This window comes from Gordionus sp. m RMFG-2023, chromosome 1, assembly GCF_954871325.1.
Source record: "Gordionus sp. m RMFG-2023 chromosome 1, tfGorSpeb1-WG-v2, whole genome shotgun sequence".
Lineage (NCBI taxonomy): Eukaryota > Metazoa > Nematomorpha > Gordioida > Chordodea > Parachordodidae > Gordionus > Gordionus sp. m RMFG-2023.
The window spans coordinates 62889175-62961263 of record NC_088775.1 but is presented as its reverse complement, the minus strand read 5'-3'; the positions used below and the strand labels follow the sequence as shown (position 1 = coordinate 62961263).

Sequence of the window (72089 nt, the reverse complement as noted above, 5' to 3'; positions counted from 1 at the left end):
GAAATGACATGCTATTTGGAAAACTATCTTTTCGCAAAAGATATTCTATATTTAAAAAAATGTTTAAGGTTAAATGAGGCATAAATTTTAAGCCTAATAAATATGTCCAAAGGTTTATATTGGACATATATTTATGGAGATTTATCGCGTAAATTGAAAGAAATCGATCCGTTTATGCTAGATAGGGGTGAATCAGCTGCTGCAGAAAATCGTTTTGTATTTGAATGTTCCTGGGAAGCCGCGAACAAGGTTGGAGGCATTTATACTGTTATCAGATCGAAAGTTGCTATAACATCTGATGAATTAGGTGAACAATATTGTCTATCTGATGAATTAGGTGAACAATATTGTCTATCTGATGAATTAGGTGAACAATATTGTCTATTTGGGCCTTATAATGAACAACAAGTTAATCAAGAAGTAGAAAGAATGGAGTCTTCTCACCCAGTTTTTAGAGACACTTTAAAATCAATGAGGGATCAAAGTGTTAAGGTTGTTTTTGGAAGATGGTTGATTGAGGGATATCCCAATATCAATCTATTTGACATAGGTTGAAAATGCACATCTGACGATAAAAAAATAGTTAATTTGAACTCATGGAAAATATAATTGAAGTTGACACTCCATTTATAATCGATATCAAAATGGACGGGCACAAATCTTCAAAAAGAATACCTCAAACATGATAACCAGTAATGTTGTTTTGAAACAGGCCAAAATTGTTTGAAACCTTTCCCCCATCTGATTTCAATACCTATTTCAATTAGCGGTTGATTTTTTTTAGTCTTCTCAAAACAGGTATATTTTGATTTTATTTTTCCATTAGCTGTTTCATCAAAATCCTGTATTAACCTCTATCTGAGAAGTACTAATACTATATATTACAAATTAAGAAATATGTAGTCAGTAATTTGTCTACCTTGTTATATTCTAGTAACTTAAAATGGTTTTGCCTTTATGTATTTTATTGTTACCATAACTTAAAATATAATTAACATATTACAAATATACTTTTATCTGTAATTTGTCTAAACTGCGATAGTCTATTTATTTTAAAATGGTTTAATCTCAATATACTTTATTGTTTTGTCCTTAGATCTTAAATTGGTTTTAGTAGATTTTTCTGTTTATATTAGATTTAACCAACATATGACAAATATATTTAGCTACTTAATACTTTTAATGGTTTTAAAGTGGGCTTAAATTTCATATATAGTAAATAATTTGTTAAAAGTATGTTTTAAACTTCATTAAATAAGTACATTGGATTAGTATATATTATAACATTTATATGTTTTAGCTTTAAATTTGTTAAATTTAGTAGATTTTAGAGATTTTATTAGTTCTTAAATTAAATAATTGATGTTTGACTTCTCAATATATATATAAATTACATTTTATAAATATTAGTCTAAATTAGTCTAAGTTTTTGACTTCTCAACATTAATATATTACATTATATACATATTAGAAAAATTAGACATTTTATTTTATGTTAAAGGTTTTAGTTTCACATGGGTTAAATACTAGTTACTTTAGATATCTTATTTAGCTAAAATTAAATAGTTAAGTAGTTTTTTTAAAAAAAAAATTCTTTTAATACGTTAGCTTCACAAAAAAAAAGTATTTAGTTGACTGAATATTTCTCTTTAGGCCTAAATGTCTTTCATTTCCTATCCTCATAATACTTTTGTTATTAAAAGTGGCGCCACTTTTATTATTTTAAATATACATTATTACATTAATTATGTTGTAGCTCTTTGCTTTCATAATCTTATTTAGTTCTTATTTTCACAAAAGTAGTTCATCTTGTTGACATTTATGATAACATTATTTATGATTCGACTTTTCTAAATTAAAGATCTTTTTCATTCTATGAGTATACTAATTAAAATTGGATTAGTTTAAATTTGATATTTTATAAGTTTTTGTAAGTTTTGAAAGTTTTTTTTTCTCTAGTTTTGTAAGTTTTTAGCTCACTTAGTTAAAATTAACTCAATTTTTGGATTCTATAGTTTTAAATATTTCTTACTTCATATAACATATTAATTTAATTCATTTTTAGAATTTTATTGCTTAAAACTTTTTGAGCTTGACATAACAAACATATTAATGTTAGCACATTGTAACATTATTTCACATTTTATTTAGATTTATTAGATTAACGAAATATATATTACATTATACTTTATTATTTATATATATATTCATAGTACATATTATGTATATATTCCTTAGTATGCATATTTTAGGTTGGTTTCTAAATTAGTTTTATATATATAGATCTCAAACACAACGCTAACATTATATTATGTATATATTATTTTATATTACATATATTAGACTATATATATATATATATTTGTTTGGACTTTGAATATCGTATATATTTTATATTATATATATTAGTTTAACGCTTAATTTTTATTTCCCTTTTCTCTCACTCGCTAATATTTTTATGACTCCCTCCCAAATATGTTTCTATTTTACTTATTCTGTCTATTTATTAATTTTATTTATGTTTTTCTTTTAATTCAAACGACTTTTTCAAGAAAATATCATTTTTTCTTATATATTTTTGTCTTGGCTAAAAATATAACTAATAAATAAAATTTTATTTTTAATATTTCATATTTTTAACTTTCTAGGCGCCACAGTTATATTAATTCTTTTGTTTCTCTTAAAATAAAAGTTTTTTCTAATATTGGACGCCATCGATCTCTCTTTTCTTAATATTTAAATTTTTCTCGTTCTTGCTTTTTGGGAATGTCTTATACAACTTGTTATTAATATTTGTATTTATTTATTTAGAGCTTAGTATAATTTATAATTTTGGTTATTGTAAAGTGTTTCGGTTATCCCACCCTGAATTTTTCCCCCTTATTATTGTTTTACTTATTTATTTTTATTAATCATTTCCTTTTTCATAGTCTTCTATTAAACAAAAATTTTGTAAAGTTTTACTTTTATTTTTTATTCGCTAAGCTGTATTTTATTTCCCTTCAAATTTTAAATTTTTTTCTATTATAATGTCTATGTCAACTTCCAAATGTGCACAGAGATATGGAGGTAAATTTTCTCTATACAGTTTTAAATTTTATTTTATTTTTCTGTATTAAATTATCTTTATCCTTTTTCGTTTTTATCTTTTTAAGTTTCTTAGGTGGCCTCATCTTTTCTTCCAATATATTGGTTTCTTTTATATTAAATTAGTCCTAGGAAACTCTTTCATAATTTTATTTATTCACTTTTTATTTTTTCGATTGGCTCTCCCTTAGGTAACATATGTTTTCCTTTTATCGGAATTCCCAAGAAATTTCCTTTACACTATTCCTTTCCTTTTTAGGTAATTAAGAGAATATCCTTGCTTTATAACTGATAAACCCACAATCACTTGCTTCCCCCTTGTCTTGGCATTGCTTTTGAATTACCTCACTTTGTTTCTACTCTTTCTCTTCCAAGATGGGTTAAAGCCTATAGACATTCTTGTCAATTTTTTCTTCCTTTCTCTTTTTAAACAGAACAGTAAGTAATAATATCTATATTATGACCACTTGCAATAAATCATGTTATATAATATTTATACATATATATGTATACATATCTTTTATCTGATAGCGCAGTGGTTTGAAAGGAAATTTTATCATGTCCTCGCTTAATATTAATGGTTTAATGAGTAAATTAACGATTTTTCTAAGACTCATGGTGGACGAAAAAATGGATGTGATCGCGATACAGGAGACCCACTCAAAAGATAATAATATGGCTACCTTTAATAACTTTGAAATGTATAGTTCTGGCACCACTTCCAATAATTGGTCGGGAGTTGCTTTCTTTATCAGCAAAAGATTATGCAAATACGTGGATAAATTTGTGCCCATCTCGGAGAGATGCTGTTTACTATACCTGAATACCTACTTCAGACAAACAATCTTAATTAATGTCTATGTCCCGCCTAGAAAAAACGAAAGGCTCGCATTCCTTGATGACCTCGAAAACATTGTTAACTCTCTTCCTAGGAGTGTAATTTGACAATCCTTGGGGACTTAAATACTAGGATCGGAAAAAATGACTACTTTATTAGAGATGGGGTAATTGGGAATGCAGTTCTCTCTCAATTAAACAGTGATGACAGTAGGAAGTTATTGGAGATGTGCAGAAGTATAAACCTCAAGGTTGAAAATACTTTCTTTTCCCACAGCGAATCTAACACCCTAACCTTCAGAAGAAATAATACCAAATCTCAGATCGATTTTATCATCTCGAACATTCATAGCTGGTTCATCCATGTAAAAGCAATGCCTAATATTAATATTTCTGATCATAACTTAATCAGAGCCAGTATTACTGTGAAAAATTTATGGGGAAACTCTCGGCGTCCTTCTCTTCAACCCCAGCCTAGATACCTTTCCTGGAAAAGGAATGCAACACACCTGCAACGTCCTGCACAAGCTACAGTTCGATCTAATCTTAAATGATAGGGAGGAAACTTTCTTATCCTCATCGGAGTTTCAGTCTGTTGAAGAATGTTGGGCGTCTTTCAAAAACAACTTGTTTGATGCCTGCAATCATCTCCCTAACATCAACAATTCTCCACAAAGACAGGAATGGCTATCCGATGACACCATTCGCATGATAGCTCAACTCAAGCTACAAGGAGAGCGCGATAGTCATTTATGGACCTCAATTCATAGACTCCTAAGGAGAGATAGAAGGATTTTTATTGCTAAAAAACTTTTGAGATAGACAGGGATATGAGGGAGAATAGAACTTTCGACGCCTACAAGAAACTAAATTACTTTTGATAGGTAAAAGTGTTCAAGACACTTCCAACTATAAGGCTGGATAAAAATAAGTTAATTACTGACCCCGACGAACAGATGGCGTTATGGCTCGATCACTATATGTGAGTCTTTGATTCTAGGAGGCCTACCTTAATCCCAACCACTAGTCAAAGTGTTGGACAATTGGACGCAAACTTTTCATTGGCTGAAATTGTGGCTGCTATTAAGAAGCTTAGGAATAATAAATATCCGGGTACGGATAACATTACAGGAGAACATCTGAAAGCAGCTCCCTTAGCGATCTTTCGGTTCTTACTGTCTTTGTTTAACAAGATATGGTTTACTGGGATGATGCCGGCGGATTGGAATAGGACTATCTTTTGCAACTTCCCGAAAATTCCAAATCCATCTAAATTCAAGGATTATAGAGCCATCGCTCTCACGTCTATTGCATCAAAAGTTTTTATGGTTCTTTTAAAAAACCGCATTCTTTCCTCTACACCAAACCATTTGTCTAAATACATTTGTGCTTACCGTCCAAGTAGAAATATAAACGAACGAATATTAGCTTTAAAGATTATAATGCAGAAATGTGAGAAGTATAAATTACCTTTTTACTTTATTTTTATCGACTTTAAACGTGCTTTTGATAATGTTAACCATGATGCGCTTTGGAAGATTTTAACCGAATGTGGTATTGACTCTAATATTATAAGGATCCTTAAAACACATTATAGTAGTCTTTTTGCCTCCTTAAAAATCAATAATAAGGTTTCTCCATCTTTTAGGACAAAGAAAGGGGTAAAACAAGAGTGTGTTCTTTCCCCGCTATTGTTTAATATACTCATGAATAAAATCATAGTAGATACTCTGGCTACTGCGAATCTCTTAGAATTCAGGTCCAGTCAGTCGTTCTTCTTGGAAAATAGGGTGATATGTTATGCTGATGACAGAGTATTGATAACAAAAAGTTTGGAAGAAACCCAAAATTTGATCTCTATATTGAACTCCTTTAGTCTTAAGGTTGGCTTGGATATAAACTTTGATAAAACAGTGATAATGCCCTCGTCTCAGGCGCCTCTTCTGAATAGTTTGGTGGTTGGGGGAAAGTTGGTTAAGGTGGTGAAATCTTTTAAATATCTAGGTGTAACCATTAACAATAAAGGTAGTTGCAAAGAGGAACTAAAAATTCGTATACAAAATGCTAGGGCGGCTTTTTATAAATTTTTTAAACTGTGGAAAGCTAGAGAGATATCCGTTTTCACAAGACTCCGTATTTTCAACTCAACCATCATCCCGATTCTCTTTTTTTTTGCCCATATTTTAAGAAACCATAGTAGCAATAGCCTCGTTATTGATGCCATTAATTGGTTATACTCCTTTAATGGGAAAACATATTGCAAATATAAGACATTATTTCTACAGAGCCTTGAAGGACATAATGGATCTAAACTTAAATTTGAAACAGTTCCTAAGGCTAAATACAAACAAAAAATCTATAAAGAAATTACTAAAAATTAAATCAAACTACCTAAACCTCTCGTAATTTTTATTTTTTTTTTAATTTTTTTATTTCTGTATTTCAGGTTATTTAATCTCTTCATTTCTCAATTTACCTCTTGACTTTGTCTTTCACCTTTTCTGTAAATTACTTACTTCACTGACATTAGCTTTTATTTATCTTATTGACTTAATGTACTAATTTAAATCAGTCCGTCCCATATTTCTAATTACATACATTACATATACAATGTCTTAGGTGTTGTTGTACTTCTATACATTTCCCATTATATGAGTTAAGATATATTAATGGCATTTGAGAAATAGTTTGTGATTTGCGTTTCTTATGTGGGCTAGAATTAATCTTTGGCTCTTTTTAACTTAGTTTTTGGGTATGTTTTGTATTTTTCCATAGTTTTTGAGTTCGAAATGTTTCTGCGGTAGAAGGTATTCTCTTTTGTTTATGAGGCATTTATTTGTTTATAGTCATCTATTTTTTTATTTTATTTTTTTAATTTATTTTTTATTTATTTTTTTCTTCCCCAGTTTCTTTGGTCTCTCTAACATGTCCGCTCCCTCCATAGACTAATATAGGAATAGTGGATGTGCCCTCAGTCTAGAAAATACAGATTTCTCTCTTATCTTCCATACTTTTTATATACGTTTAAAAGTTTCCACTCGCCTTTGTATTCTTATTTTTCTTCTTCTTTGCAACTACTTTTATTATTAAGTATGTTTCCTAAGTACATTGTGACTACATTTACCCTGTTCTAACTATAAGTTTTTGAAGTGGTTACATGTTTTTCTTGGGAAAAATAAGGAGGAAAACTGTTTTTTTATTCATTTCATTATTTGTCTTTATTATTGCTAGTTAACTAGATTTAACGTCTTGAACTTTTTTCTTTTCCAAAACATTACATCTTAATTGGAGTCTACATATAATACATTGGTCGTTCCCAGTGTTTCTCTTTTGTTTTAATTTTTATGTTTTTATTTAGGAGTGGCAAGAGTTTAGCCTTGTTTTACTCCCTTTTACCTTGGATGTAGGGGATGTTCTTCGTCATTGATTTCGAAGCATCCAAACATGTATTAGTGGTTTTCTGAATCTGAAAGATGTTGGGGTCTTCCCTTTTCTGACAACGAAGCTGCATGGTTAACATTATCAATAGCTCTGCTGTAATTTACAAATGTAAAGTAGAATGGGGTTTGTACTTACTTTTTCTGCATGATTATTTTTCTGAATTAATTTTTGGCTCCAGTATATTCTTTTCTTGGCCTGTATATACTTATGTATTTTTTAAGGGGGGGGGGGAGGGGGGGATTCGGTGTAGGTGACATGCTTGTGGTTTTTTGAGTGAACCAGAAAAAAATTTTTTTCCATGCTACAGGATGTGATGGCTAAGCTCAGTAACCCTTTAATTTCTGTGGTCTTAGTTTTTTGGGTAGTTACTTAAATAGGATTTGTTCCATCCCACTGCAGTAGTTCCGCTCTCCCATATTTTATTGAAAGAGGGCTAAAAGGTAGCGAGATATTGTTATAGGTGCTATTTTTGGTTTTTCTGCTGTGATATTATCTAGCCCCGGAGCTTTGTTTTTCCCATTGTCTTTTACCACTTGTTATTTCATTTATTGAGAAACCAGTCGACAGGGGGGTGGCAAGGTTTGTAATTATGTTTGTTGGTAGAGTCTTTCCGTGAGTGATAGACTATCATATAACAATCAAGCCAGAATGCCTTTTGTTAATCCTGGCCAACAATTACTTTTCTATTTCCTATAACTTACGTAGCTGGTTCCTATTTTTGCGTCGTAGCTCCTTTCTCACATATCTTTATCAATATCAAAGACCTTTTTCTCTATATAATCTATCTATCACTCCATAGAGTATTTTGTTTCTCTGGAAAAAGAAAAAAAAACCTTTGTTGTGTGGTGTTCGTTGCTGGATAGTCATAAACCTCTTACTGACTAGTTTTGCCTATTCACTGGAATTTTCACCTATTTAAACAATTTGCGGTAAACCCATTAGCTTTTTCTTATTTTTATGAATAAATTCTAATTTCAATTGTTATGAACACATTCTCAATTATTGATAGTAATTATCAAGGCTTACATTAGATGTTAAACTTAAAATTAGCCACCACCCACCCTTAAAGTAATTAAATTATTTTTGCAGTTCTTGGGTATAGGCTTTTGTTTTTCCCATTTCTTTTTGTTTATTAGCCTATAGACGTTTAAGCAACAATTCTCGGATTGTTGCGCGTACAAATACGTGCGGTTTCCCCACAAACGTGTGAAGGGCTCCTCATTTTTCTCCCCTTAATTAACTATCCAGTTTGATGGATTTTCGAGGAAAACCTAGCGTAGCTCTGTTGTATCCACAACCAGAGGGCGAAAACGCTTTTATCACGTAATCAGCTTTTTATAAGATTATAAGTAATATAGTATCTAAACAACCATCACTTGATCATATTCATACCAAGCTGCAATAATAAAATTAGCTCTTGGATCATTCTCTCCCAAACCTGCAATAACCAAGCTTTTAGCCCTTTATTCACAATTAGCTGTTTATAAGATTATAATCTAGAATTATTAGGATCCTTCCTATAGCTATTTATGAAATTTAAACAATTATATCAACAACATGAATCATTCATTTATTATCATACCTACATAATTTTAAAATATAACCAATTATCAAGATGTTTATTCATCAATTTTTCCAATTTTAATTTCTTCTTTCAAGAAATTAGTATTTGATTTTTCTTATTTAAAAATGTATATTGTTTTCAATGTATCTTGATGTTCTCTTAAATTAACTGATATAATTTTTACTATCCCAAAATGTTCTCCTGAATTCTTATTATTATTAATGAATTTATTCAAAATAATCAAATATAACCTCATTATCCAAAATTGTTGCTGGGTTCCCATAGTTATTGTTTGAGTCAAATTAATTTTTTCTACAACATGAATTCTTAATTTACCATCCTCTGTATGTTTTCATCATAAATCTGTCCCTCTTGTCAAAAATCAGTACATATAAGTAATAATGAATGCTTACAAGTCCATGGTCCTCCTTCACTCAGCTGTTCACACTCTGGCTACGTTCTTTTTTCACTTACCAATACTTTGATTATCCCCCCAGAAAATTCCGTTCCACTTCACCACAATATAATTCCAGCTTCTCAGATATTTTTCTTGACCATCCCAAACCAAATATTATTTCAAGGATCCCTAAAGGTGCTAGATTGTATGTTGCTAAATCTTTTGCTGAATGCCTATCCTCTCTTTTGCAAAACTTTAGTAATGAACAAGAATGGTTAAAATTCCTATATTTTGGATATAATACTTTCAGAGTGCCTGACAAAAATTCACCTAAATCCCTCACTCAGCAAATCAAGGATGCTGCCTCAATGAAGACCCCCCCCCCATCTTCATGAAAACAAAATTTCACAGCCAGTCTTAAACAAAAAAAGACTCTCACCAATAGAGTTGAAGGCCAATTTGATCTGCAAGAAAATTGACAACTTCAATATTAAAGGAGCACTCAGATTTGTGTCCACACATGACTCTTTAGCTGAGCCATCCACGTCCACCTATTTAAAGTTATGTCAAAAACACCCCTCAGCTAACATCATCCCTATTTCCCCTCAACCTCATTCTACTTGCGCCTCTCTTTTTACTTCTGAAGAAGTGAGGAAAACCATTCTTTCCTTTTATCGCGATTCCGCTCATGGGCTCGATGGCATACGCCCCATTTTTCTCCAGGAAATCACTTCCCCCTCTACATGCTCACACATCCGTTCTCTCCAAATTAACAAACTTCTGCAACAAAATTTTAAACGGTGATGTTCCAAAGTTCGTTTCACCTATCCTCTTTGGTGCTAGGCTAATCGCACTTCAAAAGCCTAATAATGATATCAGACCCATTGCCATTGGTTCTACCTTTCGTCGTTTAGTAGCCAAGATGATATCATCTCGAATTAAGCATGATGCTTCACGTCTCCTAAGCCCCTTCCAACTTGGTGTTGGAATCCCCGGTGGCTGTGAAGCGGTTGTACATATGTCCAGATTATATCTTGAAAATTAACCTTCTAATGAATCCTTGATTAAATTCGACTCACTCTCCCGGAACTCCTTTCTGAGTTCCTCAAGTAATCTTTTTCCCAGTTACACTAAGTTTTTTTTATTCGTGTTATCAACAGCCCTCCACTCTTCAGTTTGATACCTTTAAAATTCCTTCCGTCGAGGGCATTCAGCAGGGAGACCCCCTAGGTTCCCTATTCTTTTGTTTAGGTATTAATGACATCATTAAATCCATTAATTCGGTCTGCTCATTATCCTTGCATTCCTGGTACATTGATGATGGTATCCTTGGAGGATCCAATGTTGAGGTCAATAAAGCCGTGAACAACATCAAGGAGACCGGTTCTGCTATTGGACTCTCCATTAATCCAGAGAAATCAGAATTTATCTCTATCAATACAATCGAACCTAATACAAACAAATTCAAACTAACGACTCTTGATGGTCTCTATCATCTGGGAGCCTCCGTTGGTGGTAACTCTGCTAATTCTTCCTTTCTTCAGTCCACTTTGGATACTTTATTTGAGTTGGCATATTTATTTTCCCTACTTCCCTCTCATAAAGCTTTTTTTCTTGTGAAAAATTTTTTCAATATTCCCCGTATTCTTTACTCACTTCGTTCAACAGCTATATTTAAATTCCCCATTCCACTTGGAGTTTATGAAAATGGGATCAAAATCCTTATCGAAAATATCCTAAATCTTAAATTTGATGAAATTGCATGGACACAAGCCTCTTTACCCACTAAGATGGGAGGTCTAGGTTTCAGATCTCTTTCCGATCTCGCCTTAACAGCCTTCATATCCAGTTACCTTTAACTAAAAACATAGTAAATCCTAATTCTTTAAAACTCAACTCGTCTTATAATGAAGCAATCATCGAATGGAAGACTCGAATTACTGCGGATCACCCTCTTCCCGAATCGAATAAGCAGAAGGACTGGGATAGGCCTATTATTGTACTCTGCGTTGAATCACTCCTTTCCAGAATGCAATTATCTGACCGTCCCTTATTCTCTTCTCTGCTTAATGGTTCAGGCCATGAGTTTCTCGAAGCTATTCCGTCTGTTAATCTGCAATAACAACTGAATAAAAACGAGCTTACTCACGCAATTGGTATTCGAATTGTCTTATTACCCACCCCACATATGTTCAGGTTGCGGTTCTGCCGTTTTGGGCAATGGTAGACATAGTCTTCATTGTCGCTATGTAAAGGTCGAATTGTAAGACATAATCTATGCAATTCTATCATCCTTAGAGCTCTTAGATCCGCTCATATCCCCTCCACTCTTGAACCTTCTGGTTTTTTCAGATCTGATGGGAAACGGCCTGACGGAATTTCACAAATTCCTTGGAAGTGCGGTCAATTCCTGGTCTGGGACTACTCTTGCATTGATCCACTCGCTCCATCAAATCAAACAGTTAATATACTTAAGAAAAAGGAGTCACTCAAAATAGCGAAATATTTTGAAATCTCTCAAGAATATATTTTCATCCCCATCATTTCCACTACCCTTACTACTTTTGGGAAATATGCTATCCTTTTTCAAGGAACTCGGCTCCCACATCCGTCAACTAACCGGTGAACCCCGCGAGGGCTTCTTCTTAAGGCAAAGGCTCGCCATCGCAATACACAAGGCTAATTATATTAGCTTCATAGGCAGTCTCATTCCACAAGATGATCCTTCCTAACCTCAATACTTTTCATAACACCGTCACAAACATATTCTCCAATATTTTATTATATATTTCCTTTTTTTTATTATACTACTAGATGTATAATCTTTTTAATGTTTTATTCTCTAGAATTAAAAAATTTAATATATTTTTAATATTAATTTAAATAGTATATATTTTTTTTTCTTCATATAATTTTTAATATATTCTTATTTGTTTTGTTTTAAAATATATTTCATTTTGATATCATTTATATTATATTGTATTTTTTAATTGAAACCGTTTTAAATACGAAATAAAAATAAATATTAATATTAATATATATTTTAAAAAAAATATCTAATAAAATTTACGATTAAATTAAAAAAAATGGCTTGCATAATCTTATTTCTTATTTTATAAGCAGTTAATAAAAATGGGATAAAAGTTTTAAATTTTAATTATTATTTTTTTTAACTTGCCATAAATAGCCACTTGTTTCTTAAAAAAAATTTAGAAATATATATAAAACCATTTTAAAGAATATTTAATTTTTTCTAAAAATAATGATTATAATATAAATGTTTTTATCGACTCTTGTAAGTATATTAAATATACTATATGAATTACAAGGTAAAATTTAGAAATCCAAAAAGGTAATATTACATTACCGCTCGTTTTAATGTTTTTTTTAAAAATCATATTTTAATTTTTTTTTCATTAGTTTTAATTTTTTTATGAGATTTCATATTATATATCTATCTAAATAGAATAAAAAGAACAAATAGTGTATTCTTTTAATATACGAATAGAATGATGTATTTTAAGGAGAATATTAAAAATCGTGATTTTATATACCTCTTGTTCGAGACTTAGAAATAATGTTCAATAAACCTAATATATATATAAAATTTATATTACCCCTGCTGTTTTGTCTTCTTAAAGAGACTAATTAAAAGGATGAGTCTTTGGCAATAAAATTAGGTTGTCTTTGTGTTTTATTGGAGAAGATAAAAAAACAAAATATTTTTAGATGCTAATAACTATATCCGTTATATTTAATGTATATATTTTTTTTACATTGACAATTCGACACATTTAATTTTATCCCATATCTCATTTCATACATATTTTTTAATTCAATATCATTAGATTTTTATATATTTTTAATTATAATTCGTAAATGAAAAATTTGTGAAAATTTGTTACTTAAATAAAACTTTTCGAATTGATAATTTCTAAATTAAAAAAAATATTTACAAACCCTCCCAAAAATAAATTTGCCCTAGCTAACACATCCCCAATAATAAAAAAATAATCGCAATTTCCCTATTCCTACCCATCTTACATATTTTTCTTAGTATTTTTATGCCACCAACGATTAGAAAACATTTTATACACTTAATCGTTTAAACTATAATTCTCTAGAACAATTTATGAAGATAAAACTACCAAACTATAACATAACGGCATTGAGGATGTCAACAACTTATTTAGATTGTCATCTGCATAACATATCGAAGGAAGAAACGGTATATTATCATTTGATAGATATTAAGCCCACTCAAAAACGAATAAGAATCAAATAGGGCCTTATTTGTAAACAAATCGAATAATTTAATATTCTTATTTTACGAATAATAAAATTTACTATTTGTATTCGATTTATTCGTTTTTTTAATATTATAAATTAACTAAAAATGCATATTAATTTAATTTATAATACCAAGCTAATTTTTAAGGCAGAGTTTTTCTTATTGTTTCTTCTTTTTAAGATATTCGAAGCCTTCCACAAATTGTTGATGTATCCTTGTTAATTACTTCTCCTGTCAGATTGATAGATCATCAATAGAAATGACTAATGATTAAATTTTATTATAAAACATATTATTTGTTCTGAATAATTTGATTCAAATTAAACGAATAATTTGGTTTAAATAAAACAAATTATTCCAATAATTAATATTTGAATTATTTGTTTTATTTGAATCGGATAATTCTTTATTCTTGTTCAGCAAAACTAACAATTTGCTATTCATATTCGTTACTATTCGATTCGAATCTATTTAATAAATTTAGACAATTTGGTCATACACTTGAGTCCTTTACCTTTATAATTTAGATAGAATACCTGCAATAATACCCAAATTGAATACACTTCAATACACATACTGTATCACTATTATTTACCATATTGTTAAAAATAAAATCCATTTTTAATAAAAGTGGAAAAAATGGGGTTTTAAAGATCAGTCCACTCGAGCTTTTCTTCAAAAAGTCAATATTATCTCACCTATCTACCGATATTATCGGTGCAGCCCTAGCTAAATTTTCAATTAGTTTTGATTTTAAATTTACAGTTACTTTAAGAAAAATATAGAATCATTATTTAATGTGCATTGAAGTCTTACATGCAATGCATGTTTTATATAGTAAGCCTGATTACCACTCCATTGAAATATTAAAACAAGTTATTTAAAATATTAATTAGGATTTCAAAATTATATAGCAGATAATAAAATTTTATAATTTAAGATATCATGGATGAGGTTGGGCGATAATCAAATCCTTTCAATAGGAGATTTCAAGTTTATTGAAGACCCCAGAATAACAATAATAAATCAACCAAAGTATCAAAATTCAAAATTAAAGATTCGTTATATAAATAAAGATGATGAAGGATTTTATGAGTGTCAATTTACTACTGAAATCGATAAGATTGGACTAATATTCAATTTGACTGTTGTCTCAGGTTAACTCATACATAAGATCAGCCAACTTAATACACAGAATCTATCAGGGCGATGGGGGGGGGGGGCTATGTACCTATATTGTAAATCAAGAAACCACTATTCGTTAATTGGTACTGTTCTCGATTTGAACCGATTTTAAAAAAAGGCTAACTCAATATTTTAGCCGGAAAAATATTTCCCAAGCTTCAGGATTTCGTTAATAGATGCCCAAACCTTTGGGCCGTTTATGAGCAAAATCTTTAAGCTTGCGTAATATTTTTCTGATTGAGTTAGCCGTTTTAGAAAATTGGCTCAAAGTGTTTAACAACATTATCTTTAATGCTATTTTTATATATAGATTCATTTATCACAATATTCGATGTATATTTATTATGATTGTTTATAATAGGTATTGTCAATAAAAACTATTCAAATTTTTTGATTAAATCCAAACATTTAGAAACCAAATTTACAAGTAAATGTATTTATTTTTAAATGTTTATTTTTAATTCATACGTGTATTTATAATAAATTGAACCAGATAACGTAAAAAGATCTTCTCTTACATCAAAATCAGAAAATTATCAAAAGCCCTTAAAACATGTCAAATTTTTTATATTAATACTATATATTTATGTGTACTAGGTGTAAATAATAATGTTAGCAAATAATTTTGTAAGTATATCAGCTAGTTGATTCACAAATATATATTTTATGTATATACTTTTTTTATTTATTTCTAAGAATCAGGGATGGGTATAATACAAAATATATATATATATATCTTATGAAATTATATTATCAATAAGATATATTATTGTAAATTAATTCAATATAATGTTCTTTTTTAAAAAAATTATACATGTCAGAAATCAAATATTTTAACACTAAATAAAAATAATACATGTCTATTTATATATTAAATCAAAATTGTCAACAAATTGGCTTATTATTAACATTAATTAATATTAGTAGTCAGAAATTAAATTATAATTATCTTAAATTTTGTATTAAAATCAATAGTGAAAAAATAGAGTTCATTTCTCAGGCCTTACTGAGTTTCAAGCATAGACGCACCTATATCATCTTTTTGCAAAACAGATACTGCAAGATATTAGGCCTATATCTGGAAGCGATACTCATATTAAAAATTAATAAAAAAACTAAGGCTGTTATAGTTATATTTTTACAAAAAATAACTGCATTTGGTTACATTACTTTATTTTTTGGATGCACTACTTTCCAAGTAAAAAAATATGTTAAATATTTATTTTATGTTAGCGTCAATGTGATTTTTCGGCAATGTTTTATTTTTACAACTTTAAATCATTTTTTGGGCGCGTTTTTTAAATTTAAAATCGGATTTTAGCGGAAATATATTCTAACACGTTTGAAATACACTTATGAACTGTAGAGAATTTTTCCGTTACCACTGAGTCATTTATAATTTATATTAAAAAATCTGGAAAATTTGATATAAATGGAAAAATTGTCTGAAATTTATAGGGTAGGTTTCCAAATATGACGGTATACATTTTCGGTAAAATCAGATTTTTAATTAAAAAAGTGCACTCAAAAAATGATTTAATGTTGAAAAAATAATACATTGCCGGAAAAAATATATATCTCCTTTATCATCTTTATATTAAAATTTCCCCAAATATGTCTCAATTACATCTAGCACATCTATACAACTCTTATTTAGTATAAGAAAGTATGGTGTTTAAGATATAAAAGGTTTTGTAAAAATAAAATATAATTTTATTTTAACAATGAAAAGATCAAAATATAATTTTAATTTAACAATAATATGTTTATATCTTCATCGAAAGTACGATAATAATCAATACCATAAATTGTATCCTTAAACGGTTTCATGTTAATCCAGCAAAACTTTTATAGGAAATGAATTTTATAGCAAAACCCTTATTGCGATGAAACATTTAAAGTGAATACATTACAGCAAAACTTTTATCGCGAAAGTTTTATAGCTAAGTCATGAAATCGCGAATACGATATAGCGAAAACTATTTCGAGGAATATATCACGAATATATTATAGCGAATTTAATATCACAAGGTCTGTAAAGTGCGCACAAATTGAACGTTGCAACGCAGCGTTTCAAAACGCATATATAAAAACGTAAATGCAGTTAAATTTAAAACAGATAAAATTCCTTGCCTTATATTTCCTTAAAAAAAATAAAGAAAGGAAAAGGAGCAAGACATCTCAAATATATGTTAAAAGAAATCTTTTTTCTGAATATATTAATAATAAAGGCGATTTAACACATTCTCAATTTTATAATTATACAAGATGAGGTAAAATAAATTTAATTCATTATTAATTATTTATATAATAGGTATTTATGGTGTATAATTTGCACAACTTGCTTATAGCTCAAGGATTTCAAAATCCTGTATAGCTAATATTGTGAAATCAGTGTGCACAGCATTTGGAATGCTACTGTACTTATTCACATGCCTAGGCCTAATAAAAATGATTGGGAAAGAGTAAATTTATTATAATAAATCAAGATTAATATTTACTTTTATCTTTAGTTTTTTAAGGAATTCCTGCTTCAATCAGGATTTCCAAATTGTTTTAAGGCTATAGATGGAAAACATATCTATATCGAGAGCCCTCTTAATAGTGGCTCAAATTTTTTAACTGCAAGCATAGATTTTCAATTAACTTGTTAGCCCTAAAAGACATTAACAGGAAATTTATTTATATAGATGTGGGAGCATATTGAAAGCAGAGTGATGGTAGAGTATTTAGAAATAGCTCTTTATATAGAGGTTACATTATATTAATTTTATTATATCTTAAAAATATATTAAAAGTTGGTGAACCATACACTTGATCTCCCTGCTTTATGTAATCATCCAAATTAGATACAACAATGATAAACCTCACTACTAGACCTTTCTTACCTAGCAGAGAAAATAATTCTACTTCAATGGAATCAAAAATTATTTGAGACAAATATAAAAATTTTATAAATTATTAAATTTTTATTGTATTAAATTTATTTATGAAAATATTTTATATTAAATTGTGTTACATAATTAATTTTTATAGACAATTATAATATTAAATGATATAAATAAAAAGATTGAAAATTAAGGAAAATTTATTTAATATATTAAATCTTAATATGGACACTATTCTAGGTGTAGCCTCTTGAGCTATTTAAAATCTTGAGGAATGAACCTCAAACTTAAAATAATATGATCTTATATCTTACAACATCATTTATTTAAAAATATACAAAATACATACAATACATTTTTATAAAAAATAAATAATTTATATAATGCTATTAAAAATATCTAATGGAGAATCATTGTCAGGTTGTGATGATATAGGTTCTGACGATATATCATTTGCCTTGAGATAATATAAATATTTCATAACCTCTGTTTTAAACAGAAATTGCTTCTCATAGATTAAGGATTCAGCCTCCTCTACAAGGCTATTCAAAAAATGCCTAAATAAAATATAAAAAAATTTAAAATATAAATTAGCTTTACAGCATCCCAGATGCTCTTTCTTCCAAAACATTTATTAACCTATTAAATTCATTAAGTACTTTAGGTATTTTTGTTGTTGAGAGTTCCACATGAAAATTAACATTTCTAATATTTTATACAAGGTAATTAACTTTTTGAGAATAAATAATTTTTTATGAATAGTAAATTATTTTATGGGATTTATTCAAATATAGATGGTAAGTAAAATCAATATAAATTTTGAATCAATATTGGATAGGCTTTGTAGTAACATCAGAACAGAATTTGAGGATTGGCACAGCCCTACTCTTTATTTTCCAAGTAGTTATTATCAACTTACCAATAAAATAAACAACATGAATATTTAATTAAGTAAGTTTTCCTATTTCCTCCTTATTCAGCTGATACTTTAAGTTTCTCATGAAAAAGGGTTCAGCATTTCTGCAAAGCTTTCGGTAATTTCATCGTTCCATGTCATAAAAATATTGTTATATCATTTATTAATAATTATTCTTACAATTTAGAAGAATTTTATCACTTTAAAATTTAAAAAGTTTCAAAAAACACAAGCAAGTTTGTCTTTTAAAAAATAATTTAAAATGAAAAACGGAAAACGGAAATGTGCTCAATTTGAACGAATGCATTTAAAATGCATTGCTTGCGTTTTAAAACGCTGCGTTGCAACGTTCAATTTGTGCGCACTAAAAACTTACTAAAACTCGGGGTAAAATATTTTTTTATATTTATTTTTTTAAATATTTTTAAAAAATAAATATGCGATCGTCTGGATATTGGTAGTAATTTTTTTATGTAATAATAATTCAAAGTTTCATTACTCAAAAATGTTTTAAAAATTGCATATACATTCAATTGGCGTAATTTTAGATTTTGATGCAATAAGAATTTCTTTTTAATATTTTTTTAATTCCTCAGAACTGGAAGAAATTCTTCCTCTCATTTATATATATGTGAATATTCTTATTTACGTAATATTAAAAATATGTCAAATTTAAGTAAATTAATTAAATTTTTAAATGATATAAATTTATATAACTATTTATGTTTTTCCTTAAAATTATATATATCTATATATTATCAGTTTATATATTATGTTTATTCAAATAAATTGCTTAATTATCTAGTATTTGATTTAATAGTCCTAACTAGTGTTGTTAAACGGCTCGTTTTGAGCCGATTTTTAAAAACGGCTAACTCATTATTCCATCCAGAAAAATATTATGCAAACCTGAAGATTTTGCTCATAGAAGCAACAAAGGTCTATACATATATGAACGAAATCTCGAGGCTTAGGCATAATTTTTCTGGCTAATATATTGAGTTAGCCGTTTTAAAAAATCGGCTCAAAACGTTTGTGTAATGAAACTTTGAATCATTATTGTGATAAGTTGGGGTATTAGAACCTAGAATAAAATAGAAAGAAAATTAAACCATAATATAAATTCTAATTCCTTTATTAAACTCTATTAATTATAAATTAATCAATTATAAATTAACATAAGAGGAAAAAGTAACAAAAAAAAAATTAAAAAATGTATAAGCGAAAAATAAAAAGTCAATAACTCCAAGTTAAACTCTTATATGAAATATCTCCAATTATTACGCGTTTTCATCTCATTTGCATAGTCTAAGACTTAAATAATAAAGTAATAATTTTAATAATTTGTTTGAATATTATCACAATTTGAATAATAAATTTTTTTGTAACTGAATATTACAATAATCATTACATCAAAAAATTTCCACCCTTATCCGCACGATCGCATTTTTATTTTTTAATTAAAAAAATTATTAAAAAAAAATAATATTAAAAATTCCCCGAGTTTCAGTGAGTTACCCACGAGGTCAATATCGCGATAATTGTTTGTTGTTAATTAGTCTAGTTCTTCCGACTACTAAAAACATTAGATACTAAAATCGACTAAAGTTGACCCATTTATCGGTTTAGTCAAACCATTTTGTCTGCTTAATTAATCCATAGTCGACTAAATTGTATTTTAGAACCGAAACTGAATCAATGTATAGTCGGGGTAATATTAAATAATATACATGGTAAATTGAGATTTCATTGAAGATGAACCATAGAAAAGTAACAATTGCCATATAATCCTTATATATTAAATTTTTTGACGCAAATGAGTACTAAAAATATATATATTATAAATATGTCAATATTATTTCAGCGTAAATGTACCATAGAAAAGTGACAATTGTCATAATCGTTATTTAAACTTTTTTTAATTATATGGGTAAAAAAATCAATTGTAAACATGTTAAAGTGAGATTTTAGGGAAAATGAACCATAGAAAAGTGACAATTGTCATAATCCTTATTTTTTAACTTCTTAGAATTTCTTTAAAAAGCAAATGGGTAAAAAATTGCAAACATGTTAAATTAAAATTTAAATAAGAATGTACCATAAAAAATGACAATTGTCATAATAGGTATTTTTAAACTTGTATTAATTTTTTTGAAACTATTTATATAAATATCCTAAATTATCATTGTAATTTATGTCAATTATAATATCATATTTTATTTATTACATTTTATTCTTAAAATATCAATCAGAATAACATGTCATTTCCAATTATTATTTTATAATTTACATAACAACCATATACCAAACTATTTTATGTTATTATATTTTAGTACATTGCATTGCATAGTTAGCGATATTATTATATACTTTACTTTCATCAATTTCTATCAAGTTAAATAAAATATATTTTACTATTATCTATTTAATTAAATAGCCTCATATTTTCATATAAAAAAATTATTTCAATGGATGCCAAATTTAAAAAAATTGGTGAAAAGTTTAAGAGCAATGAATATGAAGTAGGGGAGATTGGGGTTAGGTAAACCCCGGGGCTTGACAAACCACTTAATCTCATTTTAAAATTAGATACACCAGAAGGTTAAAATTTTATCCTAATATAGTTTTTATTAGTTTACATTTATAGACAAAAAATATTTTGAAATAATTAATTATTAAAAAATTTATTTAAGAAATAAAATTTTGATGAAATTTTCAAAAGATTTTTACGTGACAGATTTTTAATTTTTATTAAAATAATTTTATTGTCAAGTTTAAACACTCTTCTATAATTTGGGTAAGTTTTATGAGTATTTATTTATCATATCTAGATATTATTGCAATCATGATTTGTCAATTTAGAGCTATCAGGGTTTGCTTAACTATACATGTCAATTATGGCATTTAATAATGAAAAAAATTTCAAAATCTTGAAAAGGCAATTTCAAGGCTGTTTATGATTGGTATTTAGGATTTATGCTAAGAAATCTTAATCTCTCCTTAAAATTCATATTTTTTATGTCCAAAATGTTTATTAAATACACTAAAATGTTTATTAAATTAACCAAAATAAGTTTCAATTTATATATATATTTAGCTTCAATTTATAAGTATTATGATATTTTGAACAATAAAATTATTCTATACGTATCATTATTAATAAATAAAAATGCATTTCAATTTATTATGGCCTAAAAAAACCAATGGTTTATGAAGCCCTTAAAATGGTTTGCCTAACCCCGCTATTCGGGCTTGTTGAACAAAATTTCCACTTTTACAAAAAATAAAATTTAAAAAAAATGTTTATATTCTTTTTTTATAAGGCATCTTTGTAGAGTATAGTTTTAGGTATCTAACCATATATTATTTTTTATATTATCTATAAAAAACCAGGAGCTATACCCAATTTTGTAAAAATCGGTTCGACTAACCCCAGTCTCCCCTAAGGGAGAATGCCAATAGCAAATCTACGATCTGGAAAACATTTTTATTTATATATGATGAAAACAAAGAAATACTTAATTATGTAAGTTGCAATTTTGCAAATATATGCTTATAATTCTATAACAACATACATAAAATATATGATATTATGAAATTATTTTAGGCATAAATCAACTAAGGCATAAATGCGTATTTACGAGAGTAAAAAGTCTCAATTAATAATTGATAGCCTTTTTGGTACTGATCCCAAAAAGCTCAAAAGTTGTGCCAAATTAAAAAAGTGTACAAAGGTGCTCACCATGTTTTGTGGACGTGATTTGAGATCATTTGATGCAATTCATGGGGAAAGTTTTGTTGATTGTTGCCAATATTTTGCCAAAATTGGCTCAATACATGGAAATATTGATGTTAAAAGCATCAGTCCAAATCCCACGACAATTTCTAGAAATTTATTAGAAACTGCTGATGGTATACGCAATAAATTATTTCCGAAATTAAACGCAAAAAAGGGTCAATGTGCTGATAACAAATATATGAAAATATGGTTAAGTTAAATTACTTATAATTTTTATATTCAATTGCATTTTAACTTTAATATTTTTTACAAATTAAATAAAATGCAACTTAAATATCTTGATTAGATTATGGCCGTCAAATAAACTTTTATTTAAGGTGGCGATGAATATATACACATAATTTTTTTTTGGTTATTATAATATTCAAACTCAAATTGTAAAATTTTATTCGGGCTCAGGTCGGGTTAGACTAAAAAATGTGTGCTCGGGGTCTGATCGTGCTCGGACAAAAAAGTTTTTTAAATTCGTGCTCGGGTCGGGCTCTGGCTGCGAAACACCCATCGCGAAGTTCGAACGTAATTTGGCCTCCATGTAAAAATTGAATAAGATCCTGGTTACCTCTAGGATGTATAATAGAAAAGGGACAATTGTCATAATCGTTAATTTAAAACTTTTTGAAGCAAATGGGTAAAAATATAAATTGTAAATATGTTAAATTACATATTTAAATGAGGATGTACCATAGAAAAGTGACAATTGTCATAATCGTTAATTTTAAATTTTTGAAGTAAATGGGTAAAAATATAAACTGTAAACATGTTAAATTTAAATTAGGATGTACCATAGAAAAGTGACATCAATTATTTTGAAGCAGATAAAAATATAAATTGTAAGCATGTTAAATTAAAATTTCAGTGAAGATGAACTATAGAAAAGGACAATTTTTATTCACTATTTTTTGACTTTTTATACCATGCAGATGTTATATATATATTATTAAAAACTCCCACTCAGACTACAATTTATCATTGTTATAAGAAAAATTCGCAATTTTTAGCTATTTATGACCTATCTCATTTTGTTTTGGATATTGTGTTTATATAATTTAAAATACCATTGAAATTATCAAAGTCGATTATTTATCAATTGCAACAAAATAAAATCAGAATTATCCGTAGCAAATATGATCTTTACCTAATGATATTAATACACACAGTGACGTAGCCTCCTAATAACCTCCAAAAAAATTTTAAAATTTTTTTTTATTTAATTTAAAAAAAATTTTTTTATTTATAAAACGGATAAAATAATATGTACGATATCAAAATGAAATATATTTTCAAAAACAAATAAGAATACAAATAAGAATTTCAATTTTAAATCATCACATGGTTTGAATTAAAAATTAAATGAACTAAGATATTAAAGGGTGGGGGGAGGCTATAAAGATATATTGAAAATATTTTATGGTATAGTAGAGCCGAGGATGGTGAAAAATATAATCTGCATATCTCGAAAGATATTTTTTGAAAAACAATTATAAATTTAATAATATATTTTAAATTGTTAAACAATTTATAGTTTTAAAATTTTAATTAATTTTTTTAATGTTAATATATAAATTTTTCATATTTTAATAACCTTTGAAATTCATATTTTCTTAATTACTTTTAAGTTTATTTAATGATCTTTTTTTCTTTTTGTGAAATATATTTTGTGCGACCTTTAAAAAATGATATCGTATTTGTATATGTAAAACGTTAAAATAACTTTTTTTAAAGTAACCTTAAAACAAATTGTAAATTGTAACTTTTCTTAAATTAACCTTAAAACAAATTGTAAATTGTATATATGTATATAGTATTAAAATAATAATATATATAGAGTTGTAAAATTTTCAATATCTTCAGTAGTAGTAATAGTAATAAAAATAAAGATAAATTAAATAAAAGAAATAAAATAAAATAAAATAATTTTTTTCACTTTTTCTTTACCTGCCTTCCCTGAAAATAACATTTATAATTTTTAATTAAAAGAAAAACAGTTTAATTTGGTAAAGATAAAGGGCAAGCTTTTATTTTCTTTTGCCAGTTGAATCTGAATTGTTGATTACAATTGAAACGCAAAATCTGATTTATCAGGATCGTAAGATAAGTTACTTTGAGATGTCGAATTTTGTTATAAAAATCTTGACAGAATAGAGTACTCTTTGAAACCAAAAAATGCTTTGCAGGCCTTTTCCATGTATAATTGCATTTTAGATTCCCTGCATTCAAAAAATTATTTTTTTATTTAGTTATCTTACAGATTAGTATCTAAACTAATGAAAGGTCTTTTTCAACTTTGACAAGGTTAAAAACCTATTTAAGAAATAGCACCGGTAAAAAATGTTTAAATCGATTAGCCCTATTAAATATTTATAAGGAGATTATTCTAGATAAAAATTTGATTCTAGATAATTAGCACAAATACCAGAGAAAAGTAGGTCCCTTTATATAAATTCAAATCATAAAATTGCAATATGATTATAATATGATCTTAGTCACAAAATATTTATATGCAAAACGTAATTACAGTGATACGAGTGTTAATAATCAATTTACAATAAAAGGGGGCTAACATAATAACGATATTTATATATTTCAATACTACAAAAAAAAAATTCAAAGGGATTTAGCTAAGGTGAATATGGTGGTAGGTATTCAATCCTATCTTTATAAGCATCTATAAGATGGCTTCTATGGATAGATGCATTATCTATTACAATAATTGCATCTGGTGGTAAGACACTGATAAGCTCTGTCATAAAATCACGGAATAATAACCCATTATTAGCTCCTTCGATTATTTTATAATGGATCACCCCTCCAATTCCAATTGTTTAAAGTATGCTTACATTTTCCTTTAGAGGATGGGATTTTTATTATTTGAAGGTCATTGTATGGTGCCCAGGCGTAGATTGGTACAACATGCAAGTTTATTCCAGTTTCAGCTAAGAAATATAATTTTTCTTTGATCTTTACACAATAGATTTGAGGAATATTAATTGTCCCAGGAGTATTTCTTCTATCAGGCTCCTTGCCAGCTCTTTTTTTCGACCAACCTATGTTTTTAATATATTTACTAATTGTTGTTTTTGGAATACCCGGGGGAAATTTTCTATTATCTCCAGGATAGTAAGAGTATTATTTTCCATTTTTTTCTTACTTCCTCTTTTTTGAATAATGTATTCGTTTGAAGAATCTCCATTTATATCTGGGAATGTGTCCCGTCTAAATTTATGGGCCGTTGCTGTAAACATTTCGACGTATTTTACTATGTTTTTAATTTTCATCTGTTGTTTTTCAGGCATTGATAACATTTTAGTAGCAAATTCTGTCTATTTGGATATCTAAACATTTCATCCACACTGTAAATTTACCTAATCTTAGTTATTAATGCTAATATTTAAAATAGAATATAATCTGTTTAAAATAGAATATAATCTATTTAAAATAGATTACTTATCAATTAACATATTATGAAGATCTTTTATATTTTTTGAAAGATTTTTGCTATGGTGGGGGAAGGTGGATTTTCCCCCTTGCTGACTACAAGCATGTTATAAGTAAAGTATGATCTTTACCTAATAATATTTATAAAACGATATACCGGTTTTAAAAATGTAGAGAAAACAAACGCTATTTGACTTTTTAATTTAAAGTCCATATAATTTGTCTTGATTTTAAAATCAATAAATTATATTTTTATTAAAATTTATTTACTATTTATAACTTATTTAATACGCGACGAGTTTAAAATTATTTAACCAGCCCACTTGTCAGTTTTATTAATATATTATACTCTTCCGCCCCTTAGATGGTTATGCGTGGGCTAAAATCCCCCTCGTTTCAGCAAAATAATTCAAAAAAGCTTAAACATAACGATTCTAGCAATTGTCACTTTACTATGGTATATCTTTTCATTAAAGTTTTTATCTAACAAGTTTACATTTTATATTTTTACCCTGCTTCAAAAAATTTCAAATAAGTTTAAAAATAACAATTTTGGCAATTGCCACTTTTCTATCGTCCATTTTCACTGAAATATTATTAACATTTATAATATACATTTGCTTCAAAAAAGTTTAAAGATAACGATTATGACAATTGTCACTTTTCTATACTTCATCTTCATTAAAATCTTAATTTAACATGTTTACAATTAACTTTTATATTCATTTGCGTCAAAAAATTTTAAAAAATAATAATCAAATGACAATTGTCACTTTTCTATAGTTCATCTTCATTGAAATCCCAATTTAACATGTTTACAATTTATATTTTACCCCGACTATACAGTGATGCAAGTTAGGCACAAAAGTTAGATTTAATTGACTAAATAGAAGCCGACTAAATGAATTGATTAAGCCGACTAAATGGATTGATTAAGCCGACTAAATGAATCAACTTAGTAGACTACTCGATTAATTTTGTCGCTCGAGTTTTTAGTCGAGAATAATATTTTTAAAAATTAGGTACATGATTGATCAATGATAGAGTTTTCTATTAATTTATAAAATTTATTGGAATAAAATATTTATTGCTATCCTGCCTTATGCTTTTCTTTGAAGTCTTTTATTATAAAATGCGAAGGAATTCAGGCTTTATTAATATAATAATCATTGAGTTCATTAGCTAAACCTATTATTGGCTAAATTGATATCTGGGTTGCGACAATATTTATTGCTTGGGTCCTTATCAGTTTGGCCAATTACTAACCAAGAGTTATAAGCTATTAGACTGCCTTTATCGAATTTTGAATGTTGATTCAAAAATATATTACATCTAAGTGGATAAGGGATTTCTCTAATTCAGAATAGTTTGCCAAACTTTTCATACAAATTCTGTAGGTTAAGCCAATATGTAATGCTTAACTACAATACATGTAGGTTAGTGCTACAGCCAGAGACCTGCAGAGCCGGGCCTATTTTAAATTTTTAAAATATATCCGGGCCGGGCCTGAAATTTTTTTTTTTAAAATACCCAGGCCGGGCCGGGCTGTATTTTTAAAAAAAATATAAACAACATTGTCGTAAATGTGACATTTTCTAACATAATGTCAATCAATTTTTATGTATATATATATATATTTGTTTTATCAATTGTATAATTAATGAAATGTCAGTCATTTCTGACAAATATATTTGTTTTAAATTTTTTGAACAAAGAATCACTTTTTAATTTTTGACTTTGGAATTTTTCATGATTTTTTTCTAATGATAATAAAACTTTTAATTTTTCATGATTTGTTTTAATGATAATAAAACTTTGTAATTTTTTATGATTTAAATTTTAAATAAACGGTTTGAATTTTACTCCAGTTTCAGTTCCGTGTTTCTTTAGTTATTCTTTCTGAGTTAATTCTTACTTTAGAATTTCGTTAGTTTTAGTAATTTTTTTGATATAGTTAACATTTGAATCGTCTTTGTTTCATTTTTATCAGTTGTTGACCGAGACTACCAGGATAGTTTCGATTCCAGGGTTATTCGGTATTTCAAGGTAAAAGAAAATATTTTATTTTATATTTTGTATCTCGCCTCAGAACACAACGCAATCACCTTTTTGTGTAAATTTTTAGAAATTTAACACGGCCGTTTTAAAGTAATATAAATTTTTCATATAATGAGATGGGCTTTATATTTAATTTTGATATTGAGCCTAGCGTATTTGATAAAATTTTGGAGTATCCGAGTATTACTTATCAAAGTTTGTATCAAATGGTTGATAAATTTGATGTAAATAATGCCGTAGTGACAATTTTATTTTTGGTCCTACTGTATGTGTTACATATTATGATAAAATTTTTGTTTGAAAAATGTACGCTGGTTGCGACCAAAGTATATGGTAATTGGAAAATAGACACTCCGGTGTCGGCTGATTGTTGGAAAAAGATTTCGGTCTTGGAAAGTAGTTTAAATGGAATTTTAAATGAAATCAAGAACGGCAGACCTGAAAAGGTGGAAACGATGAAAGATAATAACGATGATCGTTTGGATAGTGTGGAGAGATCTATAGTTATCCTCCAGGAATTGAAAGAATTTAAAGAAGTGATTAAGATTATATATCAAGATATAAATACGTTGGTTATTGCGAATAGTAATATTAATAAAGGCCAAATACGTGGTCCGACATGGACAAATGGAAAAAATATTTCCATTGAAAAAAATTACTTTTCAGTTCATAAGAAAATTTTAGAAGATTTGAAATGTACCCGCTGTGGGTATGTGGGTCACAAGGTAGAGACCTGCGTAGTCAAAGAACAAAATTTTCGTGAAGGTTTTCCGTTAAAGAAACTGACATTTGAAAATTCTAATGTTAGAAAAATTTCTGGTACTAACACGAATAAATTTGATGTTTTACGATCGAATTATGGCAGATCCCGTTTGTGTTTTAAATGTAACAAACCGGGACATGTAGCCATAAACTGTATCAAAAATTGACTATATGATTGCAAATGTAATCATATAGTAGGTAGGAGATCGGGATGGAAAAATGATAATAAAGTAAATAACCATGCTGAAATGAGATATAATTCTCGTAAAAGCAGGGTTTATAACCGAAATTTTTTTATTCATGATGATAAAAATAATAAAGATTCTAATGATTTTAAATGGGAGAAATATCCTAGGGGTATTGTTAAATATTCCGATGAAAGGAATATTAATACTTTCAGATGGGAAAAATATCCCAGTTATATTGCAAAAAAAAATATGAATATGGTTAGGAACCACTAAATTCCGAGTGGAATTTATGTTCAGATGAGAATTCTCATGAAACTGATGTTTCAAATGAGATTAATATTGATCAGTCAATTAAAACATATGATATTTTAATGACTGAGAGATTAGTCGAACCTTGTCCTTGTCCAAGAGTTATCGTAAGAGTTGACTCGAGGGATGTTGACATGTTGTTCGACACAGGGGCTAGCATTTCTATAATGTCTCGAAGAAATTATTTTAAGTATTGGCCTAAGGGTAAGCTCGAGAAAGAATCTATGTGTGTCAGACAATTTGATGGGTCTGAGATAATAGTTTTGGGAAAAACTAAATTGGGCGTAATTCTTCATGATACCACATTTTTCCTAGATTTATGGGTAGTAAAGAAAGATGTGGAAACCATCATGGGGTGGGATTGGATTGTTCAGTTAGGTCCTTTCAGTAATTATTGGAATATTTTTGCCCTACATAATGGTTCGGCCATAATTAATCCGAAAGACCAAAATATTGCTTATAACGTTCGAAAAAATATCCGTGAAATAGAAGGGAAGGATTTAACCATAAAACAAAATGATTCAACCCGTAATTCTGATAGGTATGTAAAGTCCACGGAATTAATGGTTGAAAACAACATTAGCATTGATAAAACCCCAGTGGTTGCTATTGGTATTCCTGAATTACATAAAACGAGTGAAAATATATCTCGTTTAATGAAGAAGTATGAAATAATTTTCGAAGACAAATTAGGTTGTCTTAATGATTATCAAGTAGATATAAAATTAAGGGAAGAATTTGCACCTATTTTCCTAGCGTGTCGTCGAGTCCCTTTTGAATGGAAAAAGGAAATTGACAAAGAATTGGATCAATGGGTTAAAGATGGTATCATTGTTCCAGTGGAATATAGTGTATGGGCAACCCCGTTGGTACCGGTTAAGAAATCAAATGGTAAATTGAGACTCTGTGCTGATTTCAGAGTAACCGTTAATCGATGGGTAGTAGAGGTTAAATATCCTTTACCCCGAATTGAGGAAATTTTGGCCCAGTTGAAGGGAGCGAAATATTTTTCAAAGGTTGATTTTTCGTCAGCCTATTTACAATTACCTTTGAGGGAGGAGATTCGTAAATTATTGACGATCACGACTCCCAAAGGGTTGTTCGCTTTTTGTAGATTACCATTTGGGTTGAGTGTGTCAGCGCCTATTTTTCAGCGCACCATGGCGTCCGTTTTCCAAGGACTAGAGGGTGTATTTTATTACATGGATGATGTGCTAATTACAGGGATAACGCCTGAGCAGCATAACCATCGTTTGGAGGAAGTTTTTAAAAGAATTCATGGTAAAGGCTTGAGAGCCAGCAAAGAAAAAAGTTTTGGGTGTAATGGAGGTCGAATATTTAGGCCATCAAATAAATGGGATTGAGGTGAAGCCATTGCAAAAAAATTTGAAAAATATATTAAATTTGAAGCAGCCCAATAATAAGGCTGAAGTGCAGTCCTTTTTGGGTATGGTAAATTACTATCATCATTTTATAGAGGATTTTGCGAAGGTAGCTGCCCCGTTATATGAGTTATTAAAAAAGGGTGTTCATTTCGATTGGAAAGTAGAGCAACAAGAAGCATTTGAAATTTTAAAGGGAAAAATTGGGGAAGAGCCAATTTTAGTCTGTTTCAACAATGATTTAGAAATTATTTTAGCGGTTGATGCCTCCAACAAAGGTGTTGGAGGAGCCTTATTACATGTAATTGATGGTGTGGAAAGACCCATCCTTTTTTTCCCCCGAGTTTTTAGGGATGTCGAAACGAGATATTCGGTGATTGAACAGGAGGCCTTGGCCGTGATTTTCGGTTTGACGAAATGCCGTGAATATTTGATTGGCAAAAATTTTGAAATTTTTACTGACCACAAGCCATTAATCCACCTATTCCGAAAGGATAATAGGGAGTTAATGCTATCTCCCCGGTTACAACGTTGGTTGTTATTAGTGGGCAGTTTTAACGTGGAAGTTAGATATCATCAGGGCAAAGAGAATCATTTGCCAGATATTTTGTCCAGGTTGGGTTCTGGCTGTGCAGACTCGGAAGTAAATGATAGTAGAAGCATTGATAGAGAGAAGGCCTTAGTGCGTTCTCTGTCTTATATTTTAAAAGGGGGTCCTACCAATTGGGAGGATTTGAAAGCCAATACTGTGAATGACAAAGTGCTAGGTCAGATAAAATTAAGTCTAACAGGAGATAAACCTTGGAAAAACAAATATGATGCATATAAAAAAATACAAAAAGAATTGTCTATTGTTGATGATTGTATTATGAGGGGAAACAGGGCCGTAATTCCTTATAAATTACGGAGTAAAATTATGAAATTATTGCATGCTGCCATCAAGGTCGAGACAAGATGAAATCTTGCGCCCGAGAATATGTATGGTGGCCTGGTATGGGCAAGGATATTGAACGGATTACCAGGAAATGCGTTCCTTGTAATGCCTGTGCTCCTATGCCCCGTAAAGAGGTAGGGCAGTTTTGGCCTAAATCAAAGAAACCTTGGGAACGTATCCACATCGATTTCTTTGATCTGGATAAAAAAACATATTTTTTAGTGGTAGACTCGTATTCTAAATGGATAGAATATGCAGAAGTACATGGATATACCACAAAAATTGTTGTTAAAAAATTAAGAGAATTATATGCTCGGTTCGGTTTTCCGGACAAAATAGTGTCTGACGGGGGTCCCGCCTTTGTCAGTGAAGATTTTAAACAGTTTTGTGTTGAGTCACAGACAAAACACATTCTAGCTCCACCATATCATCCCAGCTCGAATGGACAAGCTGAGAGGATGGTAGCCATTGTTAAAAATTGGATCAAAAAGGCTGGAGCCCATAAAGAGTAGGCTTACATGTCTCAATTATATTACCTCAATTCTCGTAATCGAGAGGGAGTTACGCCTGTCGAGTTATTTTTAGGTAGGCGAACACGGGGTCCTTTGGATTTCTTAAAACCAAAGAAGAAAACTATTACCTCAATGGAAGTAAAATTAGGGGTACGGTTTGCCGCGGGACAAAAGGTTTGGGCCCGATTGTTTGACAATCGGGCAACCAAATGGGAAAAGGGTCGGGTCATATTGAACCGGGGTTCGAAATTAAGTGAAATTTTGTTAATAACAGGGGTGACCATGATTCGGCATCACGATCATATAAGATTGGGATAAATAAGAAGCGTCTTATTTTTTGGGAGGTTCATATGGGTTCGGTTTCCGAATATATTTAGTCATATTAAAAATAGGTCAATATAGACGGGTTTAATAAATTTGTCAACATGGTAAGGATATATATTTGGTCATATTAAAAATAGGTCAATATAGACGGGTTTAATAAATTTGTCAACATGGTAAGGATATATATTTGGTCATATTAAAAATAGGTCAATATAGACGGGTTGTTGGTCATTTTCGATTAAAATCATAGTTCAATGTAGACGGGTTTTATAAAAAGTTTGTCAACATGGTAATGATATGGAAAGTTTTCTTCGGTTTGGTTCGTTAAGGAATGTTCTTTGTCTGTTTTGTTAAATGAAGATTTGTGTTAATGTTATCTTGTATTAAATAAAGTTTTGTTTTCAATGTAATGAAAAGATGTTTGTATATTGTCTGTTATTAAATGAATAGAAAGTTTTTTTTTAATGTAATGAAAAGATGTTTTTATCTTTTATTAGATTAATAGAAAGTTTTTTTTTTAGTGTAATGAAAAGATGTTTTTATCTTTTATTAGATTAATAGAAAGTTTTGTTTTAAAGGGTATTCAAATAGTTAGTGATTTTAATGTTGATCAACTTCAACATTTGGTAAGATGATGGTTGATGTATTCAATATTTGTTTCTCCCAGTTCTATGGTTGAAAATTTTTTCCTTACTTATTTTTATTGGGGGATTCGCGTGAATGAGTTAGAAAGTATGTTATTTGTTTCATTTGACGCTCACACCAAGGGATATTGTAATAATATTATTGAGAGAAATAGTTTTTGTTTGTTATAATGTGCTTTGTGCTGTAAAAAGTATACATTCATATAAGTTTTTTTTTTAAATATATTATAAGTTTTTTTTAAAAAATATTATAATAGATTCCTCATATAGTTTTTTTTTTGTAAAAAGTATTATAATAATTTGTTTTCATACAAATACCCACTAGATCTCTATTCATAAAAATTTTTATTAAAATTTTTAAGTAAAGTTTTTTTTAAAAGTTGTTTCTCCTTCGTGTCCAGTTGATTATCAAGCCAATGCTCATGAATTATCGTTTACTCCACCACTCCACCTTTCGGAACAATTACAACCACCCAATTATGATAATAACGTCTTCGTTATCCCAAAATTCCACAAAGGAATACCACAGTACCACCAATGATGAATTTAGGCAATGAACATTCTTTATTACTAATGGATATCGCCGACAAAGAAAAATCGAAGCGGAAAACGAAGCAGATGATTTGACAAAGATTTTATTATCCCCGACAAAACAAAATAATGTTGATGTTTAAAATAATATTATTGACAATTCAGAAATTTGATGTAGGGAATATCTATTGTCCTTTTCGAGTTTGGTATTTCCCATAGTTATATTCACTATCACAATCATTCACATTGAAATTAGCTATTTTTTTTGAAATATTTAAGGTAATCATGATATTATTAAATTAAAAATAAAATCGAAGGACTTTATAAAATTTTACAAATTCGCTATAGCAATTTGATTGATCATGCAACACCGATATATATCGATCATTTTTTTGTCCCAGAATATATATACCGTGACAAATTTTTTAAAAATAACTATTTTTCTTGTTTATTTGTTTGTTTATAGGCGTGCCACAGCCCATAAAGGGGTGGCATGTCGTAAATGTGACATTTTCTAACATAATGTCAATCAATTTTTATGTATATATATATATTAGTTTTATCAATTGTATAATTAATGAAATGTCAGTCATTTCTGACAAATATATTTGTTTTATATTTTTTGAACAAAGAATCACTTTTTAATTTTTGACTTTGGAATTTTTCATGATTTTTTTCTAATGATAATAAAACTTTTAATTTTTCATGATTTGTTTTAATGATCTTTTTATTCTTTTTAATAGTTCCTACTATTGTTAGGGAATGTGAAGATAATAAATAATTAGCTAATTCATAGCTAGTAAACCAATTGTCCATTGTAATATTTCTATTACTTTTTGAAATTGGTTGAATTAGTCTTTCAACTACATCAAATGGCTTGTTTGACAATTTATATGGCCCTTCTGGCTGATTGCCAGTATATAATTCTGTTTTTAATGTATAAAAAGTTCTAGAATCAACTAAAGCATATATTTTCAGACCATATTTTGATGGTTTATTTGGCATATATTGCCTAAATGAACATTATCCTTTGAATGCAGGAAGCATTTCATCAATAGTGACATATTGTTTAATAGAATAAGTATTATTGCAATTATCATTAAAAATATCAAAATTTTCTCTAATATGTGTGGCTTTATCAAGTGCTTTCCTTGTATTTCTTGTATTCATATCATCAAATCTAAGCACTTTCAATAGAAATTGGAATCTATTTATATTCATAGTATATCTAAATATATCAACACCAAATCCATCTTTATTCCATAAATCTCTTATATTTTGATGACTGGATTTATAAACTCCAGCTATCATTAGCAAACCAACTAAGGCATTCAATTCATTTTCATCCATTTTGGCATGATAAATAGAGTCATCTTTTTCAATGGACTCAATCTATAGCTATCTTCACACACATCACTATCTATATTGTCATTCTCTGTCTCAGAATTATGATTGCTATTATACAAATAATCATCATCTGACTCAAAATCTACTTCACCTATATAAATTTTATAAATATCAAATATTAAATAGAAAATACTTCCAGAACTTGATGATATTAAATTTTCCATATGCTAATTTTATAGTATTTTGCTCCACAAGAAAAAAAATAGTAAAAAAATTTTGAGTTACAATATAACAATGAAAAATTTACAAATAAAATTTTTTTTTTCAATTTTATATATTAGTTTGTAATATACAATAATATTTATCAATAAAAAAAAATTGTGAAAAAAAAAATTACTTAAGTACAAAGGTGGGACTTATACTACCCCAAGCTCAACAAATTGCAAATATTTTAAAAAATATCAAATGATATATTCTTTATAAGAAAATATTAAACTACTATAAAAATTGGGTCAAGATATCTTCAGGTTTATTTATTACCAAGATTAAAAAGCCGTGGGGTATTATTTACCCCACCTTTGTAGTGAAGGGTTAAAGCAAATAGATAAAAATATGTTTTGTAAATATGTTAAATTAATATTTCAGTGAAAGTGTACTATAGAAAAGTGACAATTGTCATAATCGTTATTTTTGAACTTTTTTGAGTTTTTTTAAAGTAAATGGGTAAAAATATGTTTTGTAAACATGTTAAATTAATATTTTGTGAAAGTGCACTATGGAAAAGTGACAATTGTCATAATCGTTATTTTTGAACTTTTTTAAGTTTTTTTAAAGTAAATTGGTAATAATATGTTTTGTAAACATGTTAAATTAATATTTCAGTGAAAGTGTATTATAGAAAAGTGACAATTGTCTTAATCGTTATTTTTGAACTTTTTTGAGTTTTTTTAAAGTAAATGGGTAAAAATATGTTTTGTAAACATGTTAAATTAATATTTCAGTGAAAGTATACTATAGAAAAGTGACAATTGTCATAATCGTTATTTTTGTACTTTTTTAAGTTTTTTTAAAATAAATGAGTAATATGTTTTGTAAACATGTTAAATTAATATTTCAGTGAAAGTGTACTATGGAAAAGTGACATTTGTCATAATCGTTATTTTTGAACTTTTTTGAGTTTTTTTAAAGTAAATGGGTAAAAATATGTTTTGTAAACATGTTAAATTAATATTTCAGTGAAAGTATACTATAGAAAAGTGACAATTGTCATAATCGTTATTTTTGAACTTTTTTAAGTTTTTTTAAAGTAAATTGGTAATAATATGTTTTGTAAACATGTTAAATTAATATTTCAGTGAAAGTGTATTATAGAAAAGTGACAATTGTCTTAATCGTTATTTTTGAACTTTTTTGAGTTTTTTTAAAGTAAATGGGTAAAAATATGTTTTGTAAACATGTTAAATTAATATTTCAATGAAAGTGTACTATAGAAAAGTGACAATTGTCATAATCGTTATTTATGAACTTTTTTGAGTTTTTTTAAAGTAAATGGGTAAAAATATGTTTTGTAAACATGTTAAATTAATATTTCAGTGAAAGTATACTATAGAAAAGTGACAATTGTCATAATCGTTATTTTTGAACTTTTTTTAGATTTTTTAAAGTAAATGGGTAAAAATATGTTTTGTATATATTTTAAATTAATATTTCAGTGAAAGTGTACTATGGAAAAGTGACAATTGTCATAATCGTTATTTTTAAACTTTTTATAGATTTTTTAAAGTAAATGGGTAAAAATATGTTTTGTAAACATGTTAAATTAATATTTCCGTGAAAGTGTACTATGGAAAAGTGACAATTGTCATAATCGTTATTTATGAACTTTTTTGAGTTTTTTTAAAGTAAATGGGTAAAAAATGTTTTGTAAACATGTTAAATTAGTATTTCAGTGAAAGTGCATTATGGAAAAGTGACAATTATCATAATCGTTATTTTCAACTTTTTTAGATTTTTTAAAGTAAATGAATAAAAATATGTTTTGTAAACATATTAAATTAATATTTCAGTGAAAGTGTACTATGAAAAAGTGACAATTGTCATAATCGTTATTTTTAAGCTTTTTTAAGTTTTTTTAAAGTAAATGGGTAAAAATATGTTTTGTAAACATGTTAGATTTGGTAAATTTTATTTAAAATAATATAGAATTTCCCCCTATCAAATAACTAAAAGTGCGTATATGATGTAACAAATATATAAAAAAATCAATAAAAATAATAAAAAAAATTATCTAAAGGTCTTCATTTTTCGAAAAATTTTTAGATAAACTTAGAATGTTTAGTGTATAATCTTAGTAATTGTTTAAATTAAATATAAATATGAGGGCTAACTTTGAAAATGCAAAAATTAATTTCGTAATTATATTCATTTTGAAAAGCTATTTAATACTTTGATAGATTTAAATAATTTCGTTCACTAAAGTGAATAAATATTTAAAATGTATTTACTTACAGAATTGAAATAAATAAGTCCTAGATATTATAGTTAGTTGATATACAAATAACCGATGCAGGATTCTATATCTAAATATATTTCGTAAACATTTTAGGAAAAAATAAATTAATCTTACAATTATTTTAATCTTATATTGGCCTACTATTATAAATTATATTAAAAAAAACATTTCCGGATGTTATGAAGATTAAAGTTTAATCATAATAGTGGAATTTATTATCCATTTAAAGTGATAAATGTGTTATTAATAAAATCTTGAATTTAATCAAATCAAGGAATGACGATTTGCAGGAAAATATCTCATCATTAATTTTGAATATAAAAATAAAAGCGAATTTACGAATTTTATTGTTGATATTACTGTTAGTGACTTAAAAATATAAAACATATCTAAAAAAACATATTTTTACCCAGTTACTTTAAATAAACTTAAAAAAGTTCAAAAATAACGATTATGACAAATGTCACTTTTCCATAGTACACTTTCACTGAAATATTAATTTAACATGTTTACAAAACATATTTTTACCCATTTACTTTAAAATACTCAAAAAAGTTCAAAAATAACGATTATGACAATTGTCACTTTTCCATAGTACACTTTAACTGAAATATTAATTTAATATGTTTAAAAAACATATTTTTACCCATTTACTTTAAAAAATCTAAGAAAAGTTTAAAAATAACGATTATGACAATTGTCACTTTTCCATAGTACACTTTCACTGAAATATTAATTTAACATGTTTACAAAACATATTTTTATCCATTTACTTTAAAAAAACTCAAAAAAATTCAAAAATAACGATTATGACAATTGTCACTTTTCCATAGTACACTTTCACTGAAATATTAATTTAACATGTTTACAAAACATATTTTTACCCATTTACTTTAAAAAAAGTTCAAAAATAACGATTATGACATTTGTCACTATTACCTAAAAAATTATCTATCAAAAGATATATAATAGATAAAATTACGTAAAATATAAATATATAATAATCATTTTAAAAATATATATTACAAAATATCAATCAAAAAAATATATTTAAAAAAATTTATTAAAAAAATATATTAAAAAATATCAATCAAAAAAATTTATTAAAAAAATCATATAACACAAAAATTAAAAAATTAGCGATGAAAAGATATATCAAATATAAATTTAATATAAACACAAAAAATAAAAAATTTAAAAAAAATATCAATCAAAAAAATATATTTAAAAAAATTTATTAAAAAAATCATATAATACAAAAAAAAAATATAAAAAAAATATCAATCAAAAATATATATTTAAAAAAATTTATTAAAAAAGCATATAACACAAAAAATAAAAAAATTAGCGATCAAAAGATATATCAAGAATAAGAATATATATTTTAAAAAAAATATCAATCAAAAAAATATATTTAAAAAATTTTATTAAAAAAACAAGGTCTGTGAAGTTGGCCCCGCAATTTTTGATTTTCAATGGTTTATCAGTTGGTGTAATTAGTACCCGACTTGTACCGATTTGTACCGTTTTCAGTTCGATTTGCACCATCACCGTTTTTGAGATATTCAAAGAACAAAATGGGGGGCCAACTTCACGATAGCCCACCAACTTTTGAACTTAAAAATAAAAAGTGAATAGGTCAATAGAGAATGATTTGTACCGATTTTTACCGTTTTCAGTTCGATTTGTACCATCACCGTTTTCCAGCTAATGACCGTTGAAAATATGGCGCCAAAAATAAAAAACACTCAACATTTATTTTTTAAAAAAATTTTTTAAAGTACAACGGTAGATTTTTCTCTTCCTAATGATGCCTCAAATTAAGCTTTATCTTCATTATTTATTTCGGAAATCAAATTTTAAACCTTATATTATAGAGTGAAGGCCCCCCCCAATATTCAAAATTTGAGATTTTTCAAATTTTTAAAACGGGATTGATTTGTACCCGATTTGTACCGATTTATACCGTTTCAAACTCGATTTGTACCATTACCGTTTTCCAGCTATTGACCGTTAAAGATATGGCGCCAAAAATAAAAAACACTCAACATTTATTTTTTAAAAAATTTTTTAAAGTACAACGGTAGAGAATTTTTTTCTCTTCCTAATGATGCCTCAAATTAAGCTTTATCTTCATTATTTATTTCGGAAATCAAATTTTAAACCTTATATTATAGAGTGAAGTTAGCCCCCCCCCCAATATTCAAAATTTGAGATTTTTCAAATTTTTAAAACGAGATTGATTTGTACCCGATTTGTACCGATTTATACCGTTTCAAACTCGATTTGTACCATTACCGTTTTCCAGCTATTGACCGTTAAAGATATGGCGCCAAAAATAAAAAACACTCAACATTTATTTTTTTTTTAAATTTTTTAACGCACAACGGTAGAGAATTTTTTTATCTTCCTAATGATGCCTCAAATTATGCTTTATCTTTATTATTTATTTCGGAAATCAAATTTTAAACCTTGGCGCCATATCTTTAACGGTCAATAGCTGAAAAATGGTAATGGTACAAATCGAGTTTGAAACGGTACAAATCGGTACAAATCGGGTATAAATCAATCCCGTTTTAAAAATTTGAAAAATCTCAAATTTTGAATATTGGGGGGATGGGGGGGGGGGGCAAACTTCACGCTATAATATAATATAAGGTTTAAAATTTGATTTCCGAAATAAATAATGAAGATAAAGCTTAATTTGAGGCATCATTAGGAAGAGAAAAATATTCTCTACCGTTGTACGTTATTCTTTCTTTCTTTCTTTCTTTCTTTCTTTCTTTCTTTTTCTTTCTTTCTTTCTTTCTTTCTTTCTTTCTTTCTTTCTTTCTTTCTTTCTTAATTTTTTAAAAAATAAATGTTGAGTGTTTTTTTATTTTTGGCGCCATATTTTCAACGGTCAATAGCTGGAAAACGGTGATGGTACAAATCGAACTGAAAACGGTACAAATCATTCTCTATCGACCTATTCACTTTTTATTTTTAAGTTTAAAAGTTGGGGGGTTGTCGTGAAGTTGACCCCCCCCCCCCCATTTTGTTCTTTGAATATCTCAAAAACGGTGATGGTACAAATCGAACTGAAAACGGTACAAATCGGGTACTAATCACACCAACTGATAAACCATTGAAAATCAAAAATTGCGGGGCCAACTTCACGGACCTAAAAAAACATATAACACAAAAAATAAAAAAATTAGCGATCAAAAGATATATCAAGAAAAAAATATCAATCAAAAAAATATATTTAAAAAACTGGTATCGGTCCGTCTTTCTTTTGTCATCAAACCATTTGGAGTCAAATGGCAAATTATTTTTCCTAAAATTATAAAATTATATTTTTGTAGAAAATTCTAAAATTAATATCGGCGCTTGAAAATTATTTTTCCTAAAATTATATTTTTGTAGAAGAGATCACCTTTCATCTTTCCATACACAAAATGTGTAAAAATGATAAAATATTTATGACGAGATTTCGGTTTATGCCCGCTTAGAAAATTTTGGCGATAGATATCATACTTCTGTGAATAACATGGATTCCGAGCATCGCTTGCTTAATACAGACAAGGATCTATAGGGATACTTTTTGACTTAGAATGACAAATGATTGAGGATAAAAGAAGGAATAAATCAGACGAAGACAATAAGCTCTTTAGGACAAGGGGCTTCAGGAAGTGAGATTACAATTACAGAGAAGTTGAATACCTCAATAGGACATGTTATATAGACATTGCGTTATCTTCCAAGGATATACTTACCAAACATTAAGAATTTTTCCCATCTCTTAAATCTAACCAGGCGTCAGGTACATTATTATTAATAGATTTTGTATGTTTTAGGTAGCTTTAATTTCACATTAGTTAGATTTAGTTAAATGCTATTAGTTTCACTTTTAGATAGTTTTAGTTCAATTTTGTCAAATGTTATTACTTTTAATATTTCGAGCATACAATTGGAACATTATTGTTTCAAACTTTTTATCTTGCTTATAATTTTGGCATACATTTGTAACTTTAACTTTAAACATTTCTAACTTTATAAAACAAACACAAGGTTAATATATTGTACTTCTCAAAAGTTTAGATATAACATTTTATATGTATGAATACTAGCAGTATGCTTATAAAATAATTGTGGTTATTCCTACCTCTATAGTTTAGATGTAACATTTTATATGTATGAATACCAGCATTTTATTAGTTGGAACTATATAATATAAAACAATTTTGGTTAGTTCTACTTTACAAATAAACTTTATGTCTATCCGATTATATATTAAATACAATTTGGTCGGTACCTGATTTTTTGAATATATCAGCTATTCATTTAGGTAACTTTATACTGCCATTTATACATATTTATACATACTACACATTGATTAGATTATATTTACACATAGCTTAGATCACATATAAAAAAATCTATTTGGTTAACTTAATATCATATATATATATATATATATATATAAAATTGGTTAACTAAATATCATTATATTATAGTATACTTTATAAATAACTTCATGTCTATCTGATTATATATACAAATAGGGCTTAAACACCAAGGTACCTTTTTTTTGAATATATCTGTTATTCATTATATATTACTTTATACTGTCATTCACATATTACACATTGATTAGAGTATATTTACACATAGCTTAGATTAATATAAATATATAATTGGAATTTGGTTAACTTTAATATCATTGGGCAAACTCTAATATCATGTATATATTATATTATGACAATTTTATGAGAATTGTTTTTACCCTTATGGATTTGTAATTTAGTAAATCTTAATCTTCGATTCTATGAAAATTGTTTTACCCTTATGGACTTGTAATTTAGTAAATCTTAATTTTGTTATCTGTAATTAAGTAAATCTCAATGTTAATATTTACTTTGTTCTTCTATATATATAGAATTAAACTTTTTCTTAAAATTATTTAAAAAAAAAAATTTTTTTTTTAGTTCTTCTAAATTTTGCTTTCACCTATCTCTTCATATATTTCTCTTTATTATATTTTATTTTAGTTTATTTCGGAGCCTATGCTGGATGTTTATGTAGAGATAATTATAATTTAAATCTGGCTATAATATAGATTTCCGAATTTAGATATGACTTATCACTTTATATATTTTCTCTACTATTTATAATAATTCTCTTAAATTCTTTTGGCGCCTCTCAAATTTTTAATTTTTTCAAAATCTTTTTAAGCAGCCAGATTTTTGATTTATGTTGATGGGAAATAAAAAAGGGAAAAAATAAATATTTTTCTTAATCTTTTAATTTAATCCTTGTCTCATTGTTCCTTTCTTACTTATTAATACCTATTTCTTGTCTTTACGTTCATTTCTTAGAATATATAAAAATAAAATAATAATAGAATATGTCTTAATTTGTTTCCGTTTTTATTTTTCATATTACTTCGGAAAATCCTTTTTCTTATATAATTTTTTGTCAAAAAATAGCTGTTAGTGGAATTATACAAAATAATTTCCATCCTTTTATATTAATTTCATGTTTACTTAAATGATAAAATTCTAAAAATAAATCTGCACTAAAATCGTAGGAGTCCCAAACCAATCTAACGCAGTCATATTGTAAACCACCTTTCGGTTACTTTCTTAGTATATTCTCCAGGATCTCCGTATATTTTATATTATATATATTAGTTTAACGCTCAATTTTTATTTCCCTTTTCTCTCACTCGGACTCCCTCCCAAATATGTTTCTATTTTACTATTTCTGCCTATTCATTAATTTTTATGTTTTTTCCTTTCAATGCAAACGACTTTTTCAGGAAATTTTTTTTAGTTTTAATTTTTCATATTTTTCAACTTCTAGGAGCCACGGTTATATAAATTATTTTTGTTTCTCTTAAAATAAAAGTCTTTTCTAATATTGGGCGCCATCGATCTCTCTTTTCTTAACATTTTAACTTTTCTCTTTTCGTTTGTAGGATTGTCTTATGCAACTTGTTATTAATTTTTGTATTTATTTATTGGAACTTAGTAACATTTATATTTTTGGTTATTGCAAAGTGATTAGGTCACCCCACCCTGAAGTTTTCCCCCTACCAGTCTTCTATTAAACAAAAAATTTACTTTATTTTTTTTTATACGCAAACTGTATTTTATTTCCCTACATATTTTTTAAATCTTTTTTATTATAATGTCTATGTCAACTCGGTTTCCAAATGTGCACAGAGATATAGAGGTAAAATTTTCTCTGTACAGCTTTAAATTTTATTTATTAATCGGTTTCCAAATGTGCACAGAGATATAGAGGTAAAATTTTCTCTGTACAGCTTTAAATTTTATTTATTAAATTATCTTTTTTCTTAATTGTTTTTCTCTACCGGTGGCCTCATATTTCTTCCAACATGTTGGTTCCTTTTATATAAAATTAGTCCTAGGAAACTTTCACAATTTATTTATTTACCTTTATTTTATTTTTTCGATTGGCTCTCCCTTAGATAATATGTTTTCCTTTCAGAATTCCCAAGAAATTTCCTTTACGCTATTCCTTTTTCTCTTTCTTTTAAGGTAATTAAGACATTATCCTTGCTTTTGATTTGATTGATGTTCTCTTTTCATGTAAAATATTTTTTCGCTCTTGGCTCAGTATGTCTCCCTCCCTCGTTTTGTTATTTTTTTGCCTTATCATTCTCTCATAAATATAAATATATACTATTTTCCTTTGAATAGTTTTCTAAAAGTAAGTTAATAATAATAATATAATTTATTGGGATATTTTTTCTTTTTTATTAGTCTGTCCTTAACTTATTTTCTTAAATTTATCATGAATTTTCTATATTACAGACAACATCGTATGTAATGCTATACACCTATATTCTGTTTAGGCCATAAATGATAGAAACATTGTCAGAAGATGCTAGGAAAACGCCTTACGTTAACTTCTTATTTTCTGTATTCCCTTTTAAATCCTGCAGTTTCAGAAGTTGTATTCTAAATTAAACCCATCTTGATGGTTTCAACTCTTAAACCCGGGTCCTTTGCCCCACTAAATGGGTTTCTTGTAATTGGTGACCAACTCATAAATAATTCGAAAATTGTGCTCTCTAAGTTGTACTCTAATTTAACTACTCCTGATTTCTCACCATAACAGCCATTAGTGAAATTATACAAAATAATATCCATCCTTTTATACTAATTTCTTGTTTACTTAAATGATAAAATTCTAACAGTAAATCTGCACTAAAATAATAGAAGTCCCAAACCAATCTAACGCAGTCATATTGTAAACCACCTTTTGGTTACTTTCTTATTATATTCTCCGATCTCTTTTCTTTTATCTTACAATGATATAGGTTCAACACTATCACTTGTTATATACTGTCTCCTCTAACCCTTTATATTTTTGTAAATCCTAGTGATTTCTGATTACCCTAGCTATAAGGTTAATCTAGTAAGAAGGTTTCTAGTCTTCAAAGATCCAATCTAAATAATATGTTAAAGATGTAGTTACAAAAATGTTAAGAATTAGAAATCTATCGACTACAAGGAGTGGTTTAAATGTCTTATTATGACACCTTTATCAAAACTCCCCCGATAACAATTCGGCCAATATACAAAATCCATAAGTCCTGGAACCACGGACAACTACGGTCAGGTGAAACAAAGCTGCGTACTATCACCTACTCCTTACAATATAGCCATAAACATATAAAAGAAACCATGAACACTATGAACCTAGTTGATCGATCATCAAACAATATAGTATCAATCACCTAATAATCATCGTACGTAGATGATCTGTTTTTTTTTGTCCTACTCCATAGCAACAAGTCGGTATCACCTTTAATATAATTTATTATGCCATCCCCTGAGGCGTCTATAAATAGCATACATTGAGGAAAATGAAATTATAGTTAGCAATTTTAAATATCTTGGCGTGAAAAATTATATTTAAATAAATATTAATTTCCTTTGATCTTTGAAAGTAACACTATTATATTTTCCTTCCTGATTTTTAATTTTTCTAATATCTCTCCGGAACTCCTATTTTATTCTTTTATACTTGTTCTACACTCTCCGAATAAAAAGATAAAATATTAATAAAAAAATAAATAAATTAAATAGAAAAATTAATTACAATCAATATGATAAGGTAAATAGAAAAATAAATAAAAATAAAAGAAATTTTTTTTTTTCATTTTAGGAGAAGGAAAAGTAAAACACACAAAAAAACTCTTTCGCATACAAATAAAAAAATATATCTCAATACATTACTTAAAAAAGCAGACATATTTCTCAATTAAATTATTTACCGTATAATTTTTGTTCTAATAACCCGTGCACATTCTTAATTCTTATAAGGCGAACTCTCTGTAAGATAAAGGTAACTATATCAATGATAATTAACTTATATAATTTCTTAAGTTTATGGACCTTAAATATATAGAAATTGTTAATATAAATCTAAGTATTGTGTACCACTTAGGCTAAGGATAAATTTTACACTTGTACAAATTTTCAAGCAGATTGACTTTAACAATGTTACGCTATATTTATATAACATTTATGCTATTCGAATAAGATTGAGTATCTATCCCATGGCGTGGATAAACGATGTTATACCATGTAATTGCCTTAATGGTGGCTTACAAGGAATAAGGTAGGAATTTTTTATAACTTAACTATAATTTACAATTATACTTCTATATTGATCATAATTTCTTATATTCATTTCCCTCCTTCCTGGTGTAGAATCGCACGATAATCATAAGAAATACTTCCTTTTTTTATATACAATGAAAGACCATAGTATTAGGATGATTTCCTTAAATATAAGATCGCTAAGTGACAAACTCACAATTATTAGGCAAACTATAAACGATCAACGATATGACATCCTCCTTCTACAAGAAACTCATTTGAAAGAAACGGAAGTAAGAAATCTCTTAGAATACACCTTATACTGCAGCTCGAATGCTGAACATGTTTGGGCAGGTGTAGCAATCTTAATCCATAACAAACTAATTAAATATGTAAGCTTTAATCCAATTTCCAGTCGCATTTGCTGCCTTACCTTAAATATTGGTTACAAGAAAATTCACCTGTTCAATATTTATTCGCCACATAATAATAAAGTTTTTTACATAGAGCTGGAAAATATCTTAAAAGAACTACCTCATCGAGATAGTATCATATTAGCTGGCGATTTCAATGCCTCGGTCGGGAAGCCTAACAAATCTACCTGCCTCGGGAACCAGTGACGGACTGGCGACGTTACGGCCTCGTGGGCATTTTTTATAGCGGCCTCATTTTTATGGGGGCTTCGCCCCCATACCCCCTATTTTGCGGGCCTTCGGCCCGCTTTTACCCGGCCTTTGGCTGGGTTCCCTTAAATGGCTTCTTTAAATTATATATTTTTATTACTTGTTATTTTTTATAGGTTCAAACAATTTACATTTTAAAAAAGAAAAGAATAATGACAGGATAATCATATATTTTATTTTAAAAAATTGCACATCCAAAATCAAATTCATTGAATACATAAAAAAATATTCATTGCACATATAAAAAAATATTCATTGCACATATTAAAAAATATTCATTGCACATATTAAAAAATATTCATTGCACATATTAAAAAATATTCATTGCACATATTAAAAAATATTCATTGCACATATAAAAAAATATTCATTGCACATATATATTTTATATTAGATTTACAAGGATATTGCACTATAAAATCAAATCATACATCACATGTTAAATATAATATAATACATACTCAATATATAAAATCAATTAATTACACATATAAAATTATAACAATTATACAATATTGCACAGAGAATAAAATTGTTGCACTTATAAAATTAGAGATCATATTGTAATAGATATAAATAAGATTTAAATAAATGAATTAGTAATATATAATTTTTATGTTAATAAATCTCTCTTTATCTTTGATGAGTAAATAAACAAGAATTACTTCTATTTCAATCTGCGATAATAGTTCTCGCTCAACTGACATCATTAATAATGCTTCTAATTTTTCTTGGCCTATATTAGCTCTCAGCCTATTTTTTATAATTTTCAATTTGTTAAATGTTCTCTCGCAATCCTGCGTAAATGATAAAGTTAAAATGTATTCATACGCCAAAAATAAATTAGTGTATGCACTTGCATGCATATTGTACCTCTTAAGAATTTCATACACGCATATTAAACAATTGTTACACATATCACACTTCGAGTTATTATCATATTGTAGTATTCCATCTTCTTCATTCGACTCCTCACTTGTACATAAGATATCAACGTCCGTTTCATTTAATTCTGCTATTAAATCTTTGAATACACTAGAAAATGAACACAATTGGTTATGTAATTTATCACTCGATATATTTGCCAATTGCGCCAGTTTTTTCAAGGCCATTTCTGAAACTATACTATTTATGTCATCAAAATGCCTTGGATGCAAATATCGCACATTCAAAATAAGCTCTCTATTCGCAGAAAAGCGTTCCGACAAACTGTTTATAATTTGATCAATTATAGGACGAAATACTTCCACCCTATAAAGGTCAATCGATTCTTGAGGACGTTCATCCTGGCCTTCATCACTATTTATTCTCTTTGCTCGTCCTATTCGAATTTTTGGCAGAGCAGTCTGTACACAGATACCCTCCGCAAGCTTTAAATATGAAAGTGTTTCATTTAAATCAGAAGCCATTTTTATTGCTTTATTTTGAATTAATGTAATAGTTATCGATGACACAGAAGACTTAGCATCTTCTATCATCTTCCATGCCGACAAAATATCTAAATTTTTGGTTTGAAGATACAATGACAATGGCCCCATTATTTCAAAAATTTAATATTACAGCTGTACTAAGAGTCTTAAATTTACATAAATTATCTATCAACGACTGCGCTTCTGATGAGGTTTTTGCCTCAAATGATTTATTATCTATTATAAATCGAAGTGCACTTATCGTTATTGGAAGTAAACTCTCTTTGCCATATATCCATTTAAGGGCTTTTTCACGTGCCCACCACCTTGTCTCACCTATTTTTTGCAGCCTTCTCAGTTTATTTTGGCCAGTTGAGTTATTCTGTTTCACCCAAGCGTCCATCCTTTTATATGATTCACCAAAGAAAGTTGTTAGTCTGTTCAATAATCCAAATAAAATTTTGCCTTCAATATTATCGCATGAATCACATATACAGAGATTTAATATGTGACTATAACACCAAATATACAAGCTACCTGGAGCCTCTTGTCTAATAAGAGCTTGCAACCCTACAAATTCCCCCCGCATATTTGCAGCATCATCAAATGATTCTCCAATTATATTTCTCATTTGAATTCCATGTTTTAAAAAGCATTCACTCAAGATATCAAAAAATCCTTTTCCAGAAGAGTTCGTAACTTTTGTAAGTGCAAAAAGCCTTTCTGTTATTTTACCATTATATATGTATCGTAGGCAAATGGTTGCTTGATCATAAACGCAAATGTCTTGAGTACTACTATCCATTTGCAAACTAAACCGTTTGTTATCAATCTCCTTTTTTATTAAATTCCTGATTTGATCAAGAACAGCATCAATAACTTTGTTGACAGTTGTTTTTGACAACAAGGTTATGAGAGAACCTCTTCTCTTCGATTTTGATTTGTTAGACAGTTTAAGCGTATCTATTCTACGTTTGCTTTTTAAAATAGCCTTCTCTAAATGATCTCTAAGTATTTGATCATTCTTTGATATAATACGGATCATTTCCAGGAAATTGCCATGATTTAAATTTTCATTATCAAAGAGGCTAAGTGTTTCGGTAGCATTTGATCCTCTGTATGGTAAGTTTTGTTTACCTAAAAACTTAATTATCTCAAATATTTGTTTAATTATGTAGATATTGTTATGAATTTGTCGATTTTTTTCACTTAATATTTTAACGCTAATTGAATTATTAAATGACTGGTTTTTTGAAGCTCTGAGGTAGGCATCGACAGCACTAATATGCCCTTTTGAATTTTCATGTATTTTAATAACTGAGTGCATGTGACGAAAATTTGTAGAGCCTGTTGTGAAAGTGTTTTCACATACTGCAAATGCCAGGCAGATTGAGCAGTACACAGCTTGGGCTTTATTGCATATAATTTTTATGGTAATCCATTTTCTAGGTATTTTTTCACTCATTACCATTCGATAATATAATTTATCATATTTGATGTTTATTGGTTGTATAGGATGTTGCATTAAAAATCTAAGTTTTTGAGGTATAGTGGCTGTTAATTGCAACTTAAAATTTTCATGTGTATGCATATCCAATTCTGATAATCCACTTTGAGAAATATCAGAAGGCATTATTGATGTAGTTGCTTCTGACAAGTGTGAGGATAGTGGCAATGATTGAACTGATGCCATAATACATGAAGATGTTGCAGATAAGGTAGTTGTTTCAGGTAGTGGTGAATGGGAGGCAGTTGTTGATATTTCTAAAAAAATAGTTTATTTACATGAAGTAATAGTATTTGAAATACTTGGTAGTGATTTATCAAAAAAAGATAATTTAAGTTGTTTTGGATCAGCACCAGCTGCTTTGAGACCAGTAGCATTTCTTAATTTTTCAGCTCCACCTTTAAATTTTCTTTTGGCATTTCTATGCATATATGAAAATATATCAATTCAACTAAAATAAAATTTATTATAATTTTTTTTAAAGAATTGTATTTTAACATAAAGCATAAAGTAATCTGTTATGTTACCGGCCAGTAATAATAAAAAATAACATTACTATCTTTGGGTTATGAAATATAAATAAGTTTTTTAAAAATATATCAATTCAACTAAAATAAAATTTATTATAATTTTTTTTAAAGAATTGTATTTTAATATAAAGCATAAAGTAATCTGTTATGTTACCAGCCAGTAATAATAATAAAAAAAAATTACTATCTTTGGGTTATGAAATATAAATAAGTTTTTTACTTTTGACTATTTATATACATCTCAATTTATGTGTAAAAATAGTATATAAAGTTGATTCTTTTCTTATATTATGTTTGTTTGCTAATGATCAGTAAATTGTTGTAATACAAATATTAGGCGCACAAAAGTTTCCTCTACAATAAATTAATGTATAAAAATATAATATAATAAATTAATGAAAACTTAGCTTTCACTCTACTCAGGCCCAAGATCAAAAGGATCAATGAATTAAGAACAATATAGTTTCCTATATTACAATAAATTAATGTATAAAAATATAATATAAATTAATGAAAACCTAGCTTTCACTCTACCTCTACTCAAGCCCAAGCTCAAAAGGATCAATGAATTAAGAACAAGAAATACAATCAATCACAATAGTTTCCTATATACAATAAATGGATGTATAAAAATTAATATAATAAATTAATGAAAACTTAGCTTTCACTCTACTCAAGCCCAAGCTCAAAAGGATCAATGAATTAAGAACAAGATAGTTTCCTATATACAATAAATTAATGTATAAAAATATAATATAAATTAATGAAAACTTAGCTTTAACTCTACTTAAGCCCAAGCTCAAAAGGATCAATTAAATACAATCAATCACAATAGTTTCCTAAATACAATAAATTAATGTAAAAAAATTAAATAAATAAATGAAAACTTAGCTTTCACTCTACTCAAGCCCAAGCTCAAAAGGATCTATGAATTAAGAAGAAGAAATACAATCAATCACTATCATTAAAAATAAATAAATGATAAGAGTAAATAATGTGAACAAAATAATTTTTTTTCCTACCGGCCTCTTTTTTGATATTTTCCTCTCATCGGCCTTAAAATCGACATTTTCTCGCGGCCTCGTCAAAATGCCCACTGGGTCTTATGGCCAGTCCGTCCCTGTCGGGAACGCCACTCTAGTACAAAGTACAAACACTAATGGCAAAAAACTAATAGAAATCTGTGAACACTTCAATTTGAAAATAGGAAATACCTTCTTCAATCATCCTAACCATCACACCATGACCTACAAAAGCCCATCTTTTGGCACTACCTCACAAATTGATTTCTTTGTAATTTCCAACAATATATTTAAGTGGGTGAAGGACATCAAAGTCGTCAGCAAACTGAACTTCACCTTATTTACGGACCATTACCCACTAGGATGCGAGCTAAGGATAAAAAATAGCATTTTTCCAAACCGAAATCAACATAGCCACCTTAACTCTACACACTTCATAATGAGGAAAGACTTGGCACAGCTGAATGATTTGGTTATAAAGGAAGAGTTCATCACCAATCTAACAACTTGGAGAAACACCCAAAATGGCATGATCAATCCTAATATAACTTGGAAGGATATGAAACTAAGTTTATCAAGCTGTATGAATTCATGCTTAAGACCACGAATTAAACGTAAAGAATGGCTATCCCCTTCAACAATACAGATAATTAAAAACTTAACAACAAATATCTCCTATAACCAATAAACTAAACACCACAGAAGGTACATAACTCACTGCATAAGAACAGATAAAAGATATTTTATTGCCAACTTATCTAGATCCATACAATATAGCTTTGACAACAATAATATTTACAACGCTTTCCAATCTCTTAAGTTACTCACTACCTTTAAATCCAATCCTCTACCAAGATTACACATTGAAAATAATAATATTATAACGGACCCCAGGGAACAATTAGCGATATGGACAGACCATTACATGAACATTTACAGAACAAGGTGGCCTAAACCATTATGTGACTATCCTTTCCAACCACCTAATCGGAACCTGAACAGAATAGATATAATCAATTCCATTAAAAGACTAAAAACCCATAAAGCAGCCGGAATCGATGGGATTTTTGCGGAACTTTGGAAGATAGATGCTGATTTAAGTGCTAGTCTACTGCTTCCCCTCTTTAATGAGATATGGAATACTGGCAATTTCCCAGAGGAATGGATGACCTCGATAATACTTAATTTCCCTAAAAATAAGAACCCGACTAGCCTGAAGGACTACAGAGGAATTGCACTGATCCCTTACCCTAAAAATGTTCACGTATATTATAGCCGTCAGGATTAAACCAATCATCGATAGAAACCTCTCATAGAAACCTCTCATAGAAACCTCTCAAACGCCATCACATCATATAGGAAGGGCAGGAACACGACGGAACTAACCATGGCGCTTAAGGTTATTCTGGAGAAAGCTAGAATGCATAAGTCCCCAATATTTGCCATAATGATTGATCTAAGTCAAGCCTTTGACTCCATCATACAGCATAAGATCTGGCCCTTACTGGAGGACATAGAATAGATAAACATCTGATTTCGCTTATAAAAATAATATACGATAATCATAACGTGATACCACAACATCTGAACTTAAAATCACAACCATTTAAGGCAACAGAGGACTGAAACAAGGTGCATTTTATCACCTATGCTATTTAATGTAATAATGAACGATATTCGGAATAAATCCTTCAAACAAGAACATGCTCTTAACCCTCGATATCTGAATCAACAATATGATAATAACATACACAACTCTCTAAATTTTCTATGCTATGCCGATGATGTATGCATATTAGCTAACTCTGAGTACAAATTAAGAAACTTGCTGTGATTGTTTGTCAAAAATTGCTTTGGATACGGACTGAAAGTCAACTACTCAAAGACAAAGTTAGTTGCATCCAATATCCTTCTATACAACAGCGACCCCTTTAACTTTGAGGATAATGTGGTAGAAACGGTCTCGGATTTTAAGTACCTAGGAACCAGAATAATGTCATTAGGCACCACCATTTTGGATACTAAGTCGAGGACCAACAAGGCCAGATCCCGATATCATCAGCTAACTAAATTATGGTCGTCCAACCAGTTATCTACGAACCTAAAAATAAAACTCTTTAAATCCATAATTCTACCCATCTTAACATACGGTTTGGAAACATGGCAGGACACTAAAAGCAACATCAACACATCCCAGACCTTCATAAACAAGTGCTTAAGAAGAATCACTAAAACTTACTATCCATACAACACCCCAAACACAACTCTCTGGAACAGGTGTGACATCCTACCTATCAAACGACTCATTCCTTTGAGGAGATTAGAATTACTCGGCCACTGCTTAAGACATTCACGAGAGAATATGATATTTTCGTCCATGAAGTGGACTCCGGATTATGAAAGGCGAAGAACCCCCAAATACTATTGGCTGGCAAAATGTCTGAAGGACATGGACTTGATCAATCTTACGTTTATAGATTTTCTTGCACTCAGCAAAAACAAGAAACATTTAAAGGAACATCTACAATACATGCTTAAATATGGTTTAAACTAGAGCAGGAATCGTGGAGGTATCAGACTATTTCTCGCACTGCCTTATTTCCAATCTCTTATCCCCAGTCTAATGACAACTTATGTTTTGGCGCAATTGGAATTATGGTTTAAATAAAAAGAGACGAGATAAGTATAATTATTATTTTATTTTTTTTCTAAATTTCCCCCTCCCCTTTATAACACCCTTTTTCCTTTCCCTACTGAATAAACGATTTTTGACGAAGTCAATGATAATCTTAAAACCATGAATATTAATAATGATAATAGTGAATAACATGGATTCCGAGCATCGTTTGCTTAATACAGACAAGGATCTATGGGGATACTTTTTGACTTAGAATGACAAATGGTTGAGGATAAAAGAAGGAATAAATCAGACGAAGACAATAAGCTCTTTAGGACAAGGGACTTCAGAAAGTGAGATTACAATTACAGAGAAGTTGAATACCTCAGGAATAGGACATGTTATATAGACATTGCGTTATCTTCCAAGGATATACTTACCAAACAGTAAGAATTTTTTTCCCATCTCTTAAATCTAACCAGGCGTCAGGTACATTATTATTAATATTAGCTACAATTCTTAACACTATCTTGCCGGTAACGGAACTAATAGATCCCCTCTTTCTTACTCGTCTCTTCTTTACTATGCTAGCTGACTACATAGTGGTACCGTCCACTATAATAAAACGGGTATACATCATGTATAGGATCTATATACTAGTGAATATACATGGTGCACGCTACACTCCTGGTGGGTGATGAATGAAAGAATGAATATCGGCGCTTGGAATCGGAATCTTTCTCGCATCCTTACAATAGGGTAGACATAAATAAAGCCAAGAAAATTCTAAAATTATAAATACAGTACCTCAAGGCAAAGGTAATTGGTTTTAATTAATATTTACATACACATTTTTGTTGAAAATTCTAAAATTAAGACGAAACCAAGCTAATTAAATATAAATACAGTACTTCAAGGTAAAGGTAATTGGTTTTAATTAATATTTACATACACATTTTTGTAGAAAATTATAAAATAGACTAAACCTCAAAAGTAGTGTTGTTAAACGGCTCGTTTTGAGCCAATTTTCTAAAACGGCTAACTCAATATTTTAGCTAGAAAAATATAGTTTAAGCCTTGAGATTTCGCTAATAGATGTCCAAACTAATGTTCCTTCTGCAAACAAAATCTTTAGGCTTGCTTATTAATATTCTAGAAGAAATATTGAGTTAGCCGTATTTAAAAATCGGCTCAAAACGAGCCGTTTAACAACACTACTCAAAAGCTATTTACATACCATTTTTGTAGAAAATTATAAAATAAAGACTAAACCTCAAAAGCTATTTACATACTATTTTTGTAGAAAATTATAAAATAAAGACTAAACCTCAAAAGCTATTTACATACCATTTTTGTAGAAAATTATAAAATAAAGACTAAACCTCAAAAGCTATTTATATACCATTTTTGTAGAAAATTATAAAATAAAGACTAACCTTAAAAGCTATTTACATACCATTTTTGTAGAAAATTATAAAATAAAGACTAAACCTCAAAAGCTATTTATATACCATTTTTGTAGAAAATTATAAAATAAAGACTAAACCTCAAAAGCTATTTATATACCATTTTTGTAGAAAATTATAAAATAAAGACTAAACCTTAAAAGCTATATACATACCATTTTTGTAGAAATATAAAATAAAGACTAAACCTCAAAAGCTATTTATATACCATTTTTGTAGAAAATTATAAAATAAAGACTAAACCTCAAAAGCTATTTACATACCATTTTTGTAGAAAATTATAAATAAAGACTAAACCTTAAAAGCTAATATCAAATATAAATACAGTACCTCAAGGCAAAGGTAATTGGTTTTAATTAATATTTACATATTAGTATTAGTAAGATTCTATCATAGTATTAGCAAGATTCTATATTATTAGAATATATTTTTCTGAACAAGGCCAAGGTAATTGGTTTTAATGATATATGGCAAATTTTTTTAAGAAATAGAACATTAGAAGAACAATAATTATTTTTAGTGGAAGAAGAGGAAGTATTTTACAAAATTATTTTTAAATTTTATTATAAATATTTAATCAAATTTTTCTTGGGTGGGTCTATTTATCGCTCGGCTGAAAATATCGCTCGGCTAGAAAATATCGCTCGGCTAACCACATAATAAATCATTTATTACTAAATATCGCTCGGCTAGTAAATGTCGCTCGACAAACCACATGATAAATTATTTATTACTAAATATCGCTCGACTGGGAAATATCGCTCAGCTAACCACATAATAAATCATTTATTACTAAATATCGCTCGATTGGGAAATGTGGCTCGGCTAACACATAATAAATCATTTATTATTTAAATTACGCTCGGCTAATTACATAATAAATTTTTTATTACTAAATATCGCTCGGCTTATATTTATGTATTAAATTTCCAAACATTTTCCAGTGGGTTTTCACTTTCCTAATATTAATTGAGAATTAATTAGTTTATAAATAAGATAAAGGTTTGGACAGGTGTAAAAAATTATCTATTAGATATTTTAGCTTCAATACTTTTATAAAATTAAAATTGCTCATAACATTTTTTATGTAAAAGAAATAATATTCTATCCGCTAGATGGCGTCTTTAAATTTTTTATTATAAAATTTAAAAATCATATTTTTGAATGTGTTAAATTGCGCCATATTCTATTAAATATTTTTAATTTTTTTATTATAAAATATAAAAATAATATTTTTGAATGCGTTTAATAAATTTTGCCTTATTGTATTAAGATATTATATAGGATAATCATAATTATCCAATATTTCTAGAATATCGAATATATTTCATCAATATATATCAGAGTTGTAAACCCCCCCCCTTCTAAAAAAATGGGTTCAGGTGAGAGTTCAGTGAAAAATCTCGTAGTCGTAAAAAACGGCTTTGACTAGTGCGGCTCAATAAGCCGTTTGAGCCGATTCTATATTTAAAAATATTTTATATATTATCAAATTTATAAAGAATTATACAAACTATTATTTTATATATATGATCCCCAGAGTTGTTAAAATACACTTTTTAAATGGATCTAGATGCAAATACACCCATTTTTTAAGTTTTAAATTTAATATAGGGGAAAATAAATCCTTGAAAAAAAAACCGGAAAAAAATTCCCGAATAATTTTTGTTTAAATTTTCAAAAATAACCCTGCCGCTAAAATAACGGAAATATTTCTAAAAAATTATATTCAGTATTTTCTGAAAGTTGAGTATTTATTCTCGACGTTTGAGGATTTTTTTTAGCATTATTTCTGTTTTAATTCTAAGCGATATAGGGCAATCTCAAAATATGAGAATTGATAAATCGGTTGGTAGCTTTGATACTTTATAATTTGGAAAGAAAACATGATAGATTTTTATAGAAATAGATGAAAATTATGATTTCAACTTTTGAAAAAAAAGATGGAAACAAATAATATTTTTATTATTTAATTTCTTTTGGGGAAAAAAAGGAAAGGGAGGGAAATACAATTGAAAGTTATGCTATTATGAGAAAAAAAAATATGTAAAAAACGGAAGTTATTAATATTAAAAAAAATAAAACTCAAATTTTAAGATGCCAGCCAGGCGGCAAAAGGATTCAAAAAGTATTAATAGTTAAAAATTAAAATAACATAATATCAATCACAATTCACTTCAAAATAATCATTTATTACACATCATAAATTTTTTTTTCTAATTCTTATTCACAATCACAATTCACTTCAAAATATAATCATTTATTTATTACATATCATCAATTTTTTTTCGAATTCATATTCACAATGGAGGATGCTATATTAAGGTTAATATTCATTTACTCTTCATATTTCCTTTACCTATGTAATGATTCACAAAATATAGTCAATTATTTTATTATGGTTTTTACTTTTTATTCAAATAAAGATACATAGGTTGTTACATGCTGTGACCCTATTAAAAAAGGGTTCGAGTTTATTTGCAAAAAATATCTGAACCAGGTTGGGATTCAGGTTCGGTGCCCAGAAAAAACTTAATTTAGTTAAAATAACAGATACAAATTTTTTATTAAAATTAATCTTATATTTAGTTTAAGAATTCACCGTAAAAATATTTATCATTTGGAGTTCTGGTGACCATCATTTAAAAAAATAATACGGAACTATATAATATCATTCTAGGGCCATAATTTAATAAAATTTGACAAATCGCTGTTTTTATTAGGAAATTAGACTGGTAGGGTAGTTTTTGAATTGTTTTAGAAAATATTAATATAAATATTAATTTTACCCAATGTTGTGTGCCGACTCTGAATATTCGCACAAGGGTTCAGACAGAGCACTCACATTTTCATACATCCAAATTGGAAATCAAAGATTTTGGCAATTTTATTTGATATCAAGAAATTTTATCAATTTTAATAAAACCTTGATATGGTTACATTTTATAAAAATCTTATTTGATTTAGGGTTATCTTCGTTCTTTTTATTTACTCAAGATTCATCACTTGAAAAAAAATTAATTTTTTCTTTTTTTGCAGATTAAAAAGAGATCCAGCTATGGCCTTAATAGAAAAAAATAAATTAAGAGATCCACAACCAATAACGTTAAAGAAAATATCAAAAGATTCAAGTGAAAAAATTATACAAATGGCGCAATCTCCAATCTTAGAAAATTATATTCCACAGAAAATTGAATCTGATGGTAATTGCTTTTACCGGGCGGTTTCATTGTCATTATATAAAACACAAATACATCATATTTTTTTAAGACTGATAACGGCAATAGAAATAATTATGAATCCTCAATATTATGATAAAAACCATCCTGATTTTTTCCAAAACTATAAAATTAATCCAAATATATGGGTGAATGAGTATTATGAGATACTCGATTCGGCTCTAAATATAAATGTTTGGGCTGAGCAAATTCATATATGCGCATTAAGTGCTGCTCTTGGCAAACCAATTTACGTATTTTGCCCATCAAATTCATTAAAGGCTTTTACCGATATCCTTTATGGCAGGGGTGTAAGCCAGAGTTTAAAGCCTCATATTTTAATCATGTGGACATCTATCATATGTCCAAATGATATATTTAATATTAGAATCAATCACTTTGTATCTCTCATACCAAATAATTATATTAATACATTAACAAAAAAACCCCAACTGTCCAACAATATCATAAAAGATTTATCATTTTCGATAGAAAAATATTTTAAAAAAACCATGTACCGAAGATATCCGATTAAAATCTTTACGTTTTTTTTAAACAATATTATAGCCGAAGGAGGTCATCCAAACTATGGGTTTTTTTTAAACATTGTAAAATCCATAAAAATTTTGCTTTCTCCCAATAATATATTGCACGAAATACCTTTAGGTATAAAATATAATATGTATTTTTTAATTTCTAATAATAATTTTACAAATTATAAGAATAAAAATTTATATATAGATGATTGTGGGCCATGGACAGGCTCAAAATCAAGCTCAAGAAAATTATATTATAATATATATAATGATATTGTTCAAGGTCCGTATATTTTTAAAGATGGCCTATTTAGGCAGGACACTCATCTAGGTGGTTCTAGAATTTTTAAAAAAATAGAACCTCAACCTTTAACCAAAAATATAATTGTTCTTTATAAATACTATAGTATTTTAAAGAGAAGTAAAGAGTATAAACGCCGAATTTTAAAAATTAATTTTATTGAAAAGCCTAATTACGATTTCAAAGATATATATTTAGTGGAATATATAGGACAATGGCCAGGTCCCGCTTGCCATGGGAATTCCAAAAAGATTGTAAATACTTATGTACGGACTTCAAATCAGTTATTATCAAACATTAGAAATTAAATAAAGGACAATCAAACATGTCGCAATATTTATAATAATTATATATTTCAAAAAGACCCAATTAAACCAAAAAATTTAAAACAAATTTATAACTTAAATTATAAACTTAAAAAAGATACAAAGGACCTCTAAATTTTGCGGATAATATTTTACAAATTTCTAATGATCTACATATTTCGCCATTTATCCAATCAATAATTCACATCAAAGAGAAAACACCATCGATAATTTGTTATCATTTTATTATTAAAACTATTAAGTTTTTGTCAAACCAATCTGACTTCTGTATATTAGGCGTTGATAAAACATTTAATTTGGGTGATCTATACCTAACTGCTATAGTATTTAAACATATAGCAGTTAAGAGATATAAAACAGATGAATCCCCTATATTTTTAGGACCAATATATTTGCATGGAGATTCTGATATGACCACTTATCATACTTTTTTCTCTCATTTGCATTCTGTATTTTAAAAAATAAAATAAATATTAAAAATATCATATTTGGTAGTGACCAAGAAAAGGCTATAGTAAAACCTATTCAGGAAATATTTAAATTTAATACTCATTTAATATGCACACGTCATTTAAAAGACAATATAAGAAAATATTTGTTGGAAAAACAAGGTGTAAATGCTGTTATGTCTAAAAAAATTATACAGGATATTTTTTCTTTTAATGGGATTATATTTTCTCGGAATGACCAAATATATAATGAAAAATTAAACGATTTATACAATTATTGTAATAATGAAAATTTAAATATTTTTTTGCCATATATAAAAAATAAATTTCAAAAAGTAATTTAAACATGTTTACATTCCCCTAAAAAATAAAATAATAAATTGTTTATGGACAAATAACAACTGCGAATCTATGAACCATGTTTTAAAATCATATATAAACTGGAAACAACGTCCTTTAAAAGAATTAATCGAAAAAATTAAGGATATCACAATGTTACAAGAAAAAGAATTTGAAAGATCCTTCTCAGGAAAAGGAGAATATTTTTTAAATAATGAATATCGCAATTATTTAATACCCGAATCGATAGATTGTCATGATACATTAAATAATTTACTTAATAGTCAAAGCAAAGATAAATTACATTCATTAGATAAAACTTTATCTGTTTTAAAACCAAAAGGCTCAAAAAGACCACATCAGCGACGTAGAATTAAAGCAGAAAGGACTCGATAAAATATTTTTTATAAATTTTAATTCCTTATTTTTCCCCAATTTTCCCCTGCTCATAATCTATTTCATCAATATATAATTTTATTATCCTAAATGTATATTTAAATCTTCTCTGCCGAACAAATTATATTTTATGAACGCAATAATTATATTATAATAACAGTATATATCAATTTGGTAAAAATAATTATGATTTATATATGAATGAATAAAATGAATTACCATCGTTATTAATTTATCTGATTAATAAAAATTGCAAAATTTAAAAAAGACTACTCATTTTTTACCAAAATATAGATAATGCTATAAAAAAAATCATAAATATTTTAGTCATCATGATAGAATATGGCGAAATTTATTAAACACATTCAAAAATATTATTTTTAAATTTTATAATTAAAAATTTAAAAACGCCATCTAGCGGATAGAATATTATTTCTTTTACTTTAATAAATAAAAAATGTTATGAGCAATTTTAATTTTATAAAAGTATTGAAGCTAAAATATCTAATAGATAATTTTTTACACCTGTCCAAACCTTTATCTTATTTATAAACTAATTAATTCTCAATTAATAATAGGAAAGTGAAAACCCACTGGAAAATGTTTGGAAATTTAATACATAAATATAAGCCGAGCGATATTTAGTAGTAAAAAATTTATTATGTAATTAGCCGAGCGTAATTTAAATAATAAATGATTTATTATGTGGTTAGCCGAGCCACATTTCCCAATCGAGCGATATTTAGTAAAAAATGATTTATTATGTGGTTAGCCGAGCCACATTTCCCAATCGAGCGATATTTAGTAAAAAATGATTTATTATGTGGTTAGCCGAGCGATATTTCCCAGTCGAGCGATATTTAGTAATAAATAATTTATCATGTGGTATGTCGAGCGATATTTACTAGCAGAGGGATATTTTTAGCCGAGCGATAAATAGACCCACCGGAACAATAATTATTTTGAGTGGAAGAAGAGAAAGTATTTTACAAAATTATTTTTAAATTTTATTATAAATATTTAATCAGTCACGACATTAGTGCCTCCTTTGATAAATCCTCGACAAGAAGTTGGAGACAGTAATGTGGGGATTTCTGGGAACTTGTTGGAAGAAAGTCAAATGTTCAATCCTCCACAAGAAGTTGGAGACAGTGATGTGGGGATAATTTGTACTTTTAGTTTATTCATAATTGCATATTGCTCTTCTTTAGATTTATCAGGATGGTGGTGAATATGTTTCAATGTAAATTTCATTTTATTACAAATTCAATTGTTTTTTAGATATTTTTATTATTAATTGTAAAAAATGCTAACATATAAAAATTGAATTTATTATTCTTTGTAAAAGTAAAATTAAATTGGAAGTTCTATATTTATATTGAGATTGAATGGTGTTATATCTGTGAGGAAAAGATTGGTGAAAAGGATTACATCTTTTCCATCTATGAAATTTTTTTCTCCATATTAATTAAGTTGTAGTTGTTTTAAAATGTCATATTACTATTTATTATTTATTATATTTTAATAAAGGATATTTTAAATTTTATTGTCATTTGAGAAAATCCATAATTTATAAAATTTGTAACATAAAATTTTATTATTCAAATTTTTTTTGTATCATGTCCATCTAAACAAGTATAAGGAAGGAGATAATTGATAAAAGAAATACAAAATTTAAATTTTGAATCCTTATTTTATTCAAATAATCATTTTTGAATATATATTGCTGATTTTTTTAACTAAAACAATTGATTAATTTATTATTAGACTTTTATATGTCTTGGTCAATCATAGGTTTTAATTAAATAGATTAATAAATTAATCCGGTAACAAATTATAAAATCTGCCTTCTAAAATATAAATATTTATATATTAATTTGTGCTGTAAAGTAATGTAAAAAAAAGTAACGTAGTTACTAACGTTGTAACCTTGAATTTTATTCATAAAAATATATATTTCAGAGGTGATTATAAGCAGTGAATATTATATATTTCAAATCTTACAATTATTATTTTGCTTATCAAATTTTTTTAAAATTTACAGATAAGAAATTATTATAATATATATAAATGGTATATAAAAAAATAAGTTATATTATTCAAATGAAACAATATGTTCTCCAAGAAAAAATTAAGTAAGTCTCTTCTCTCTTTTAAAAAATCACATAAATTTTTCAAAATATTTTGTTTTGTTTGGTATCTACGATTTTTTTTGGGAGTGTATGTCTGAATCCTCCATTGGCCGATTTGTCCAGGTCGACTGTTATTTCCATCATCATCTTTTCAAAATATTTTGTTTTGTATGTTATCTACGATTTTTTAGGAGGTATGCCTGATTCCTCCATTGGCCGATTTGTCCATGTCGACTCCATCATCATCTTTTCAATTAGTTCCTATATCTTAGGTTTTTTTGTGGAAAATTTATTATGTTTTCTTTCTTTTCCTGGAAATTATTTTCCTCTTACGATTATTTTTATTCATAATAAAATAGTGGCGCCACTATGGGTAGGATAAAGAGTATGTTTACAGAATAATTTTTTTTTTAAAGTTAAAGAATAAAAAAAACATTTTTTTTCTATATACAAACAGGCAACGCTGTCATTCCCTTAGTTGTGATGATTTAATGAAACATGTTATCTTATCCATATAAAATTATTTTCTTTGCAAAAATAATTAAAATAAAACACTTGGAGACAATTATTTTTTTTTATGTACGATATCATATTTTAAGAAAAGAAAAATAAAGAAATAAAATTTTCGTGTTTCAAGAGAAAAAAATAATTGAAGTAAAAAAAAATAGATACATTAAAACGTAGTTGTTTGTTGTTGTAATACCTGAGTGTTGTTTTGATAGTTAAGTAACTATATATAAACTAATAATTATATAAGATGATTTAACATAGTCTGGAAGAGAAAAAATAGTTAAATCAAACAAACAGCCAAAATCATCGCAATTTGAACAAATATTTGAATGCTTAGTTAGAAAATGGAATTAATGTAGAAAAAAATAATAAACCTACTAATTTATAATTAAATTTAAATGTATAATAAAATTTGAAAGATTAGTAAATGAGATTTATTTTTTCTTAGTTTACCCAAGAGTAGAACTAAGCAAATTCAATTTAATTAAATCATAACTAAACCTGAGTAAAAGATTTTTTATCCCGTAGCTGACTTGGGCTATGCTATTTAAAAATTATAAACAACTCCGGGTCTGGACCCCATATGGCTCGAATTTTCTACAAGAGCTTGGAGGGAGAAGTTACTTCAAAATATATTTTTTTATCTACCTGATTGATTAAATTTGAGGAGGCATCTTATAATATTCGTTTTTCTCTCCCTTTTCTCATTATATACTATGTGTCCGCTTTAGACTCAAAATATTCTTTAAAATATTTAAAAAATAAAAACATTTAATTGTACTATAAAATTATTTATTTTTTATTACTGTTGACATTGAAATAACGATGTACACTCTAAAATTATTTTAAAAATTACATTTTCTAAGTGTAAGCTATTATGGAATAAAATGGGGGCAATCTTCAAACTCTGCAGCCATTTTTAAGGGAAGCATGGGAAAGAAGGAAATTAATAGATAGTCATATTAAGGATAATTGCATATGACGACTCTTATGACATATCTGAATTACAAAGATTTTTAGATAAAGACAAGTCGTTCAATGCGCGTTTCTTTTTAAGGTAACCGTAACGGGTTCCCTTTTTCAGATGTAACGGGTAACTGTAACGCGTTTCTTTTTTGTAGTAACGTTTACAGCACTAGAAGTAATTAAAAAATTTTAATATGATATACTGGATTTTGTTAACTTTTCAATTTTTAACTATCCACTTAAAGATCTTCATAAATATAAACACATTCCACTAACTATGTAAAATTTATTTTTGGGTTCAGAAATTTCAGATTAATCTTTTATACCTAACAATTAACATAAGCCAGATAGTCTACATTCTGTTATTAACAATAATCATTTATATTAATTAATTATTATTGTTAATATGACCGATTAATACTAACCTTTAAATTGTTTTTTTTATGTTGATATAAGTTGATTTTTTTATTAATTGTGTAGATTGATTTTAATTATACAAATTTTTATATATTAATATGAAAATTATTATATAAACCTGATTTTTTTAGTTTGATAAAAAAAATGTAAAATTTTAAAATATATTATATAAAATTAAATTAATAATTTAAAATAAAATAAACAATCTTTATATTAAAAAACTTTATGGTTACATTTTTTTATTTAGAAAACTCGTATCATTACATCATTTATCCTAAAAAACTTTATGGTGGCAGAACTTTATTAATTATAAATTAACCAATTATTTTAGCGAATTTAAATACATTCTTCCTATATTTTATTTTATATTAGTTTATATATATTTAAGGTTTTTAATAATACTTTATTTATATATTTAAATATTACTTTTTAAATATTTTATAATATATTGCATAAATTATCATATAACGATTTTAATTATTTATATTTAAATATTTCTTTATATATAATTTAATATTACCTTATATATATATTTAAATATTACTTTATATATATATTTAAATATTACTTTATATATAATTTAATATTACCTTATATTTATATTTAAATAACTTTATATATATATTTAAATATTACTTTAGATATATTTAAATATTTTATAATATATTGCACAAATTATCATATAAATATTTTAATTATTTATATTTAAATATTTCTTTATATATAATTTAATATTACCTTATATATAAATTTAAATATTACTTTATATATATATATTTAAATATTACTTTAGATATATATAATTATTTATTAAATATTACTTTATATATAATTTAATATTTTAATTATTTATTAAATATTACTTTATATATAATTTAATATTACCTTATATATATATTTAAATATTACTTTAGATATATTTGAATATTTTATATTTAATTAAATATTCATAAATATATATTGCATAAATTATAATATAAATATTTTAAAATTTATTAAATTGAAATGTTAAATGTGTCTTGTTTGTATTCACCATCTTTCTTTCATTTGACTCCAAACAGCTGTGGGAATATTTCGGCCCCGAACCAAAAAAATTTATTAAAAAAATATATAACACAAAAAATAAAAAAAATTAGCTATCAAAATATATAAAATATATTTTAAAAAAAATATAAAATAAATTTATAATAATAAATTAATATTAAATAATAATAAATAAATCTAAAATAAATAATAAATTTATTAATTTGTAAAATAGAATACATCGCCTATTTAACCCGGCAATGTGCACATTGCCGAAATAACAAAATTACCCTGCCTACCACTACCTCACATTGCCGAATATTTCACATTGCCGCTACCATATATATGAGATAGTAATAAATATTAACAAATATAAATTAATATTAACAATAATATTTTTGAAAAATATAATCCGGCATCTGCATTTTTTGGCTTTGGGGGGGGGGGGGGGGGGATTCGTTTTCCTGCCCCCCTTCCCGCTGCGTACGCCAATGTTGCATTGAACGACATATATATAGAGAGAAAAATAGAAATAAAAATTATTATTACGTTTTATATTTTTTTAGAAAAAAAAAAGAAATAAAAATTATTCTTATTCTTACCACGATTAAAAAAGGAAAAAAGTGTTTTAAACGGAAAAAAAAAATATATATATAACAAAAAGGAAAAAGGCGTGATTTTACGTGATACGTGATAAAAGCGTTTTCGCCCTCTGGTTGTGGATACAACAGAGCTACGCTAGGTTTTCCTCAAAAATCCATCAAACTGGATAGTTAATTAAGGGGAGAAAAAATGAGGAGCCCTTCAAACGTTTGTGGGCAAGCCGCACGTACTTGTACGCACAACAGTCCGAGAACTGTTGCTTAAACGTCTATAGGCTAATAGACAAAAGAAATGGGCAAAACAAAAGCCTATACCCAAGAACTGCAAAAATAATTTAATTACTTTAAAGGTGGGTGGTGGCTAAGTTTAAATTTAACATCTTTAATGTAAGCCTTGATAATTACTATCAATAATTGAGAATGTGTTTATATCAATTGAAATTAGAATTTATTCATGAAAATAAGAAAAAGCTAATAGGTTTACCGCTAATTGTTTAAATAGATGAAAATTCCAGTGAATGGCAAAAACAAGTCAGTAATAGGTTTATGACTAAAGAAGAAGTAAGATTGAGAAGAAAAAGAAAAGTAGACAAGGAGAAGAGGAGATAAAAAGATATAGTAAAATAATCTGATTTTGGAGAAGTTTATGGGAGATTTAAATAATTTGATTTGATTTTAAGCAGTTTCTTTATTGATCTCTTATTCTTATTTAGCCTTAGAAACTGTTTAGTGTTTAAGTTCATATCCATGATGTCTTTCATTGCCCTATAGTACCATAATCTTTTAAACCTTCCATAGGATTTGCCGTTAAAGGAGTATAGCCAATTTATGGCATCAAGGACTAGGCTTTTATTGGTATGATTCCTCAGAATATGCGCGAAGAAGGTTATACGCTTTTTCTTTAGAGTTACTTGTACCGGAGTATGTTTAGACCTTCTCCAAAGGTTGTCGTTCGAAATGATGTTGGGGTTAAAGACGCCATTGATTATTCTTAAGCATTTATTAACAAACGTTTGCAATCTCTTTGTCTCCGTCTTAGTTATCTCCCATGTATCACCCCCGTAAAGGAGGATTGGAATGATAGAAGAGTTGAAAATTCTTAGCCTAGTGAACACCGATATCTCCCTAGTTCTCCATAGCTTAAAATATTTGTAGAAAGCAGCTCTAGAATTCTGAATTCGGAATCTCAGTTCATCTTTATAACTGCCTTTATTGTCGATGTTCACTCCAAGATATTTATAGGAAGACACTACTTTGATAACTTTTCCTCCAACTAACCAATCTCCCAGAGGGGGAGCATGTGGCATGATCACAGCCTTATCGAAGTTAATATCTAATCCAACCTTAAGACTAAAAGTGTTTAGTATCAAGACCAAATTGTTAGCCTCCTCCAAGTTTTTTGCAATCAAGACCAAGTCATCAGCATAACTAATCGCCCTGTTTTCCAAAAACCACGGCTGATTGGATCCAAGTTCTAGAAGATTGGCTGCCCCTAATATATCAGTAATTACTCTATTCATTACTATATAGAACAGTAGAGGAGAGGCGACACGGCCTTGCTTAACTCCTTTTTTTGTCCTGAAAGGAGGTGAAACATTATTTAAGATTTTAAATGAAGCCATGAGTTACTATAATGCACCCCTAAAATCTTGATAATATTGGCTTATATATCGCATCTCGCTAGGATAGCCCACAAGGTATCATGAGTGATGCTGTCGAAAGCGCGTTTGAAATCAATGAATATAAAATAAAAAGATAATTTATATTTTTCACACTTTTGTACAATTATCTTCAGCGCCAAGATTGGTTCGTTTATATTTCTGTTTGGGCGATATGCACAAATGTATTTGGATAATAGGATAAGGGAGGATGCTAGGATTCGGTTTTTTAAAAGGATCATAGTGAAAGAAAAATATAAGTTAAAGAAAAATTAAAAATACCAGACTAAGTGGAAACTTGTTAGTATATTATCTTCATATTTATAATTTTGTATATTTTTATAATAAAAATTATTATGTTTAATGAATTTTTATAAAATGTGATTTAAGTCATTTAAGCAGTTTAAATACAAATCAAAACAACACTTTTTAGTGCATTTTTTATTGAATATTTATAAATAAATGCTATAACTTTGATAAATTTAAACATTCATAAGATAAGTTAATGGTAATTAAAAAATAAATGTATATGAAAATTTTGGAATAAGGGTTTCATAATTAATTTGTGTAGCAGTCAGCCTTATCAATTTGTATAGTATTAGTAATATTAGTTTCTGAGGATTTATCTAAGTGTTTAAATTTGGAACTCATGAAACTTATCTTCAAATAATATAAAAAGAATTAGTAAATCATTCACATCAAATATTTTATATATTATAAATTGAAAATAAATGTATGATTCGGGACATGTTTCGTATCTCTCAAAACTCACGAAAGTTTTGCGATTCGCAAAACTTTTGAGGAATTTTTTTTTTAATTTTAGGACACAGCCTTATGTATATTTATTTTACATTATTATAATATTTTCTAAATAATTTTTTTTTAAACAATGCAAATGCACAACACATTTTATTCTTTTTTAAAATAGATTTATTGTATTTTAAAAGATTTTTTGTAAAAATAAAGGAACACCCAAAGTTTTAATTATTTTAAATCTTTTTAAATAATAAAGCCAATTTTATTATTTTTACTTTAAATAAAAGAATTTTTTAAAATATGGTATCTTAATTATGGAAATATTTTACAAAAGACAAAGATAATTTAAAAAATGCGTTATCTGCGAAATCATCTGAGTTTACCTTCTGTACGGCAGGGGATATAGATACTCCATATCGTAAAAGCTTATTGCCAGAAAATCTAGAGGCTCTCGTATTTATCAAAAAAAATCTAATATTATAATTTTATATATTAAATACAATTTTATAATTCATATCAACATAAAATAGATATATTATCAAATATATGTTTTTTTAATTATAGTCTTAATTGTAGAAATAAAAAAAATTAAATTAAATGCTAATTTGATTTTTTGCATAAAAAATATTGATTTCTTAATTACGGTTCAAAGGGGGGTGGTGAAAAATCAATATAAATATCGAATCAGTATCGGATCGGTTTTGAAGCAATATCGGATGGGATCGGTGAAAAAATGTGGAACGGCACAGTCCTAAATATAAGCAACTAAACTATACTACAGTATTGGGCTGGGAACCAACATTAAAAACCCAAGATTAACAAAATATTGGTATTGGTTCTTGAGTTTTTTATATCTTCTAATTCTTGTTTTAGTTTTGCTATTGGTTTGACTATAATTGTTAATAAATTTAAAGAATAGAAAATAGTGATTTTAAAAAACTTTGTTTAAATAATATATATATATATATGAATAGTGGCGTAGCCAGGATTTATCCAATAACAAAATTTTACAGAGAATTTCATTATAGATTTAATTTATTATTAAAATACTATATATAACATCCCATTATTTAACCAGCTGTGTTGAGCACTAAGCGCTCTTGTTTGTCTGATCAAAATTTTGAAATTAATTGTTGCTAAAAATAAATAAAAAATTGTTACATAAAGATGTTATCTTATAATATATTATTTTTATATAATTTTATTTATATTATAATTAAATATATTAATAATTTTTTAAAACGATCTTATATCTTTTTGTATTGTTTTATTTTATTATATATTGTCGGAAAAGAATAAATATTATTTTTATATATATTTAATTTTTTTAAGTAACGAGTAGCCCGTTTTTTGAAAAGTCGGTAAAGCGCGTTCCCTTTTTGAAAAGGTAACGAGTAACGGTAACGCGCTTCTTTTTTGTAGTAACGTTTACAGCACTACTTTTTATTTTTACGCTACTCTTTTTTAAAAATTGTAATTTGTTTTATTTTGGCTGAAAATTGCAATTAAAATATGTCCTGCTTTACTGTTGATAATCATAGTGTCAACATTTTATATAGAATCATTAAGTGCTCCAAGTAAATTCAACAGATTAACTAATGAAGTAAAAAAGCTCAAAATAATTTGAGATATATAATATGATACCGAATCATTTGTTCCTGAGTTTAAAAAAAAATTTCAAGTTCTGAAAATTTATTTTCATTAATTAAGACATTCATAAATTTCGAACATGAATTTAAACGAAGTATATCTTTGTGACATTTAGATGAAATGATAAAAAGAAGCAATTATCATCAACCGACATTATATGGGCGGGTTAAATGATCTGAACTGATATTAATAAAGTAGATGCTATAAAAATAGCAAAATAATTATATATTGAAAATATAATGTCAGTAATCATGAATGCCTCAAACTCGATACATCAAAAATAACTATTAATCCCATCAAAAAAAGAACGATTTTTTTAAAATCAAATAAAAATCATTGATAACCCTAGAATTCCATCATAAATAATTTAGATTAATTTAGAATAATACGAATAATTACGAATAATTTTAATCTAATAATAAAAATTCTTATTATTCATATTCGATTCGAATACTTCTGCTATTCGTATAAAATACGAATCGGATATCGAATAACAAAGAATTCGTTTTAGTCCTAGGAATGATTGATTTAGAAAGTCTTTCTGTTGAAAGCAGAGTTGTACATTTGCTCAAAATAAAAAGATCTTCAAAGATCTAAGATCGTAAAATTTGAAGATCTTTTACTTTTAAAAATTTTGAGCAACGATCTTCAAAGATCGAGATCTTTTGAAGATCTTTTATTTTTAAAATTTTTTTAACAGCGATCTTCAAAGATCTAGATCTTTGAAGATCTTTTATTTAAAAATATTTTTGATCAACGATCTTCAAAGATCTTCATATTTTATAATGTTTTATTTTTTTGATATTATTTTTTGAAGTAAATGGATTAATAAGCATAAGCATGTTAAATTAAAATAAAAATTTAATAAAGATGTACCGACAATTTTCATAATCGTTATTTTAAACTTTTTTCGACATATATGGGTAAAAAAAAATTTATATAAAAAAAAATTTATATTATAATTTCAATGAAGATGTAATGTATTAAAAAGTGGAAATTGTAATAATCGTTATTTTTAACTTATTTGATTTATTATATCCTAAATTAAATAGGTTATAATTTTTAATATTAAGATGTAAAAATAAAATTTCAATGAAGATGTACCATAGAAAAGTGACAATTGTTATAATCGTTATTTTTGAAATTTTTTTTAAAGCATAGCATAAATATTATATTGTTAACATGTTAAATTAAAATTTCTGTGAAGATGAACCACAGGAAAGTGACAATTATCATAATCGTTATTATTGAACTTTTTAAAATTTTTTTAAAGCAAATGGGTAAAAATAGATATTGTTAATATGTTTTAAATTAAAATTTCAGTGAAGATGTACCACAGGAAAATGACAATTGTCATAATCGTTATTTTTGAACTTTTTTGAATTTTTTTAAAGCAAATGGATAAAAGAAGATATTGTTAACATGTTAAATTAAAATTTCAGTGAAGATGTACTACAGGAAAGTGACAATTGTCATAATCCTTATTTTTGAACTTTTTTAATTTTTTTTAAAGCAAATGGGTAAAATAGATATTGTTAACATGTTAAATTAAAATTTCAGTGAAGATGTACTACAGGAAAGTGACAATTGTCATAATCGTTATTTTTGAACT

The 72089-nt window shown here is 27.4% G+C and overlaps 3 protein-coding genes and 1 long non-coding RNA gene across 4 annotated transcripts; 2 read left to right on the top strand and 2 right to left on the bottom strand.

Annotated features, from left to right (window-relative positions):
- Positions 1-13463: 13463 nt before the first annotated feature.
- On the top strand, positions 13464-14745 carry LOC135922677 (uncharacterized). Its single transcript, XR_010570995.1, has 3 exons — positions 13464-13554; positions 14558-14652; positions 14694-14745. It is a non-coding gene; the product is annotated as an uncharacterized LOC135922677 (long non-coding RNA).
- Positions 14746-47243: 32498 nt separating this feature from the next.
- LOC135928294 (uncharacterized) lies at positions 47244-48185 on the bottom strand. Its single transcript, XM_065464727.1, has one exon. It carries the CDS (start codon positions 48183-48185, stop codon positions 47244-47246), a length of 942 nt encoding a protein of 313 aa, XP_065320799.1.
- A 2886-nt stretch (positions 48186-51071) lies between these two features.
- Positions 51072-52637, top strand: LOC135928291 (uncharacterized). The gene is made up of 3 exons (XM_065464711.1): positions 51072-51739; positions 51821-52379; positions 52419-52637. The coding sequence occupies exons 1-3, from the start codon at positions 51072-51074 to the stop codon at positions 52635-52637; spliced, it is 1446 nt and encodes a 481-aa protein (XP_065320783.1).
- Positions 52638-67057: 14420 nt separating this feature from the next.
- On the bottom strand, positions 67058-68035 carry LOC135928280 (uncharacterized). Its single transcript, XM_065464702.1, has one exon. It carries the CDS (start codon positions 68033-68035, stop codon positions 67058-67060), a length of 978 nt encoding a protein of 325 aa, XP_065320774.1.
- Positions 68036-72089: the final 4054 nt, after the last annotated feature.

What these genes read in the sequence shown, in the direction of transcription:
- LOC135928291 (XM_065464711.1), top strand. Translation starts at nt 51,072, where the DNA reads ATGATAAGAGTAAATAATGTGAACAAAATAATTTTTTTTCCTACCGGC. An exon ending in CGAATTAAACGTAAAGAATG is followed by an intron (nt 51,740 to 51,820) that starts GCTATCCCCTTC and finishes ACACCACAGAAG; the next exon opens with GTACATAACTCACTGCATAA. An exon ending in CTTACCCTAAAAATGTTCAC is followed by an intron (nt 52,380 to 52,418) that starts GTATATTATAGC and finishes AATCATCGATAG; the next exon opens with AAACCTCTCATAGAAACCTC.
- LOC135928280 (XM_065464702.1), bottom strand. Translation starts at nt 68,035, where the DNA reads ATGGCTTCATTTAAAATCTTAAATAATGTTTCACCTCCTTTCAGGACA.
- LOC135928294 (XM_065464727.1), bottom strand. Translation starts at nt 48,185, where the DNA reads ATGGGGCCATTGTCATTGTATCTTCAAACCAAAAATTTAGATATTTTG.